General features: G+C 38.5%; 1 protein-coding gene and 1 non-coding gene across 2 annotated transcripts; both read left to right on the forward strand.

The window, feature by feature from the left end:
- The first annotated feature begins 2,103 nt into the window (after window positions 1-2,103).
- TRNAG-ACC (transfer RNA glycine (anticodon ACC)) lies at window positions 2,104-2,176 on the forward strand. The gene has a single exon. It is a non-coding gene; the product is annotated as a tRNA-Gly (tRNA).
- Window positions 2,177-10,670: 8,494 nt separating this feature from the next.
- Window positions 10,671-40,976, forward strand: TRUB1 (TruB pseudouridine synthase family member 1). The gene is made up of 8 exons (XM_060125552.1): window positions 10,671-10,969; window positions 14,183-14,281; window positions 20,523-20,578; window positions 26,968-27,049; window positions 34,085-34,157; window positions 35,472-35,611; window positions 37,519-37,575; window positions 38,377-40,976. The coding sequence occupies exons 1-8, from the start codon at window positions 10,690-10,692 to the stop codon at window positions 38,634-38,636; spliced, it is 1,047 nt and encodes a 348-aa protein (XP_059981535.1). The 5' UTR covers window positions 10,671-10,689; the 3' UTR covers window positions 38,637-40,976.
- Window positions 40,977-72,089: the final 31,113 nt, after the last annotated feature.

The raw sequence follows: 72,089 nt of genomic DNA on the forward strand, positions 1-72,089 counted from the left end.
CTTTTTCCTCCAACCTGCTTCAAAGGAGCTCCCAGTTTAGTGAGCAACCATTTATAATAATGTTAGCTTCGTTTATTGCACATTTGCTTCCTTCCAGATGCATTCTATCCATTGTTTTATTTAATCTTTACAACAATCTCGAGAGGAAGTCATTTGCCCACCCCGTTTGACAGATAGAAAAGAAGCTTAGAACAGTTAATTAGTTTGCCAAAGGTCACACAGCTAGTAAATGATAGATTTGGGATTCAAACCCAGACCCATTTGGATCCAAAACCAATCTTTATTCCATAATAATATTCTGTTCCTAGAAAACAAAAGATAAGCTCCACATTGGAAGATATTTACCACTGCACTGAAGAGCGATTTCTACTCTTCTGAGGTTTCTCTGAAAATGCTTACGTCTCATTTGATTATAATTCATAAAGGCTCACACTTAAAACTAGTAAGGATATTTAAAGCACAAAGGCTATGATTTAGGTCAGTGATACTTCAAGCCTGATTCACAGACCAGTGCAAGCAGGTGATATAAATATTATCAGTCTGTGATGAGCTAAATACAGAAATTGAAACTAAGCATTTAGGAACTTTTATAGCAATTTGACAGAGTAATTAAATAATATAATAATACACAATAACATATAATAATTATAATAAAAAATAATAAACCACATGGCATTATATTGGGGGATTTTTAAAATTTAATTTTTCTAGTAGTTCCTTTTTATTATATTTTACAGAAATATCAGTCCACATGAATTGTGCATTTAAAAAAACTAGTCCACAAATAGTTTGAGAAGCACTGCTTTAGGTCATTCTGAATATGTAAAATTTAAGTCATGTTAGCTGGCTATCAATATGATTTTTCTGGAAACGCCACTAGGACACCCAGAAATAGATTTTTTCTCCTTCCTGCACCGATAGACTGCTAGCTGATTACTGGATCTGTTTCTGGGGGATATGGGAGCACTGGGCCACTCGAGGGAGCACATCTGCTCCGAGCTTCTCTGGCTTGGTGCCTGGAACAAAGGGAGTTTCAGGAGGTGCTTGATGAATGTTAAATGGAACAATTAGTGACCAGTGACCCATGAGGTAAAGTTTCTCCTGAGTTTTAATTCATAGTGCTTGGTGAAAAAAGAATTAAGTGTGGATATATCAGTGGACCTTCCAGTAATTTTGATCACAGGACTTAGTGACAGATGTCGAAGATGCTTTTAAATGGTGCGATTTACAGACTGTGTTGATTGAGAGCGGTGCTCTTTACCCTACCTCGCTGGAGCATTTCAGTGAATAATACAAGGCTGTAAGATAAACTCAGGGCTCTTCTGTGGGCAGAAGATAGACATATAATTTGGTACTTGGAAGAAACATCCTGGACAATTTATGTACCCAGGAATCAGAATTGGCTTATTCATGACTTCCAAGGGAAGACATGCATTTAAGGAACTGGTTATTGCAACTGGTGATAAAATGCTGCTGGTGGCAGAAAATGTTATTTTATGAAAGCTTTTAAAAGATATCTTTCCCCACACCCTGAATGAAAATATATTTAAGATTTCAACTGCATGTGTCATTTCCTTATTTTCAGAGCTGTGTCCTGGCCATGAAAACATCTTCTGCTTATAGTGACACCTTAACTGAAGTTGATAGGGTTGGTTTTTTGCTGGTTGGTGGCAAGCGTGAATCCTTCATGGAAAAATCTAAAGAATAGAGCTCTGTGGCTGTCTCTGCCCCCAGAGATCTGCTGTGAGAGCACAAGACTGCTCTTTTATCTGTGACTGCAGAAGCTAACAGGATGTCTGGGAGGCCAGGGGAAAACATGCTCTAGGGATCTCTCCTTTCAGATCCTAAAACGGGAGAAAGATTAATGGCTGGCAAAGTCACACTGCAGATTATAATTCTCTTCAGGCAGGTTATAAAGGTGCACCGACAAACTCCGTGAGGTGGGGGAGATGAGGGAAGGGGGAGGCTCACAGCTGCTTTCAAAGCCATTTATCAGGAAAGAAAGTATCTCTCAATAAAATGACACCATGTCTAAAAATTCTTGCCTGCCATCCCTATCTGTTATATGTTGGAGTGTGAATGAAATATGCCTTCATAGGGACTTCCCTGGTGGTCCAGTGGTTAAGACTCTGCACTACCAAAGCGGGGGGCCCAGGTTCGATCCCTGGTGAGGGAACTAGATCCCACATGCATGCCGCAACTAAGAGTTTGCATGCCACAGCAAAGGAGACTGCGAGCCGCAACTAAGGAGCCCGCCTGCCGCAACTAAGATGAAGCACAACCAAATAAATAAGTAAAATAAAAAAAGTCTTAAAAAAATATATTCCTTCATAGTAATAAGAAAATAGAATTTAGGCACATGAAATACATAAATATTAGATACATATGTTTAATAAAACAAGCTGGCTTGTTCTAAACTCTGAAATGAATCAAGATTAAAATTTCATATATGTGGTTGCTCATCTATTTGATGAATTACACAGACTGGCAGCTTTATGAATACCGTAAGTGCCCCAGCTTTCTGATATAATATGGAATATTTATTTTGTAAGATAGATAGCAGGATCTCAATATTATTCTAAAAACTATATATATTAGAGAGAAAGAGAAAGATAGAGAGAGATGTTCCCCTGGAAGAGTTATTTATTATCAAAGATAAATTTGTTGGGTGTAATGGGATTCAGGACATGCTACTCCAAAATATGCCCCCTTGGCATATTGAATATCTTAAGCTGAAGGAATTGGAGAAAACAGCAGAAGCAGGAAGGTCACTCTGACCCTCCTGCCTTGTTTTTCTTCCCTGAAAGCAGGAGATAAAATCTCCCAGGTGAAAGGTGTCTTCCCTGTATCAGGAGGAAGGAAGACTTTCTTATCGCTAGAGCCTAGAATTTGGGGCCTAGAAATCTGTACAAAACAAACCTGGTTAAACTAATCCTTACTAGTTACCTCTTTACCATTTGCCACCCCAAGCCCAAATCCCTTTGCCTTGTCAATTCTTCATAAATTCATTGCTTCTTTGTCTAAAATGTATAAAAGCTTCCTGCTCTGGTCACTTCTTCAGGTCTTCACTCTCTTGTGAAGGCTCCCACATACATGTAAAAATTTAATAAAATTTGTACGCTTTTCACCTGTTAATCCGTCTTTGTCAGTTTAATTTCCAGGGTCATCCAGGGAACCTAAGAGAGTGAAGAAAAACTTTTTCCTCCCCTACAGGGGAGATATAACCTTTAGCAAGATAGGCTAAAATAAGTCAGTTCGACCATTACCTGAGATGTCAGGGTTAATTCACAAGCCATTTATAAACTTGAAGTTCCCATCCTATAGTTTAAGAAACAGATCAAGGCCCAGCAGCATTGAGTTTGAGTATGATCTTAACTAAACTGAGAGAAAATTGTTTTCTTCCCTTTTGTTACTGACCCTCCAGAGTCAGCCTCCAGGAACAGTCCTGCTACGCGGTGTCGTTCAGCTCAGAGCAAGACCAAGTAGTACCAGAAGCAAAGGAAAGTTTTATTCTTTGATCAAAAAATGGAGAGATGCAAGCCCTAGTGCCAGAGCACACCCTCTCCTGGACAGGCCTTGGGTGGGGCTGCTTTTTGGGGATCTCATCTGTGGAGTAAGGGACAGGGCTCTTGTTGGTAGGTGCAGGTATGTTGCTTAGGGCTCCAGGTTGCACGCCAGGGGCAGCATCTCTGCACACCGCATGCTGTTGTCATGGTGAATTGAGGTGTCGGGTGCACCACTTCTGCACACGGCCCAGCAAGTCACGTGCCAGGTGCAGTGGTTCTGTGTTGAGAAGGCTGATTCCACGTGTCAGGTGCAAGGCCTCTGCACGTGCCCCCTGTAGGCAAGTGAAACTAGACTAAGCACAAAAGAAGAGGTTAGACCTTATCTTATAACCTAGATTCCATCTTATTCTCCACCCCAGTGGGCTTTGCCAGTGACACTTTCAGAAACTCTGTGAAGTAGACATTAATTTTATTTCTGGGGAAAATGACCAGAGTATTCATGGTGAATTAGTGCTTACTCAAAGTGGGAGAGTAGAATAGAAAATAGAGAAAAGAAAAAAAAATTATGTTCATTATGGATTTAGATGCATGTCAGAGCTTATTTTTGTGATCCTACTATAAAGTCTGTAGGGTATTGTCAATGAAAAATTAATCAGTCGATCTTAGAAAGAAATGGAAAAAAATTTTTTAGAAGTGCAAATTTTTCCAGTTTTATTGAGAAATAGTCGACTTACATCACTGTATAAGTTTAAGGCATACAGCATGATGGTTTGATTTCTATATACTGTGAAATGATTACCACAATAGTTTCAGCTGGCAAATATCTTCTCATATAGATACAATAAAAAAAAGAAGAGAAGAATAAAGAAAAAAATTTTCTCCTTGTGATAAGAGCTCTTAGGATTTACTCTCTTTTATTTATTTTTATTGAAGTATAGTTGATTTACAATGTTGTGTTAGTTTCAGGTGTACAGCTAAGTGATCCATATATATATATATGAATATATATATACTTTTTCAGATTATTTCCCATATAGGTTATTACAAAATATTAAGTATACTTCCCTGTGTTTCGCAGTAGGTCCTTGTAGGTTGTCTATTTTATGTGCGATAGTGTATATATGTTACTCCCAAATTCCTAATTTATCCCTCCCCCCGACCTTTTCCCTTTGGTAACCCCAAGTTTGTTTTCTATGTCTGTGAGCCTGTTTCTGTTTTGAAAATAAGTTCATGAAATGGATTTTTTTTTTTTTTTTTTTTTTTGCGGTACGCGGGCCTCTCACTGCTGTGGCCTCTCTCGTTGCGGAGCGTTGCGGAGCACAGGCTCCGGACGCACAGGCTCAGCGGCCATGGCTCACGGGCCCAGCCGCTCCGCGGCATGTGGGATCTTCCCGGACCGGGGCATAAACCCGTGTCCCCTGCATCGGCAGGCGTACTCTCAACCACTGTGCCACCAGGGAAGCCCGGAATATTTTATTTGAGCCAAATTGAGGACTATAACCCGGGAACAGTCTCTCAGACAGTTCTGAGAACATTTCCACCGGTTAGGGGCCAAGGCACAGTTATATAAGTTTTTGAGACAGAGGGCTGTACGTTAAATGATGTATTATTGACTGTTTACACAGTCTAGTGAGTAGTGGGTCATGGGTCATCATGGCCCCTTACAAGATCAAGAAGGAATGTTCTCTTTTAAGGAGTTGCCTTGTTGATGCTAGGAATATATTTCTCTTTATGGTGGAGCAAGCATTTTTGCTGATTGGAAGGTTGGTCAATACATAATGCAGATACACAATGTACAATAGTGGGAAAAGAGGTCAAAAGGAAGAGAACATTTTTTCATGTTTAAATTTTTCTTGTCTTGTCATAAAATATGAGTTTTATTTCACAATAATAAATGTATAATATACTATATGTTATCCAATGTGAAGTAGTAAAAAGTAATTTTGGAATTTCATACTCAAGCTTTACTTTTTCCAAAATAGCTTTTCCTACTTAAGGCTAACCGCAAGAATCAGACATTTTTGGAGCCAAGGTATATCTACATAATCAAGAACTTATGCAGATGTGCCTTGGCTCCAAAATATGAGAGCATACTTTTATTTTCTAACGTAGCCAAAACATTCAGATGTTTTTCAAATTGTGGAATAGATAGCAAATCACAGATTAGAATGAACACACCCAAACATTCTCCAGCCCAAAAAAAAAAGAAAAAAATCAATCGTACATTTAAAAACCTGTAAAATATTCAAAAGGAAGATCATAATTTTCTAAATTCAATTAAGTAGTAATAGAAAAGGTTGAAATCTTCAGGAGTTTTGAGATAACTGATGACCGGGCAAAGCTTTCTTCTTCTGCTAGCCTCTAGGCATAGTCCATGCTAAGTAAGAAGCTTTTCTTTCAACCTGGTAATGGGAAACATCCATCACCTCTGTCTCTGAGTCCAGCCTTAAACCCTTCCTCAAGTGGAGAACATTATTAAACGTTTAAAGAAAACTGAAGTCACAGAATGACATTTCCCCCGCTTATGATAGCATAGATTAATCAATGAAGACAATTTGTACATTGTCTTTGGAATGTGAATATAGAACGGTTTTAAATATTCCAAATCCTCAGAGCCTACTTAAAAACAGATACTGATAACACTTTCTCCAGGCTGTTTATAAATGACTTTATTTGCAGCAGTGGTCAATATGAAAGTTATTTCACGTGCCTATCACAGAGCATGTGCATGATAAATATTTGTTGTACAAATGAATGCTAAATAAAATAAAAGCAATCAGATCTACTGTGTCGCTTTGGCAGCATTAAAGGCAACATTTGACCAATCACAGAGTAATCTGTTCTTTTGTATTTGTAATTTACCTAATATATATAATCACGTATATGTAGTTTGTATTGAACTATCAATATTTATATTATTCATGCCCTTTAATACAAATTTAATATTTATACTTGTATATATTGATTTAATTTCAGAGTTTATTAAATGTCCTTAATGTATCTCGACAACATTGTGTACATTGTAGGGAATCAATTGTGCTCTTTGAATAAACATTCTGAGAGCTCAGGAGTAATTACAATCATCTCTTTATAGACCTAAAAACACAAAATGTCAAGCACTCCTATTTTATACATTGTAAAACGTCTGTATTGTTCCAGGTCTTTCTTCATTGTATCTCCTCTTTTCCATCTCTTTGCCCCTTAAAATTTTTCACATTTGTTTAACCTGAGCTACTACATTGGGCAAGGGAGGGCATACTGCTCCTTTTTGCTTATTACTGTGAAAATGTGCTTTTTTTATAGAGAGGTCATGTGAGCCAGCTAATGCATTGGCATGTGAACTAGCTTTTACTGCCAAATGAGTCAGCTGAGATGGGAACATTAATTTATTTGAATGGGTACGAGTTGACAATGCCATAAAGAGATATTGGTACAGCTTAATGGAACAAACTGTCAAGAAAGTGTAGGTTGGGTATGGTGTAATTCGGCAAGCATCTGAATGTTTCCATGTTCACAAGTATCTGCCTTTCCTGATCTGAAATGTTGTCTCTTGTCTCTTGGATTCCTCCACTAAAATGGAAATACCTCTAGAGAAATGACACGTAAAATTATTATCAGGTGTTAATATTAGATTGAAATTGCTGATATTCAAACATTTTGACCTACACAAGTAGTAGTTTTATTTGATTCAACATCATACCTTCATAGGGATAGTTTATCAGATTGCCTTGTTATTTTGTTTTAATTAATTTATTTATTTTTGGCTGCAATGGGTCTTCGTTGCTGCACGCAGGCTTTCTCTAGTTGTGGTGAGTGGGGGCTACTCTTGGTTGTGGTGCACAGGCTTCTCATTTCGGTGGCTTCTCTTGTTGTGGAGCACAAGCTCTAGGTGCCTGGACTTCAGTAGTTGTGGCTCGCAGGCTCTAGCGTGCAGGCTCAGTAGTTGTGGTGCACGGGCTTAGTTGCTCCGTGGCATGTGGGGTCTTCCCGGACCAGGGCTCGAACCTGTGTCCCCTGCATTGGCAGGTGGATTCTTAACTACTGTGCCACCAGAGAAGTCCCCATCAAGCACTATTTTCTATGATTCTGTCATCTATAGAAAGTTGCACAGATGAGCAACAGTTGGAGAAGCCTTTGTAAAGAGTAAGCTCTCCCAGGCACACATACCTATAGCAAGCACCAGAGAAGTGCCCCAGCGATACAACCATGGGGGAGCCAGTGACAGATTTGGAATAAAACCTGAAAGTCTTATCAATTTTTGATTCCCATTAATTAACAATCTTTGGAGGCACATGGGTAGTTGAGGACAGCATGGAAGCTAGTCTAGAAAGCTGAAGTTTTACATAGCAGTAGGTAGTCTTATTTTTTCTTTGCTTCAGTTCCATACAAATAAAATGGAGATAAAAACATTTGAGGCCACATGAGATAAGCTACACTGGGAATATACATATTTTACGTGTCCAGCACTCTACTTTTTTGGGAACTGGCGCTATTCCCCTCTATCTACGTGGTTTCTGCTGGAGCTGCCATGTTTATTCATTCCTTTATTCAACTACTATTTATTGAGTGCTATATCTGACACTATTCCAGGTCCTGGAGATATAGCAGCGACTAAAGCATACAAAAGTTCCTCACAGAGCTTACATTCTGATGGAGGAAATAAGACATTAAGCAAAATAAGTAAATATTTGGTATGTCAGATGAAACACGCTATGGAGAAAAATCAAGCAGGAAAATAATCAAGGAAAGTGCTGTGGTTGAGGAATGAAATTAGTGAAGTGCTATGTTCATTAGGTGGCCAGGAGTGGCTTCATCCAGGATATTTTTGGAATTGGATCAAAACAGGATGGTCTAAACCAAGAATGTGGAGTAAGGAGTAAGTAGAAAAAAAGCCTGTTAGAAGCAAAAGAGAAGAATGAAAAAGACACAAGAGAGTAGCATGAAAGGAGAATGTGGGGAGAGAGGGAGAAAAAGAGAGAACTTCCCAGGTTCTGCATAATATTCCAGTACACTTCTGATAAACCCTTTTTAAAAAGAATCCTTCTGATAAATTCTAAGCTGATATGAATCAGTTTCGGTCACTCCCAACCAAAGAATCCTAACTCACACATATATTAAGATAACTTATAAATGCAAGGCTTGCCCAATGTGGGAGATGTTGGTTACCTCAGAAAATTAGAACTTGATGCTTCTGATGCCAATAATATAGATTTGATAGCAGAGTTGAATTAATTTTGCTGTTCACTAGCATCCAGGAAATAAAATGTACAAGAAATACTTATTTCTTTGTTTTCTATTAATCAGATGAGCTCTGATTCTGCAATGGGCTTGTGGAGAATTCAAATGAAAGCGTTATTTTTTCACCCCTAGTTATGCCCTCCCTCCACTCCCCCCATCGGAGTCACAGCAGAATTAGGGAAGCTTACTGATGTCTGGACAACTGGGAAAAGGCTCTCTAATTTCCAAGTCATCACTGTTCAAGCCTGCTTTAAACTTTCTCTGCCAAGAGGAGAGCACAGAAATCTTACCGAGGCTAATGGACGCTTTGCTCCCTAGGGTGTAGCCATCCCCTCTGAAGCCGAGCCACCTTCCTGGAGAAGGGAAAATCCTGAAGCAGGCTCAGGTATTCACTAATCATGGGACCTGTCAATCTTTCAGTTTCTCTCTCCTGATTCTCAAAACAATTCTCTTCTCTTCTGGCCTCCAAGGCATCCTGTGCATAATGTTTTCAGTTAGCTTAGGTTTTTATAATAGACCTCAAGAGTAAGTAAACTGCTTCTAGGAATTTCAGCTTTCCACCCTACAAAAACTCTCCCTCCCTTTCTCACTCCTCCACAGATGCTGGGTTTTTTGTTTTCTTTCTTTTTGTGGTATATTATACATCACATAAAATTTTAACCATTTTAAAGTGTACAGTTATGTTGCATTAAGTACATTTACGTTGTTGTGCACCCCATAGATTTCATAAGAGTCCGGTGATCTGACTGAGGCAGAGAAGGGTGGAAATATAGGAAGAAATAATTATTGTATTTAAAACGTTTTTTCGTTTTTCTTGAACGCATGGGGCAAGTTCAAATGGGATCCCATAATTGGTGATTGTGAGTAGCTAAGAGGCATCATTAGGATAATAGATATAAATGTGAAAAAGGATGATGAGGAGAAAGGGTGGCTGTAAGGAAATTTGTAGGAACAATAAAGACAAACTTTATCTGTCTCACAACCCTTGTAATACCATTTAATATATCTGATGCAGAAGTGAGATGAAGAATTTTTCTCCACTTTGCCTTGTGCCAGGATCAGAACAGTGTTCCTGAATTTTGTTGGGCAGTGAATAACTTCCAGAGAGGTCTCAAATCTAAAGTAAAGTTTAATTTTATGAACTGCAATAATGCCTAAGCAATGTGTTACTAAAGGATGCAATCCACAGAAGAGTTAGTATTAAATATCTTAGAATCCTTAAGAATTACATGTGAGTTGTGGGGTTTGGGGGGGTGGAAAGGAGTGCATGAAGGGCATCAAAATAAGCCTACGTGATTTAGCACTGGCTTGGCCTAGAGGTTTCTTTCAGGCATTTGAAGAACTCGTATCCGTTTATCTGTTCCCAAATATTTAAGTGCCTGCTATGTGTGAGGCACTGGAATACAGCAGTGAACAAGGTAAACACGTTCTTTGCTCTGAGATTACATTCAGGTGTATTTTAATTCTGAACCATGAAACCAAGAGCACAATAAATTGAATAAAGCAGTGAACCACGGGAGCCGTGGTTCTTCATAAGCTGCAGCGGAAGTCAGCATCTTAAGTTTTCTATTCTTGGTTGCTGAGTTCTGCTTAATTCTTGAAGGGGGCGGGGGGAGAGATGTGAAGAGATTTCTCGCCGAAAATATACACAGACTTGGTGTTTGGGTTCGGCAACCCCAAATTACACCTGCGGCACCGAACGAACCCCACCTAAGAAGCAGGCAGTATTATACGGGAAAAACTACTCCGTCAGAGCCCTCGGAAGACTCAGCGACTCTCGGCCAGCACGGGAAAGCCATGGACTACAATCCCCACAAGCCCTTGCGATCTCACCCCGCCCGGGCAGCTTCGAAGCAAGGGGAAAGACTGGGGGTTGTTGGGTGCACTCCTTTTGCGTCATTAGCGTGCGACTCCACGAAACAAAACAGGTCTGGGCTGCAAAAGTATGGCAGCTGCTGAGGCGGCGGTGGTATCGTCGTCATCCTTGAGCCCAGATACAACCCCAGTCCCCGAAAGTGCAGGAATGGCTGCAGCCACGGCCGCCACATCCTCAGCGATGGCTGCAGCCGCGGCGGTTGCGGCCAGGACCGGATCCGAAGCCAGGGTCTCCAAGCCCGCGTTGGCTACTAAGCTGCTGTCCCTGAGCGGCGTGTTCGCCGTGCACAAGCCCAAAGGGCCCACTTCAGCCGAGCTGCTGAATCGGCTGAAGGAGAAGCTGCTGGCAGGTACTGCAGCCGGGTGGGGACCAGGCCGAGGCGAGGCGGTCGCCGTGAGAGCGGAAGCCGCACAGAGCACACTGGGCTTTTCGCGCTCTCGTGGCTCAAGAGATAAGAGGAAGGGAAAGGGAGAACGGCCACAGTGTAAGCTCTGGACAGAAATCTGGGGCATCTCCGGCTTGGACTTGTCCTCACGTGAACTCCTGTAGCCTAGTTGGCAGTTGTCGTTCTCAAGGGAAAAAAAACGAAAAGCAAAACCCACACATCCACATAATAAACCTCTGCTCTTGGGCCTGCAGACGAGTTTTCTACAATCTGATCCCTCAGAAGCCTTTTGTTTGGCTCACGTAGATAAACTCTACCCAACGGAATCACTGGCTTTCTACACCCCAAAGTTGCATTCCTAAAAATATGTTGGAAATGCGGATGTTAACCAAGACTCAACACAGTGGTTTTCATATAGTGGGCAAGAGTCCCTTGTACAAATGCAGATTCCTAATCCTTGCCCCCCTCAGAGACTGTGATTCTGAGGATATGGGGGTATTTTTAGGAAACTGCATTTTTAAACTGTTGCTCCGGGTGATTCTGGTGTAAGTAGTTAATGGACCACATTTTGACGAGCACTAAATATAGTGCTAAATATATTTGTTTGTTTGTTTCCTCATATACACTGGGAGAATATTAGAAAAGCCTGAAGGATCTCTCAGTTCATCAGTCCAGTAGATCTTTTCAGACAATGGAATCAAGGAACCTTGGATTTTTTTGGATCTTGCAATAAGCCAGACCTGTGCTAACCTATGGAGAGGTGAGGGTGAAAGACACTGTGTCTTGCTAAGCTCATAGCAGTAATTTCTGCAAACTTTGGTGATAAAACTATTTAACTGGGTTTTCAAGGCCCTCCAGAGTTTGGCCCTGGCTTATTTTTCCATGAAATCAGTACAGGAAGTTTCTTATTTGTTTAGTGTCCCCTGGCAAATGTTACCACCTCCCCCGCCCTTTTTACTGCAAAAGCAAATATTCTGGTAGGAATTTGTTAATTAAAACTGACACAATACAGATTCAAATGTTTATTGGTAAAGGTACATTCCTGAAGATGTTTAATACCTATGTTATATCTGCTTATTCTTTTGTTATACTTTCATTATACTTTGTTACCTGTAAGGATGGGTCATATACGGGATGCTGAAGGAAGGAATTACATCAAGGACAAGCTTTGTGGTGTCATCATGGAGTTGTTTCCTTCATAGAATTGCTTTCATTTGGCCTGATTTGTTAGCTAAGCTAAGGCTTTTTTGATCCTCAAGGTAATGATTATCATTCTTTCTTTCAGACAAGTTTCTGATAGGATTAAAGCCGTATCCTGGCCTTCTGGTTAATCTGCCTATCAAGAACTGAAATTCCTCTTGAAACTTAGTTAAAATTGATTGTTTCAAGGCTATTGCTGGACCATCTTCTGGAAGCCACTCACTCAGAAGTAGACATTCTCATTACTCTCCATTTCTGTATTGCTTGTGATTGGCCTATTCTATATTTATGTTAGCCAGACCAGGGCTTCCCAAATGCCATTCTAACTGGCTGGCAGAATTGTCTGGGAAGGTTCTCTTAAAGTTACAGATTCCAGGGCAAGACAAGACATTCTAATGCCAGCCAGGTGTGACAACCGCTGATTTAGGCCACAGTCAGTTGTCATGCTCTCTACTAACATTCCTTGCCTTTCCTTACATTGATTCATGTCGTACTAAAATCTCTGCTCTTCCGTCTTTTTGAATCCTTCAAGGACTAAAACATATCAGAACTTTATAGCTAGAAAAGGTCTTAATAAATATTCATCCATGAATGGTACCAATGGGGTGAACCAAATTCCAATATAGTAGAGACGGTGTGTCTTCAGACTTGAAAGAAGTAAATTTGGACACAAAGGGAAGACAGTAAATTTTAGGGCCTCCACACTCCAAGGACCATCAAGTTAAAAATACAAAGAGCTCCCCAAAATATTTCTATGAATACAGGACGAGATCCATAATGGGTTGCAAGTGAAAGTGAAGGGTTTGAAGCCTAGGCCTCGCCTCACAGATTTATGTTAAAGCATATGGTCATGTCCTTCCAAGCAGGGTGATGTTGTAATCACAGAGTGACAATAGGACTGTGTTCCAGACTGAGTTCTGACTGAGTAAGACGGTAATTACAACCCAACTTATCCTTTGGGCCATTTAACCTGGCTTCTTCACTGTTACTCTGCCTTCCCTCCTTTCCTGTCTCTGTCTTCTCTTTTCATTTTCTTTTACTCTATTTTCCATCTTCTCTGTGTCAGTGCTAATAAGGAAGGTTTGATGGGTTTGGAGGGGTACAGATCAATAGAGCTCTTCCTGCTGTTCTCTCCTTTCCCATTTGAAGCCTAGTAGCCAATATTCTCTCATTACAATGTTATATGCCATGATGATGAGGATGATGATGATAACAGCATATTGTTATAGTGCTTTGAGTTTCCAAAGCACATTCAGATCGCATTATTTCATTTTATTTTTTACAATAGGAATATGAGATAGGCCAGGTTGGCTTTTTTTTTTCTTTCTTTTTTAATATCTAAATGCTTTGGAGTATTAGTGGCAACTTAAACTGTTACCCTCTTCCCACATAACCTTTTGTTGAGATTAGCTTCTTTAAGGAATTGAGAGTTTTGATTAGGAGAGGAGGACAGACCTACAGATAGTTTGGGTACTTAGTGTTCTCAGAAGTAACCCTGTATGAGATGTACTCCCAACATTTAGGTAGCTGGAGAGACCAGCAAAGAGCACCAGGGAACAAAAGAGATTTTAGAAATGAAATTGAGGACTTTGAAAACTAGCTGCCTATGTAAAAACCAACTTCTTCTCATCATTCTCTGTCTCCCAGCCCACTGCTACCGGGAATTTACTAGATCTCTGTGGGTTCGTGTGGATATTGACCCACTTTAAAAAAAAATTTTTTTTCCCTTGGAAAATGAATTCTAGTTTCTAGACAACTAATTTGGGAATACTATTTCTTTGTAATTTAGGGAGCGTCTGTACATTTTAAAGTCTGTTCTTTGTTAGTAATATCGTCCTAATCTTAACATATTAGGTTTGTACAGTACTTTTTATTTGTCTTGAGTACTCCATCCACACTGCCTCATCCCGTATTTATGGAGATTCTGCTTCGTTTGTCTCAGTACTTACCTTTTTTTCATCCCAATTACTCTTACAGAAGCTGGAATGCCTTCTCCAGAATGGACCAAGAGGAAAAAGCAGACTTTGAAAATTGGGCATGGAGGGACTCTAGACAGTGCAGCCCGAGGAGTCCTGGGTAAGAAATACGAATGGAAGTTTGATGTAACTGCCACTTACATCAGAAAGAAATATTGATTAAGAACAGATAAAATTAACTAAGGCCATGCCATTTTCAGTCTACTTTGGAATATTTCAGATCTACTGGATTTATAGTGCCATCTTCTCAAGAAGCCCTTGTATCATTTGGCACAAGGTATCGAAGGCTGTTAGAAATAGCCACTTTTATGTCTGGATGGACTTTGAGAAAGGGTTTGTATCTGTGCAGAAAAGAGTTAACACAGCAGGCCTGAAATCACTGTCTTTAGAAAGGCCTGCTTGCATCTGGGGACTTGGATTTGGTTGTGTTCCCACCCTTCCCCATCCAATAAGGATGGGTTTACTGTGCCTTGACTGTTTGTGTGAACAGTGTGGTTTATGCTAAACGCCTGCTTTCTATCTTGGAATCTGGGAATTTATCCCACCATGCAGGCAGAGGGTGTCTGGGTGACCATTCCTCTCATCCCCTCCAATAAAAACTTTGGGTGCTGAGTTTCTAATGGGCTCCCTTGAGCAGGAACATTGTACACATGTTATTCCTTGTTGGATTGTTGGAGGAAGGAATGTGCTCAAGTGTCCCCCCTTATAAGAGGGAGAGAGAATAAGGAACCTGAGCATGGATTTTCTCCAGTGTCTTTACCCTTAGGATACAGCTGTGTAACCTTAGGATGTCACGGTAGGTAAATCTTAGCCATGGATGAATCTTCCAGGGTGGGATAGTCTTGGGGACTCCTGTTCTGCCTATATCGAATCTAACTCTGACATTAGCTCTCTTGAGAAGGCGAACCTTATAGTTCTTCAGAGGAAGTCACTCTGTCTTGGGGACATTAGTTGAATGTCTTATTGCATGTGGAGGAAAGTTGATAGAATTGATTGAGGGGAGAGGAGTGATTTATCCTTTTTTCTTCCATCCTTTTTTTTTTTTTTTTTTTTTGCATCTAGTAGAGGTTCTGAAGTCTATCTTTATAGACTGCTAAAGTGTGTATCCACAGGACAGGGTATGTTCTTAGAAACTTTTTTGTAACTGTATCCACAGTCACAGAAATACATATGTTGGGATTCTCCCTATCTCCCCCTTCCCCACATACTAGAAAAAAACTTTGATGGAACAATACTTACCTTTTTACATGCCCTGGTGTTTTATATTTTATTGTATTCCATTTTTTTAAAATGTTGATCATAATCCAGTAAATTGATTTCATGCTGCCCTAATGGATTGTGACTCATGCTTTAAAAAATCCTGTGCTACATGATCCAATCCATTTTATTAGAGCTAAAATTAGATACAAATAAAAACAAACCTGATCTAAGCTAGCCAAAGGAAATGAATGCTTACTTAGAAGAAAAGGATAAAATTGGTGAATAAAATTGTATTTTTCAAGAAAATTAGAAGCAGTTTATGATTTTGCATTTTCTGAAATTACAGATTTTATTTGATGCATGTTGACAAAAACATCTTTACCTGAGGTTAAAATAGAAAAAAAACACATGGAAATTCATTTTCCTGAATTAGAGAACTTGAATAGGCAAATAGGCAAATTCTGATACCTTAATTACTGTTTCTTACCATAACTAATAATAATCATTATTGAGCACTTATTGTATGTGAGGTCCGTCCCATGGTTAGTGGCAAGGTCAGGAGCTGAACCTGGACCTGCTCAGTTTTAAAGTCTCTGTCCTAACCTGGGATGGCAAATACCTGGCACTCCTGCCTTTGTTCCCTGCTCTCCATGTCCATAGCAGAAATTACCAATCAATCACAGCATTCTTTGCCATTGGTTCTAGAAGTGGCTTCAGGATTCTTATCAGTTCAGCTCTTCGAGAGTTGAAGCCTATTTGTTGTTATAACCTACTGTTTTCTAAGGCACAGCACCATAAATCCAAGAAGAAAGAGGATAAAATGTGCTGCTGTGATAGGCAGAATAATGGCCCCCTGAAGATGTCCGTGTCCTAATCTCCAGAACCTATGAGTATGTTAGGTTATGTGACGAGGGGGCATTAAAGTTGCACGTGGAATTAATGTTGTTCATTAGTTGACTTTAAGAGATATCCTGAAATATCCTGGTGGATCCAGCGTAATCAGAAGGGTCTTTAAAAGTGGAAGAGGAGGCAGAAGACTGTCAAAAAAGATGTGGCAATGGAAGCAGAGTTTGTAGTGATGAGATTGCTGGCCTTGATGAGGAAGGGGGCCATGAACCAAGGAAGATGAACAGCTTCTAGAAGCTGGAAAAGGCAAGAAAACTCCTCTAAGAAGGCTCCAGAGAAAGATTCTCCCCTAGGGCCTCCAGAAAAGAATGCGGTTGTGCTGACACCTTGATTTTTACCATAGTAAAACCCACCTCAGACTCCTGACCCCTAGAACTGTAGGATAATAAGTTTGTTTTGTTTTAAACCACTATGTTGGTAATTTATTACAGCAGCAATAGGAAACTAATATACCCATCTATTATAAATCGCTTAAAATGGAAATTGAGTTTTTATACACCATTTTATTTGTTTTTTGTTTTTTTGTGGTACGCGGGCCTCTCACTGTTGTGGCCTCTCCCGTTGCGGAGCACAGGCTCCGGATGCGCAGGCTCAGCGGCCATGGCTCATGGGCCCAGCCGCTCCGCGGCATGTGGGATCTTCCCGGACTGGGGCATGAACCCGTGTCCTCTGCATCGGCAGGCGGACTCTCAACCACTGCGCCACTAGGGAAGCCCTATACACCATTTTAGAAGTTATTTTTTAACTTTAGAGGTTAGAAAATTACAGTGAAAAAAATTTAGAAAATACAAAAAAAGTTGAAAATAAAATTTATACATTTTCTACCTTCCAGCAATAATCACTGTTAACATTTTTGTTATATTTCTTCCTAGCTTTTTGTCTATGCAGAATTTTTAAGTTGAGCTGTTTTACTGTATGTATGTACATTGTATCCTTTTTTTACTTAACATCATAACATAGCATTTTTTCATGTTAATTAAAAATATTTGTAAACATGATTTTTTCTTTTTTTAGACTTTACTGAGGAATAATTGACCAATATAATTGTGTATGTTTAAAGAGTTGAAATCATATCAAGTATCTTCTCCAACCACAATGGTATGAAACTAGAAATCAATTACAGGAGGAAAACGATATTAAATAACACACTTCTGAATAATCAGTGGGTCAAGGAAGAAATCAAAAGGGAAATCAAAAAATATCTTGTGACAAATGAAATGCAAATACAACATATTAAAATTTATGGGATGCGGCAAAAGCAGTTCTAAGAGGGAAATAAACATTATTTTTAATGGTAATATAATGTGATGTCATATTGATTTAACCATTTCCTTATTTGAGGTCATTGGAGGTTATTACCAGTTTTGTTAGTAGGACTGATTTTGTAAGGATCATCTTTATGAATAAAACTTCCTCTTTGTTTTGGATTATTAAGATAGATTCCTGGAAGTGGAAAGATACTGGTCTTTTCAAGTGATTGCAAGGGTCTTGGAGAGTTAGATAAATGGCAGTAGAAACTTCCAACTGCAAAATGCTTTGGAATTACATGTGTAATAGACTTACCGGCCCTAAAGTGACTCTCATCATAAATAAGTTCAATGATTTGAGAATAGAGTATTAGGACATTTGTATAGGTTTGGAGACAGTGGCTTTATTTTTTTATAGAGAAACATCTGAGCACAGAAAACTTGGGAGATAGAGTAGTAATTGTGAGACAGTACTTGGAAAATCCTGGTTTTCGTTCATTCTTCTAATTCTTCACACTTTTTCAAACTGTTGTGCTTATGCTTTTCCTCTCAGATAAACTGCTCATCTCTGTCTTCTTTAGTTGTAGAAATCCTACTAACCTTTCCTGATTTGGTTAAAATGCTGTCTCCTACATGTGAATCCTGCCCACTTGCTTTTTTATATTGCCAATGTAAAACTTCACTGTATTCTTTGTTTTTGTTAACTCACTGAGGGCTAAAACAAGGTCTTATTTATTTCTGTACCTATACAACAAAATTTTGAATGGTTGAATGGGAAAAAGCTGAATAAAAATTCTGTCCCATAAACTGTCCCTTGAATGAAAAGCTGCTGGTTGGCTAGGTCTCAACTCCAGTTAATTTTTCTATATACCACTTCTGTATTAGTCTTCCTAAAATTCTGCTTTCACTAATCACCTAACTTCAATGGACCTTGGTCTTCTTGGGTATAAAATGAGAGCGTTAAGCTGGGTAACTCTAAGATGCCTTGTTGTTTCATTCTGGATCACTGAACTAGCAGAGAAATCATCATCAGTCCAGCATTTATACCATGATAGAATCAAACACATCAGCCTGCTCTTAAGACGCCCTGCACTCTGGTTGAGAAACCCACTGTGCTCATCCTTGTATCTGAGAATTTGTCAGTTTGTTCCTTCTTTAGAACATGCTTCTCTCTTGTCTGCATCTTCATATCCTGTACATCCTTTAATCCCTAACTCACACTAAATGTTTGAATGAAGCATTCTCTGGCCTCTGTAGCCATTTAGAGTGCTCCCTCCTTTGACCTCCTACAGCAGTTATTCTCTCTATGTTCATTTTGACACAATCATATACCGTTGTATTGTTATTTAGAGTTATTCACTCATTAATTCAGGCAACAGGTTTTTGAGAACTTGCAGTTTCCCTTATCTGTATTGTATTTTCCCCATGAGATTATAAGCTCTTTCAAAGTCAGGAAATGTGCTGTTCCATTAAAAGTGTCCTTCTTGGCATTGAGTGCATGGTAGCTCCTTGCAAAATATTGATTGGGGATTCTTGAATGGAATAAAATTGAATTGAATCTTTTATTATTGTACAAAGTTTTTGCCTCAGCAGCAGCTGCTGTTATTTGAAGGGTGCTATGCTCAACAGAGGATCCTGAAGGCAGACAGTTTCTATGTTGGTCCTTGAACCAATATGCCTGTCAGAGAAGCCGAGAGGGGTGGGGGTTTGGGATGGACTTGATGAAGGAGTTGGGATGCGAGCTGTGTTTCAAAGGATGGACTTTGAATACTTTACTAAGGAGTTGGTACTGTAGGCATTGGGACCCTATTGAGGATTGTTTGGGGGCTTTGTGCAGTATAGGTTTTCAGAAATGGTATGAATTGGGAGAGGAAGGGATAAGATGTAGAATAGCTAGGTTTACAGTATATAGGCTGCTTTAGGCTGGCGGCAGTGGGAAGAATGCCTAGATGAGTAAGGTGGCAGGGAGGATGAGAGGAAGGGGGTCTGCTGTTAGTCTGGTTTGAACTTTAACTCCACCATTTACTAGTTGTGAGATGCTGGGCAAAGTTCTTAGTCTCTCTATGCCTCAGTTTCCTCACCTATCAAATAGGGATAATTGTATTATCTTTCAGGGTTGTTATAAGGATTAAATGAGCTAATGAATGGAAAACATCTAGAGTAGAATTTGATTCATAGTAAACTCAGTGAATCTGCTATAAATATTCATGATAATTCTTTTAGCTTGCCAATTGTTTCTCCTTGTTGCTTATAATTCTGAATTGTGGTGGTTATATTGTGTTCTTTTACAAAATTGTATCCATTAATGAGAAATACTTCAATTCTTACAAAAATTTGCGTGCTATTAGGTGAAGAAATGATTATGTCCTCTCATCCTCGGCTGGTGAAATGTGTTGTCATAAGGATAATGTTTGAAATTGAGGAGACGTGAGCCATTGTACTTTGTGTACGGCCTACACGAACATACACTCTCCAGGCTCTCATTTTACCCTGTATTCTTTTTTGTGTTGGGTTGATTTGTTGTTTCTGTTTTCTTGATTGTATGCTACTGGGCACTAATCATCTTTAAATGGTTCATTAGTTATGATGATGGCTTTTGCTTTGTTTAATAATGAACTCTGTCAAATATTTTATCATACCAAGATTAATTGTACCATGTATTTTCACTGATGCCCATATAAAATTCCAGTGAGTCCTTTGAGGTTTTTCCAAAACTTTTTGTTATCTGATTGTCTGGACTGAGGTTTCTAGTATGTTTCACACTTCGGAAAAGGAAAAAAAGTCTCCCACCTGCACTTCAGAATTTCTTACTTTGCAGGACAAGTGCAACCGATTGGAGTAATAGGAGCCCTCACATTATGCTAAATAAATGGTTTTCCAACTTTACATTACATATGCCAAGAAATTATGACCAATGTATGTCATAAAACATTTTTAAAACCTAGGTTTACAATAGAGTGTCATGATATTTCTTTCTTTGATTTGTAGTGGTTGGAATTGGAAGGGGAACAAAACTGTTGACCAGTATGTTGTCAGGGTCCAAGGTAAGAATACTGGAATGGTTCTGTTTTTCTTCAATGTTTTCTTAATGACCTATGTGTTGGATTTTATCAATTCAAAAATAAGCTGTATAAATTGCATGAATGTCAACACTGAGTATTAAACACAATGTCTATAATCATGATATCTGAGATTCAAAATATTGAGACTATAAATTAGTGATTTAAAAACAAATTTGACTCATAGAAGCAAAACTTTTGTGATGCCCATAATTTAAACATACATGTATTTAGGTTCTTTCGGGTTTTTTTGTTTTGTATAATCGTATTTCTTAAGTGAAAGGGAACTTACAGATCATAAATTCTACCAGAAGATTTTTTTTTTTTTTTTTTTGTGGTGCGCAGTCCTCTCACTGCCGTGGCCTCTCCCGTTGTGGAGCACAGGCTCCGGATGCGCAGGCTCAGTGGCCATGGCTCACGGGCCCAGCCACTCCGCGGCATGTGGGATCCTCCCGGACCGGGGCACGAACCCGTGTCCGCTGCATCGGCAGGCGGACTCTCAACCACTGTGCCACCAGGGAAGCCCGACCAGAAGATTTTTTTAAACCTTGGGATTTTTGTAGAAGCAATACCATTTTGTAAACCATGCAATTTCCAACAAAAGATATGCTTTTTTCAATGGTTATAAAATGTTTACTAAATAAAAGAATGGGGCCTCTTTAAGATGATGCTACATCATTCCTTGACTAAATCCGAAAGCATCTTTCGAGGTATTTGCTAGGAGAGGGAGGAGGGGTTAGGAAGAGGCAGGAGAGGCTCTAAACCTGTTGAGTGAGAACCCTCATCGAAATAGCAGGGGAGCCCTAAGACAAGTCTAGATGTCAGTGACCTCTCTGGGCCTCTCAGTTTTTCCTTAGGAAAAATGGTTTTGATTCTCTCAAGGGTCTCTTCTAGCATTAAAAGAGATAATAATATCTGTATTCTAATTAGCAACTAGGTGCTGGTTATGATAGTTGGGGTCAGGGGCCAGTGAAAATGCCTGTGGAAGGAAGATTAATATGCCACTAGTTAGGGAAGAATTTCAGCAATTTCCTGGACTAAACTTTTTATTTGTTTTAAAACCCTTGCTCCAAGCAGGATATAAATAGTTTGGATAAAGTGGTTTTGTCTAAATTGTAAAAAAAAAAAAAGTGGTCAAAGACCATTTAAAAAACTTCCCATTTCATTGCAGACTGATTGATGACTTTTATAAAATACAGTTAAACTGTTATGGCAATGTCAAATTGCTAAAGAAGTTTCTAAGCACCTTCATTTTCTGAACTTATCTCATGGTGGATACCGGCCCTTGGGCCATACTCTGAGTGCCAGGGGTCTAAGTAAGCTTTTCTTAAAATAAAAAGCCCTGGAGAGCCTGTTGCCTTTGACATCCCATTTTAGTTATTAACTGGCATAAAAACCTGTGTCTTTCAGTTGGGAAGGATCTTAATACCTTAGATAAATGGAAAAATTTCCATGTAGCTTGCTCTGCAGTCTTCAAAATATTGGTGTTGAAAAATCACAGAGTATAAAAATATGTTAGAGTGGAGGAGTTTGACAGTTTTACAGTAAATTTGAACATTGTACTGACCCATGGAGTTTAGAATCTGTTTCTGTTACAGGATTTGCCAGTTGCTTGATATATGTTTCTTAATTATAAAATATAAACAATGGTTACCTTGATACAGGATTATGGATGCTTTTATTTTCCTTTTTCACATTATTTGGTGTTCTCCAAAATCTTTACAATGAAAAGTCACTTTTATATTAATAGCAAAAAGATATATTTACATTAAGGAATGTGTTTGTTTTCTTTTTCCTCCCAAGATAAAATACTTGAAGTTCACTGGAATATTCATTATCCAGCCCTCCCCTCCAAAACCACAAGTACATGTAACACACTATATGTTGTTGAAAGGTTTTACATGTAAATTCCAGGCCTATTTCCAGAAATATGATGACTGGAAATATAAATACATCATTGGCTCTGGCTTAAGTTTATTTATCACAATCCATTTTGGTATTCAGCTAGGAAAGCTGAATGTCATACAGTGAAATCACCGATCCTCAGATGACTGTAAAGTAAATAGAAAATCCCAGGTGCATCTTATTATAGAGACCTAGTTCTTGGGTGTTTCATGTTTCAAAAATAAGCGTTATTGGGCTTCCCTGGTGGCGCAGTGGTAGAGAGTTCGCCTGCTGATGCAGGGGACACGGGTTTGTGCCCTGCCCCGGGAAGATCCCACATGCCGCGGAGCGGCTGGGCCCGTGAGCCATGGCCGCTGAGCCTGCGTGTCCGGAGCCTGTGCTCCGCAATGGGAGAGGCCACAACAGTGAGAGGCCCGCGTACCGCAAAGTAAGTGAAAAATAAGCGTTATTATCTTGTTAGCTATTTGTGTTTCTTATACTTTTAATTTTAGATTATGTACTTGTTGAAAAATTAAATCTTTTAAATTTTACCTTTAAGTATGTTGGACATTACACTTTTATCAAAAGTAGTTAAAAGCTGTTAATGAATTTTTTTTTTATTTATTTATTTTTGGCTGTGTTGGGTCTTCGTTGCTGCGCTTGGGCTTTCTCTCGTTGCGGTGAGCGGGCGCTGCTCTTCGTTCCAGTGTGTGGGCTTCTCACTGCGGTGGCTTCTCTTGTTGCGGAGCACGGGCTCTAGGCGCGCGGGCTTCAGTAGTTACAGCACGTGGGCTCAGTAGTTGTGGCTTACGAACTCTAGAGTACAGGCTCAGTAGTTGTGGCACACGGGCTGAGTTGCTCTGCATGTGGGATCTTCCCGGACCAGGGATTGAACCCGTGCCCCCTGCATTGGCTGGTGGATTCCCAACCACTGTGCCACTAGGGAAGCCCTGTTAATGAATTTTAAAAAATAGATTTTGTTTTTAGCACTGGCTGTAATCTTGGAGATCTTATGCAGTGACTTACAAAAATTTTTTGAGGAAGACCCATAATAAGAATTTCATTTTACACATGACTCTATATATGCATTCATGTATAAGAACCAAAAATTTTATCAAACAACTTTAACCCTATGTACAGTGTACTCTTGATATCTTTCTTTCATTTAAAAAATTGTCTGCAGCCTTCTAATGGGGCACAGACCTGCTGTTTGACCTCATATTTACTTTTTCCACTTTTACAGATGAATTTTTTTTTTTTTTTTTTTTTTTTTTTGCGGTACGCGGGCCTCTCACTGTTGTGGCCTCTCTCGTTGCGGAGCACAGGCTCCGGACACGCAGGCTCAGCGGCCATGGCTCACGGGCCCAGCCGCTCCGCGGCATGTGGGATCTTCCCGGAGCGGGGCACGAACCTGTGTCCGCTGCATCGGCAGGTGGACTCTCAACCACTGCGCCACCAGGGAAGCCCTACAGATGAATTTTTATTTGCATCACAGTGCTACTAGAAACATTAGCCTTTTAGTATGTGTAGAGTGGGGTTACCTCAAGAGTAGAAATACTTAGTTCTAGGATGGCAGATACTCGCTGTTCATGTTATAGCCATATCGTAATACACCGTTGCCTCACCATCCAGTCCTAAGGAGAGACATTGTTGGTTGAATGTGGCCTAACACTCTTTTCTGCTGAACCAAGAAATATCCTTAGAATCCTGTTCAATGTAATAAATACCAGTTCATACAACACTATCAATTAATGGGTGGAGTGCTGACCTTTACCTAAAATCTTTAGGCCATGAGATTAATTTGCCTCCCTTTTGTGAAGACCACAGATTATTTAGACCACCCCACTCCTTTCATGCATTCCTTCCCAATCAGATTGGAGTAAGATTTAAGAAAAGAGCCCTTCCTTGTCTTCGTCATTAGCTTTCTCTTTTGTCATATGGTAAGCCTTGCTCTGCCAATGATCAACTTTCTCTTGAGTCATTTTTTTCTCACTGCATTCTCCTTTGGGATTATGAGTGTAATGTGTGCATAAAGCATATAGGTTTTCTGTACAGTGCCTGTTAAACAAAAGTTGCTCAATAAATACTGTTATTACTATTCTCAAGTGTTTCACTATCCCCAAATCTCTCTCTCCTGAGTTTCAGGCCTCTTGGGTCCCTCTGGCTACATGTTCCATAGACATTAATTTTATTCAAGCAATTTCTGTTGGAAATCTTGAATACAGTTAATTTCGTTGCTTTTATTTCTATCTGTGATTTTTGGTGGCCTAGGCAAAAATATGACATTCATTAGAAAGAGAAAGCATGCCAGTTTTTTAATGAAGAGACTTTACCCTGGGCATTATAGTCAGAAAGAAATTTCTTACAGTAAGGAATATTGAGTGACAGATAGTAGATCTCAAAATAGTTTACAACAGGTGAAGAAGTGGATCTGCATGAAATATAACTTTGGTAAAAGGATTCTAAGGGGGTTAGGCTAATACATCCCTTTGACCTAACTTGATCTAATTAGGAATATAGATTACCTAGAAGAAGGCAATAGATGCATAGTCCCTTTACTCTCTTCCCTAAATTATACTTTCTTTGAACCAGTCATTCAGCAGAATCTGGATGGCAGATGTACTTTGAAGTAACAGACTTTGATGAGGTTTTGGAGTATTATCTTTATTAGCTTTCTATATTGCTGATTAAAAGTTGGTTACTTACATGTGCTTTTGAAACCAGTGAGCGATGGAAGGGTTGATGTTCTATTAGGAAATCATTGATGCCATATAAAGACTCTTAACTAGCATTTTACAGGTATATAAGGTGTATATATATATATATATATATATATATATGTAGAGATAAACCATAATAGCACCTGTAGGCAAAGCCAACATTTCGTCAGAAAGCCGCTTTGTATCCCCCTCCAACCCTTGAACAAGTGTTATCATTGGGATATACAAACTTTTCCCCTGGGATATTTCAGAGGGCAGTAATTTCCCCCAGGTATACAGTAGCATTTTTAGGTTAACCAGTCAATGTCAATTCTGAAGTGTGACTTGAATAATGTTCCTCTGAAACTTGGCAACTCTCGGAGATTAGAGCATCTCTAATCTACTTTCTCCAGAGGTAGTCTAATTTGTACCTTTTCTTTACACTCTATTAATATTCATACATTTCATAAGTACTATATTGAAAATTTTGAAGGACTTACATTTATGAACTGTATAGAGCTATTGCTTTTTAATGAAGATATTCAAAACCACATGTTTTCGGTGTGGTAGCGTAATAAGCTTATCATTAATAAACGTAATTCTGCAAAGTTCTCCAGCTTAAATTGCTCAGCGTAACTACATATTCTTTTCAGTGGGAATTATATTCCTTGCATTTTTCTCACTACTTCATGTGAACCTCCAAATAAAATTTGAATTTGATCAAAAGAGAGGAATACAAAGAATATGTAGTATAAGTGTGGCCTGAGATGGGAAGCAGAACAATCCTCAGTTAACTCAGTGATCTACTTCTTCATTTGTGAATAATGAGCAGTTCTGAGAAGTGACTTTTATCCTTTCAGAGAGCTTAAGAAGTAGATTTTCTCTTTATTAAGAAACACATATGTACATTACTTATGCTATACTAGTTTTGCCTTATTTTCTACATATTTAGCTTTTGTTTAAATGCATAAACAAGTTACTAAGATTACTCTTGGTATTTCATGTAAGAAGTAATAAATTGATTAATTAAAAATTAATTTTACTTTTAAGTATGGTAAAATCATTGAATCTTGAGATGACTAGGTAGGGGATTATTGTACCATTCTCTCTACTCATAGGTGTATTTGAAAATTTTCCTTCAAAATCAAAACTGCCCAGTAGAAAACTGGTTTAAAAAATTTTTTTTTACAGTAACAGTATATTTATAAGCCATGATTATCAATAAAATCAGGCTTTTCCTTGTCATGTTGGCTGGTGTGGGAAGCTTGTGAATGTTCCTCAATCTGTACAATCTTCCCACATATCAGAAACTAACAAAGCGGGGCTTCCCTGGTGGCGCAGTGGTTAAGAACCCGCCTGCCAACGCAGGAGACACGGGTTCGAGCCCTGGTCCGGGAAGATCCCACATGTCGCGGAGCAACTAAGCCTGTGCACCACAACTGCTGATCCTGCGCTCTAGAGCCCACGAGCCACAACTACTGAGCCCGTGTGCCACCACTACTGAAGCCTGCCCGCCTAGAGCCCGTGCTCCCAACAAAAGAATCCACCACAATGAGAAGCCCACTCACTGCAACTAGAGAAAAAAGCACGTACGGAGACCCAATGCAGCCAAAAATAAATAGATAAATAAATAAACTAACAAAAAACTAACAAAGCAATTACAGTCTATTGATTTTTGCCTTTATTTTGTATCAGGTAGTATTAGTAAGGTTCTGTATAAACTTTAAGACATGCATAACAGTTCTTCTTTACCTTATGGCCTATTTCTCTCCCTCGTTTCTCTTCCTCTAGAGGTATATTGCCACTGGTGAACTGGGGAAAGCTACTGACACGCTAGATTCTACAGGGAAAGTAACAGAAGAAAAACCTTACGGTATGAAGTTCATCTTAGGTAGTCCTTGTTTTTAATATTTAGAGAAAGTTTCTCTGAATTCAGAATTTAAAATAAATCTCATATTCCCAGTGATTTTAATTGTCAGTACATTTCTTTGGGTTAAGAAAGTTGGAAAAACATATTTGCTTATTTGGTATGTCTGTTAATAAAGATTTATAATAATTACCTCTTTTCCTATAATCAGTTTTTCTTTAATGTGCAGAATTCTTCCAAATAACTCCCTTGCCAAAAATCATTTATAGCTTGGATTTAGGACATTCTTCCTAATGAATGTGAAACAAAGCAGAGAAACTCTCTTGCTAGATTTTACCTGCATCTTGCCATTGTTGTTGTTTTGGTTTTGTTTTTTATAATTATCTCTTAGCTGTTGAAATAAATGTACTAGGTTTAGTACTTTAAAATTGATCATATTTCTATGCTTTTGGAGTATGTAAGACAATATAAGTATAAGTATATAAGACAAAAGGAAAGCTGTTTCTCTAGCAGTAAAGCAGAACTCATTGGGGCCCACCTTAATTTTTCTACCATTCCTTCTTGCACTACTTTAAGAAAGGATAGATAAATGGTTTCCTAGCAATTCTCATAGTGCTTATGCTATTTATAATGCAGCAGTTGTGGTTTTTGTACCGTCAGTTCACCCACATTATTGTGTCATCAATTGTGAATTATTTGTAAGCTTCCTGGGTTTCTTTTCTGCCTGGGCTTAATGTTATCTTTTTTTAATGTACCTATAGGCAGTCTAGCATCTGCTTCCCTATGTTTTTGTGTTGAGTGGTCTTAATATATATTACATATTACCCTAGTAGTGAGACCAACCTTCTTGTTCATAATAGCTTCACTTGTCCTGTTAACATTTATATGTGGCTTAGTATCTTGCATGATTAATCAAGCACCAAAATGAAAAGAAAAATCACTGATTTATTTCGAATCTTTTAAAAAATAGATGTTGAATTAGCCTTGAAATTATTATTATTACGGAATAATAGCAGATGCTCACTTAATGGAAACCCAACTGCAGTCTTCAGCCAGAATGCTTTTAAGATTCAGGCGGCCTAGGAGGATGTCAGCGATTTCCAGAGTATCCTACAGTATATGTCAGTACACATATAATTAGAAGAATGGTGAGGATGTGAAATTGGTGAGACTTGGTTGGATGGGGTAATGACAGAGAGGAGGTTGTTAACCACGACCTAGGTTTCTGGGTTGTAAAACTGGTTACATGATGGTGCAGTTCGTTGAGTAGGTGATATTAAAAGAGGACCAGGGTGATGAAACTACTTAAACATACTCTTCCTTCCTGCCCTTAAGCATTTTGGAATTCTTACAAACTCTACTTTGTATTGTATCATTTATAACCTTATTTACTTACCTTAAAGAAAGCATATTAGTTTGTTAAAATCATCTCATTATAATCTTGAAAAGCAACTTTCTTTAGGCCCTGAAAGGAAGAGCTCCCTATAGTTTATTGAATAGTATTTGTAGGCCCAGAAAATGAGAGCTCAGAGAATTTTGCTGATTGACATGATTTTTCTGTATGATTTCTGTAAATCAGTAAATGTTTGTCATCTGTTTAAGCTGTACAGCAGGGTACCAGGGGGAAGATAAATATAAGACCTACCCTGTTTCCTTAAGGAACTTGTGTCATATAGAGAACTAGGACCTATGTTCTCAACCCTCTGTGAACTAATACTAAGACCTATAACTTATATTTTCTAATGGCTTCTTTATTATCCTGAAATAAAAGTCAGAGGTATTCTCCACTACCTACACGTTAAAAAAAAAACAATGTTAATACAGTAAGTGGACTATAAAGAAGAAATAAAGGTAATTTATAGTAAAATAGACATATCATTATGTAAATACACAGATATTACTACATGGAAAGTCTTCATGAAGTAGTCATATATATATTATATATAACAGATACTTATACATAAATCACTGTGAATGCCACAAGTCAAATGCGGACTGACAGGAATGTGGTATTGATGACTCAGTACTGGAAAGTTCAGTATACGTAAGACTGTACAAAAAATTCTGCGTTTAAATGGGAAATGGAGTTATGTTCTAGCCTAAGGTAATTATAAACAGACTTTCACCCACATGAACATCTGGCAGACCTCCAGAAGTCATGAAGGGCATAGGACAGTTCACTGTGCTGTACCACTGCACATTGCAGGAAATCCAGCATCCCTGGTCCTCGCCTATTAAGTGCTGCTGATGTCGCCACCCTACCCAATCATTATAACAATCAAAAGTACGGTTCTTAATTAACCTGTTGAGAACTGCTGACATCTGGTTAAAGTAAGGCAGTATGCAGTAAATGGCAAGTGAATGATCTTAGGTCATTTTATCCTATCTAGACAAATAATATTTTTAGCCATAGAAAATGAGTCTGTAGCTCAGTAGACGCAACGTTCAAACCATATTAATAGGGCCCTTTCTTTTATTCTCTATCCTGACACCTTCTGTTATTCCTAAACAGTGTTTTTCACCATTTATTAAAAATCAATCTTTGTGCTAATACCAAACTATCTTAATTGCTATAGTTTTAGAATGAGTCTTGTTATCTGAAAGAGCAAGTTTTCCTACCTTTTCTATTTATTTATTTATTTTTGGCTGCGTTGGGTCTTCATTGCTGCGTGCAGACTTCCTCTAGTTTGGTGAGCGGGGGCTGCTCTTGTTGCGGTGCGCGGGCTCCTCATTGCAGTGGCTTCTCTTATTGTGGATCACGGGCTCTAGGTGCTTGGGCTTCAGTAGTTGTGGGACACGGGCTCAGTAGCTGTGGCTCACGGGCTCTAGAGCGCAGGCTCAATAGTTGTGGCGCATGGGCTTAGTTGCTCTGCAGCATGTGGTATCTTCCCGGTCCAGGGCTCGAACCCGTGTCCCCTGCATTGGCAGGTGGATTCTTAACCACTGCGCCCCAGGGAGGCCCTGCTACCTTACTTTTATAGATTTTCTTTTATAGGTTTTTTTATAGCTTTCTTATCAAAGTAAAGAAATTGTTTTCTATTCCTAATTTGCCATTTGTTTGTTTTTTTAATCATGAGCAGTCATTGAATTTTATCAAATTTTTTTTGTATCTGTTGATTTTCCTCCTTAGTCAAATATTAAACTAACTTTACATTTCCAGAATAATCCCAACCTGATCATAATATGCTATCCTTTACATAAATTGTTGGATTTAGTTTGCTAATATTTAGTTTAGAATTTTTGCATTTTTGTCTATGAGTGAGATTACCCTGTATTTTTCCTTTCTCTTAATGTCCTTGACTGGTTTTGATATCAAGGTTATACCAACCTCATAAAATGGGATGGGGAGTATTCTCTCTCTTTTTTTTATTCTCTGGAAGAATTTATGTGAGATTGGCATTATTTCTTTTTCTACTGTTTGGTAGAATTTACTGGTAGACATCTGATTCTGGAGTTTTCTTTATTAGGAAGCCTTTTAATCATGGATTAGATTCCTTTACTAGCTATCAAACTTAATATTTTTTATTTCTTGTGTCATTCTAGATAACTTTTCCCCTAGGAATTTGTCCATTGCATCTCAAATTTCCAAGTTATTGGTATAAAGTTGTTCATTGTATTCCTTTAAGATTTTTCTTTTTATTTTGAAATAATATCAAACTTAGAGAAAAGTTGCAAAAATAAAGCCATATTTTTATAGATTTCAGTGTACAGATCTTTCACTTCTTTTGTATATGAAATCTAAGTACTTCGTTTTTTTAACGCTATTATAAATTGGATTTTTAAAATATCAATTTCTGATAGTTCATTGCTAGATATACATAGATGGAGATGACTTTTGTGTATTAATCTTATGCCTTTCAGCCTTGCTAAACTCACTTATTAATTCTAGTCGCTTTTGTATAGATTCCTTGTTAGGATGGGTCTAAAGTAGACTTTTTTTCAGGTCTGCATTAGCCCTACTCCAAAGGCATGGCTTTTCTTGGGTGTCTATCGAGTGCTGGGGTATTCAGCAAAGTTTCTTCATTCTGAGGGGTTGGAATTTGGACATCTTCCAGCCTTGTAAGAGGTTTGGTAGTAGCTCTTTTTTTAACTTTGTTAAGACTCACTATATATACGCACAGCTTGGAATTTAGCCAGTTACAAGTGGACCCCTATAGACATCACTTTCTCTGTGTAATGCTCTCAAATTCCAGCTGCTGCCGCTTCCCCAAATTCTGATCTTTGCTCAGAGCTTTGTTTGTTATTCCCCTCCCTGCAGTACAGTTCAGAAAGCACCCGCAAGCAAAAGCAAGTGATTGTGGGCCTTACCTTGTTTTTTTCCTCTTCTCTCAGGGATGATAGTCCTTGCTATGTGTTGTCTAATGTTTGAAAACAATTGTTTGCTGTATTTTTTCCAGTTTAACAGCTGCTTTTGGTGACAAGGCTTGTCCAGTAACCATTTAACTCTATCCTGGGTGAATTTTTTTTTTTAAGTCTTTACTGAATTTGTTTACAGTATCGCTTTTGTTGTTTATGTTCTGGTTTTTTGGTCATGAGGCATGTGGGATCTCAGTTCCCCGACCAGGGATCGAACCCACACCCCCTGCATTGGGAGGCAAAGTCTCAACCACTGGACTGCCAGGGGAGTCCCTGAATATCGTTTTTAAATCCATCATCCTGCTTTTAACTCCATAGTTCAGTTAAGTACCAGCTTTCATGTTGGAAGTTCACTGGAAGAGCCAATAAATTTTAAGCAAATAATAACATGTAACATGGTCTTGTATATATTAATTTTATGGGAGTGACTTTTAAAAAAATTAATTTCAAGTGAATACTATCACATTGGTGATTTATTAATTTGCTAAATAAAGAATAATTACTCAAGTTCTCTGGTACTTCTGTCGTACCTATCATCTTCTACCAAAGGTCCTTCTTTTGGCCAGTTATTGGATATACTTGCTTTAGAGATTTTATTCTTGATTTCTTTTTAAATCCTTTGGAGGTAGAGTCTTTATTCTTACAGGGACAATTATTATTATTTGGATCAGACTAGTATCATGTTTCAGATATAGCCAGCATGCTTCACTACATATTAAAAATATCTAAAATATTATATTTGCTTTTATTGTAAAATAACTTGCTGCACAGGCTTTCTGTCTGGTGATTTGAACATCAAATGAATGATTCCTTGGTGACTTTTAAATGCTCTTTTAACCTTGAGATTCTGTTATTCATCAGCAAATTAAATTCAGCAAGAATGTCTTTAGTACCATCTTAATTGTGTGCATTATATAAGAGGAAAAGCTATCTTTGCCTTTAAGGAGATAAGAATTCCATTGGTGAGGTAATACCTACATATATATAGTAGGTAACAGTTAAAAATTGTGAATGATTAATTTCAGAATGAACAGCAAAACCATAAATGCCTAGGATGCATGGCAGAAGTAGAATGAGAAAGAGTACATCTTGTCACCTTGTGGGAGGGAATATCAGTAAAAGAGAGCCACTGAAGCAGGACAAAGGAGCACACATTGGCAGGAATGTCAGTAAAGAGACCAATTTGGCGGAAGTAGAAAGCTGTTTGGTCTTATTTTTAAAATGTGTGGCAGACTAGATTGTGAACTATAGCAATTTTATCAACAGTGGCATTTCTTTCATCAGTTGCCAGCATGGTGGTAATGTTGGCTGTCCAGATTTGGAAGTTTTGCATAACTAAGGTGCCACCAGTAATTATGTTTTAATGTTTCAGTAGAGTAAAAAATTTTCATGGAAAAATCCATTCATATCATGAGATACATCTGTTTGAAAAGCAGTTTGAACAGAATAGGCTTTTCAGATCTGCCTTTTTGGAGCTAGGTGTTAGAGAAATTCTTTTGAGTTCCGTAGCTCTCCTCTGAGTCTAGTAGATTCTGGTCTTTTGTTCATGTTTAGCTTGTAAGGATCAAGGTCACACTGAAGTTAAGACTCTCTTGCTGCATTGATGTTGAAATCTGGACATGTTCCATGCTGTCTTTTAATTTTTATTCTGGTGTTCGAACAGTAATTCAAAGCACATTAGTTAGTTTTTGTTTAATATTGTTCAAATAAAATCAAATCCTTTGACATGTATACACCAGAATAAAAAAGTTTAAATAAATTTCCTACAAAGTGAAAAAGAAGACTGTAATTTCTTTCCATTGCTATAACCTAAACAAGTTATAGAATATTTCTGTAACTTAGTTTATTAGTGAATATGAAATACGGATAGTCATCTATCTATATGTGAAAATCCCAAATATTGAATTTCAGTGTGTTACAGTTTTCAGTTGTTAAAATTATAGAACAGTACTTTAATATTGCATCATTTTGTTTGAAAGAGTATCAGATACAAGCTGAAAAGCTTTATCTGACTAAGACAGATAAAATCTTTGCTATGTATATTCTCTTTTTGCACTGGCTTATTTTTGAGGCAAAAGTCAGACTCCTGACTGCAATTCCAAGAGCAGTGAAGGAGACATAAATACAACTTTACTTAGGGACAAAGTTAATGTGAGTGTGGAAAATGTATACCATACCATACAACAGTTTTGAAATCTATCAGGTAAAATTTTAAATGTTGTTAGTACTTGATAATCTTCAATAATTTATTCAGTTATTTATAATATTTGATGCCTGGAAAACCTTAGAAATGAACTTTACAGGTATTTTTCTACTTACTTTCTGATCACTGCAGGACCATTCTGATAGCTTTATGCAACATTTTTCTCAGGTCTTCTGAAGGCCATAGTAAGTATGTAGTAAATGCATATAAGATAATTGGATCATCTTTAATGGAGAAAAAAATGAAGCAAAGGAAATTAAATTTAGTCTTAATATTGGACGATATAAGACTTTCCCCCTTTTATCTCATTAGCATGTATTTTATCCATCTCAACAAGGTAGAATTTGACGTGCAAAACGTACATTGTAATAAATGCTTTGTTGGAAATTTTTTTTTAATTTTCAGAGTTGTCAGTGCTGTAAAAATAGCACATGTACTTCTGTGGTTGTTTTAGTGTCACTTTTTTGGTTCATTTTTGGCAGATAAAATAACACAGGAAGATATTGAAGGCATTCTACAGAAATTTACTGGGAATATAATGCAAGTACCTCCTCTGTAAGTTCAATTAATGAATTTGAATAAATGTTTAATTTTATTTTCCAGTGGCTAACATCACTTTAATGAAAAAAGAAAAGAGGAGGGGCTTCCTTTTACTATATGGTGAGGCAGGTTTGATCAAGTAAGGTGAACCTGATTCAGACAGGATGCAGAGCTTCTGACACTCTCTAAGAGGTAGTGGGATGTAGTCTCCTCTGTCTCTGGATATTGCCACAGCCTGACATCTGTGCTCTTCCAGGATTTATTGGTTCTTCTGATTCCATCTGTAGACATCAGGGCAGTTCTGGAGAGCAGAGATGTCACTTTTCCCAGAATTGCTGTGAAGGGACCAGTCCAGTCTGGTACAGGCATCAGAGCTGTGATTCAGAGTCCAGTTGGCACTTCCTGTCAGGTGTTGGGCCCATTCCTTTTGGACCCAGAATCTTATACTTCACAATTCTCGGCAATAAATGAAACAGATGAGAATTATAACTTATTAAAAGTATAATGATATTGATTTACCATTTCGCCATATTTTTGTGTATGTTACCATTTCAAGCAAATTGCTTCTTTTTTTTTTAATGGCTTATAGGATGTGTCAGGATATGTTACTAACAGTTCTTTTAGAATTTAGAATATATTTTGTGTTTTAAAAACATCTTAAGTTTTTTCAAGAACACTGAAATATCTATGGAGAAATGTTTCTTCATAATTTTGGCTCAAATGTGAAGACTTAAAAATTGTAGCAGGATCTGAATAAACATTATTTTGGATCATTATTGTTAAGATAGAGTAAACATTTATAAGAATCGTTTTAGAATTTTCTTCTCTGTGATTGTTCCAAGGATTTTGTGGTCTAGTAAAATTTAATCACACAAAGATAAGATCTGTTATTTGTTTATTTGCTCTTTGTAAACATTCTGGTAACATATTTGAAAATGAATATTATTATAATGGAAATATATTGTTTCAAGGAAATATAGCTGAGATCATTGTGACTGGAGACCCTTAACCCAGAATGAGGACTAGTGAAGACATGAATAGACCATCTCCAGGAAGATGGTTAAAGAGAAATATTGACAACATTGCTCACTGAGTGCCAGAATGAGCTGTATTAGCCTCAAAGATATTTAGGAACTCTATATGTGACACCATTGTGAAGTAGATTAGAAGAAAAAATTAGTTCATTCTTAGAAGGATTTTCAGTTTAAAGAGCTGCTAATCATCCTTTCTTTCCATGCTGTAATCTGGAATTATTCTCTCTTTCTTTCTCAATCTCTCTCTATTCTTCCTCCCTCCTTCTCTTCCTGTCTCCCTCTTGTACCTTGCAAGCTATTCTGCATTAAAGAAAGATGGACAGAGACTTTCAACTTTGATGAAGAGAGGTGAAGTAGTAGAAGCAAAACCTGCCAGGCCAGTTACCGTGTACAGTCTTTCCCTTCAAAAATTCCAGCCACCATTTTTCACATTAGGTAAGATGGAGAAATTTGAAAACATTTGTATTTACATGTGCCTTTATTTTATATTTGGCTACTTTTGTGTAATGTTAATGGATCCCTAGGATATTGGAGATGTTTAAAAATTTGAGTTTAAAGAAGGTTAGAATTTGTTAATACCTTTTTGACAGCACAAATAATGAGAATACCTATAGCTATATGGAGGTTCAGAAATGTCCTAAATAGTGTGAGTTTTTCATATATTATATTATCTTACTATAAAGTTGGAAGTAACATACTTTGGATCTCTATGGGGAAGAATAGGTAAGGAGTACCTGTTTTCAAAATTTTGTATTTTATTATCTTATGGATACTTGTTCCCCATTTTGGCTAGTACCTGATAGTTTACACTCAGTTTTTTATTGACATTAATTTGTCCTTTTAAAACGATGCATTTTCAGTTTTTGGACAAGAAATTCTAAGAGTGGAGTGACCCCCCCCTTCTTTGTCACCAATAAATCACTGCTAAAGATCATGAAAATATAGGAGTAATGGGTAAGGCAGAAGTGTATTCCTAGACATGTGGTAAATTTTAACTCAAGTTATCGATTTGAATTTATCTTAATCCATATTTGAAATAAATTTAAAACCGAAAAAGTTTTTTTCTATTGTTTGGAAATTTTATGATCTCCTAGCTAAAGCCCTGAACGTTTAAGAGCTGTGGAGAATCAAAAGCTGTAGTTCTTATTAATCCTCAGGCTCCCTGAAATTGACCCTGCTCCCAATTTCATGGTGCATACTGAATGGGATTCCTTGTAGACATAATTTCCCAAAACCTTTTTTCCTGAACTTCATTGCTTTTTTTCCCATTGACATTATTATTTAGTGTGTATTAAGTTCCTGTAGATTGTGGGTTTTGTACAATTTTCTTAAAAAGTCACTCCTTAAGTTTCCTGATTCTAAAATATTAGGCGAACAATGAAACAAACATACTAAAAAATGTTTCACTCCATTCCATGAAAATGCGGCCTCTGTGTTGGCACAATAGATATTATCAATGAAAGTAAAAAAAACCTCAAATTTTTCCAGTTGCATTTGTTCACTGGAATTTGTAGTAGTCCAAATTTGACTCTTTTCACCAAAGTCAAATATAGTGCAAGGATGTAGAAATTCCTTCAAATAGCTTTATTTGTATGCTAAGCTAGAACAGAAAGTAGTCCTTTTGTGTGAAAATACAGTTCTTTTCAGGATGTCTTCTGGATGAATAAAAATAATCCAGAGCCCTGCTCTTAACCAATAAACTTGTATTATACTGCGTTAAGAAGATGTTTAGTTATGCATTCAGTTCTGGTACATTGTGTAATTTTAAGTTATTTCATGATTTTTTCAGGAATATTTCCAAGAGAACATTTAAATATGCGGAGTTCTCCATGTAGTATATCACCCCAAACATAATTCCTGTCACTGAAAAGGGTTTTTATGTTTGTTGTGTTTTTTGAGTGTACAAATCTGAAAATATTTTAAAAATCTACAGCTCATGATAGCAAGGCTGAGATGTCTAACCATTTAAAGCCTATTAAATGAAAAAGATGTACAAATCTGAAAATAGTTTTTTAAATCTGCAGCTCATAATAGCAAAGCTGAGATTTCTAACTATTTAAAATCTATTAAATGAACAAGGCTGAAGTATTAAAGTGATATGACTTGCCATGTAATTTAAAATGTGTTCAAGAGTTTCTGCTGTTTGCTTTCTCCACACTCTGACTTTGCAGTCTCACAAACACATATGCTACTGGATGAATAATTTATATTTTAGCGCATAAATGTTTTATCACTCGATTGTTTGCATAGTGCATTTTTACATTTGTTTAGGGGCATCATTTCTATGTAAAGTGGATTTCATAGGCGGTTAGCAATTTACCATGTCACTGTTAACATTCCAGATGTTGAATGTGGAGGAGGTTTTTATATCAGAAGCTTGGTCAGTGACATTGGCAGAGGTAAGCATAAAGATGAATTATGAATTATCATTTAGAGAATAATATTCCTTTTTGATGGGAGGAAGGAATTTTCCGTTTTCCATGTCTCTGAGTACTGGCCTTAGGAACTGGATTCTTGCTGCCCTTCCACCTTCGAAGCGTTATAGGTTTATGGAAGACAGTTATCAGCGTAAGCAGCTGCAGTGAAATGCTTGTAATGGGAGAGAGGAGAAAAAGAGGAATAGAAAATAAAGATGTGAATAATGAATCTCAGGACCAACATTTTTTTCAAGTATAAAATATTTTAACTCAAAGTAAGGATAAGAAGAAAAGATTAAGCCTTCTAAAAGTTATTTTTATCGCTACAAGTCAAATTTTTTTTGAAAACTGGAAGCCATAGTCTTAGAAACAGCCAGGAAGTTGCAGTTCTGGCCCTGCCATTTTCTGGCAGTCGTGACACTGGACAGGTCACATTACCTCATCCGCAAAGTGAGACGAATAGTAACCTCATGGGGTTGTTTCATGGGTTAAATAAGAAGAGTGTGCAACTTCCTTGTAGACTTTAAAGCAGTTTATTAGGTCAGTTATTAAATGTTATTTTGCTCCTTAATCATTTCTTAATCTCAAGGCTCTTGGCTATTATAATGGATAATTACAGTTTTACATTTGAGGTGGTTTTGAGAGGTCTGAATCGAGTTCTGTCATTTGCAAAATTATAGCCGATGAAATACTGAATTACTGGATCGTTTATGTTGCTTCAGTATTTGAATGAAATGCTGAATCATTTGTCTTTTGTTTTCCTTTCACCTTTTGTTGCCATAGAACTGTCTTCCTGTGCCAATGTGCTAGAGCTGACCCGCACCAAACAGGGACCCTTTACACTGGAGGAGCACGCCCTTCCCGAAGACAAATGGACAATTGACGACATTGCACAGTCTCTTGAGCAGTGCTCATCCCTTCTCCCAGCAGAGACGGCACTTAAAAAATCAAAACCTGAGGAGTCTAATGAGCCAGTTTTGAGCTGTGAGTACATAACTCTAAATGAGATAAAGGGAGAAGATGATGTGATTAAGACATTTTAAGTTTGGCTTGGGTTGTCTTCATTTCCTGGTTGACATTTGCATCCTGTGTGCAGAATGACAAGCTGTGTGTGTGCCAAGACAAACGATTCTTTTTTTTTTTTGCATGAGGAAAAATGTCCATCATTTATGGTTTCTACGGTGCACAATTTATCTGCTGTACATTATAAATAGCCTTGCAGTTGTTCAGTTCTTGCTGTACTATAGGATGTTCTTCTAGGATGTTATTATGTTGTTAGATTGGATTCAGGAAAATCAACTTTCTGATTTTGAGCTCTCATCAAAGGCTTTTCCTGTGAAAAAGTTGACCACATTTTCTAATCAGAGGAAAAAAAAAATGAGCTAAATGTTTCTTTGGTGTGACAAAGTGAATGTATATTAGTTTCTTTGACTTTATTTTGGCTTCCTCGTGACTCTGGTTATTGAAATTCCTTAACTATGTTTGAAAAAGCCATTATTTAACTCATGTTTTGGAGAACATTAAGAACATTTCTTTGATAAGGCTGCACTTATCTTGGTAATAGCTGTGTTTGTTTAGATCCTAGAAGCTAATAAACTTTTATTGTAAATATTTGTAGAAGAACCAAATTATTGCTGCTACCACTAATGGAATGTAAATAGAAGACTAAATGTTTAATTAAATTCACCTCTACTCTCCCATTAGCACAGAACAGCTCCTATGGCTTATGTTTTGGCAGCTATGAGATAGTTTCCTGGTTATTTAATCAGTACAGTCGACCACCCTGTACCAGTTTACTAAATAACCTAATTAAAAAAAATTAAGCTAAAGAATGCCTTCAATGAAAAACTTCTTTTCTTTATTCTTTAGTACTTGTTCATACATCTTTATAGGGTATTAATTCCCATGATACTTTGCTTTCAATTTGCTCTTTCAAGTGATGTTTATAGATGCTGAGATTGCTGCCCTGCATTTCCAGTTAATCCCTTCTGCTCTAAATGTTTAAAAACAGTTATTCTCAAACGTTTTCATTCAGATAGCCTACTGAAAGTTCCCTGTCCCTCTCTACCATAGTTTTGAAAACAGTCACATTCTGAAATAGTAAATTTCATATGTAATGAGTACGTCATATTTTTGTTATAGGAAAGCAATATATAATGCAGCATCTGTAGAAATTTTCAAATCCCCCTGCGTTTATCCAAATAAATAGTTTCAAAAGGAAGACTTGTTAAATTTTGCATCATATAAGAGTTTTTACATTTTTATGGATTGTCTTTCTTTTAAAGGTGGTTGCTTTGCAACCTCTAACTTATAAATTTTAAATATGTAAACAAACATGATCTTATTTGTGGTTAACCTAATATAAACTCAACATAAAAAGTTATATGCTTCAATAGAACACTTTCAGCGTATTGGCAACATTTTTCAAGTGGAAATGGAAATATTAAAACATTCTTAGTATGACATAGAAAATTATAAGGAAGATTTAATTATCATAATGCCTTAAATAAAACACCAAACACACAAAGTTGTAAATTGAAGCTTTTACAGTTTTACATATTCATATCTAGTGCCCTGCAGTTTGTGTAACCAAAGGTGGCAGTGGCTGCCTTTTTCTGTTGGAGTGGTACAGGTTACAGTATGTCTTCATACACTGCCAGCTAAGGTCCAAATAGAGGAATATAAAACAACTAGGGCCTCTCTGCTCTATTTCTCAACTTAAAATTTAAAATGTATAATTTACTAATGGAGAAGAGTATAAATTTTTTGAAAAGACAAGTGACTTTTTAAAATGGTAACCAATCTTTTTCTTTTATCGAAAACATTGAAGAAAATGTTGCCAAATGGAAAAATTACCAAATCCTCACCATCCTGATACAGTGACTTCAGAACTTTAATTTCATATTATTCTTTTCCCTTCTTTTGTTCACATAATTACAGTCTGAAGACACCTATACTTTTTTATTGACTATTTTTTAAATTTCATATTCTTTTACTATTTGTATTTAGTTTTGACAATGATTATCTTAATCATATTACTTCAGTTTGTTTAAACCATTTCTCTATTGCTGAATACTTAGGTTATTTTCAATTTTATTAGGGTAAGTTCCTGGGAGTGGGATTATTAGATGGAATAATATGAACAATTTAATTTTCCTTGATGAGTTTGCCTTATTGCTTTCCCAAAGAGTTGTAACATTTTACAGTGTCATCATTTGAGTATGTCAGTTCACTAAAAGTCGACAGCTTTGGGTGGGGGATTTATATGTCGTTGCTCATTTAGTAACTTATACGGGTTCAGAGTTGCTCTGATTTGCCTTTGTGTGACTTTTTCACATACTTTGTTCACTTATGTAAATAAATGTCTTAATGGTTTCTTTATACATTTGTGTGAGTTATTTGTGCAGTAAATACTTGTAGAAGCATTTTCATGGCCTGTTCTTTCTTATTTTAGTTTCATTTTCCATTTTTACTAACCACATTTGCTAATATTAAAAATTCTTCCCCTTTTAGAGTCACCAGATTTATGAGTATGAATAGTTAATATTTATTGAAAACTAAAGATATTATGCTTAACTTTCATAAGCAGCTGTAACTGATCAAGATTCTCTAAAAAGTTTAAGACTCATCCATAAACAAATTAGTTTTCTCTTGAGTCTAGTATTTGAATACCAACTGCTTTGTTTTTTTCATTTTAATCAAAATATTAAAGAAATATCTGTGTCTTATATATTTCTAGGCCTAATTCTTTATGTAATAATAAAGTTGTTTTACTTGTAAGAAAACGTGTTAGAAATTTCTGAAAATGTTTCAACCTGGAACATACAAATGACTTCATTTTGACACTTAGTTTTTTATATTTCTGGAAAATATTATCTTAAAAGTCATCAAAAGTGGTCATAGAATTATTTTATTTACAGTTTTAAGATCCATGAGCATTAAAATAATATAATTTTTTTCTTTGATAATTCAAAATTATAAAATTTGAATAAGGGCTAAACTCACATTTTCCTATACTGACTAGGTCTTTTCTTCTTAAATACTTGAATTAATACAAGCTACTGATCCATCATCAGAAATGATTCATTGTACTACATAAGAAAAGAATGCTTCAGTACGTTAAAAGGTCTTCGGTACATTTTATGCCTCTCTGATCAGTTAGAAATTTGTATCAGACTTACAATGAACATTTAGAGGTTTAATTAGTTCTATTTCAAAAGAAGAAAGTAATTTACCTCATATCATGATGTATATAATAGAAAATTATAATTCAAAAAGCACTCTAAAATATTGAAACATTTAAATAGAGGAATATGATAAATATAAGCTTTATGGCTTGAAATGATTGTAATGGTCTTGTAATTAAATTGAAATAGAAGACTTGTCTTGAAACTGTTTCTTTAAGGTATGTGTGGGCAGTTGTAGCCTGGCCTAATCATTTATTAAATGTAACTTGTTAAACACTTATTACATGGCACTTGAATCAGTAGTGCCTTCATAGTTTCAACTTGAGTTAAAATTCTCTCTTTGAACAGGAATATTGCTGTCCATATTGCTGTTCATGTTCATCTTGCTGTGTTACATAATCATACCAGTAGGAAAGTTGAAGTCAGAAACTATATTTTGCTCCTCTTATTCGTAACTCTTAAAATATAACATATTAAGATGATTTCCGTCTCCGCTAACAGTCAATTTTTGGATCCAGGCAAGTCACTTAATCTTTTTAGGCCTCAGCTTTCTTATATTTAAAACAAAGGAGACAGACTAGTCTATCTCTAAGAACTTTTGCAGAACTAAAATAGGCTGGTGAGTGTAGGTGATTTGTATTTATTCTGTTCAGAGCTTGTTCTTTTTAAGCCTGAATTTTCACGTTCATCAGTTTTGGAAAAGTCTCATCCCTTATCTCTTTGAATATCACATCTTTTCCATCTAGTACTTCTGTTAGATTTATGTCTTCTCATTTTATTGTGTCTAATTACTCTTTCATATTTTCCAGTGCTTTATCTCAGTGCTTCTTCTTGGGGAATTTCCTTGAACCTTTTTCCCAGATATGAATTCATTCTTCTGCTATTTAATTTACTGTTTATGCATGTATTTGTTTCAGCGATTACTGTGGGTTTTTTTTTTTGTTTTTTTTGGTTTTTTTGCGGCACGCGGGCCTCTCACTGTTGTGGCCTCTCCCGCGCAGAGCACAGTCTCCAGACACGCAGGCCCAGCGGCCATGGCTCACAGGCCCAGCCGCTCCGCGGCACGTGGGATCCTCCCGGACCGGGGCACGAACCCGCGTCCCCTGCATCGGCAGGCGGATTCCCAATCTCTGCGCCACCAGGGAAGCCCTACTGTGGTTTCTTAAAGTTTATAGAACATCAACTTCTTTTTTTCAAAATCCTTCTTTTTGTGTGTGTTGTCTTTCATCAGGGCTTTAGTTTAAATATATATCATATATATATATAAGTATCAGTAAAAGTTTTATATGTGTATGTATATAATTTTTACTGATATTTAATATCTATACAGAAACTTGCACATATCATAAATGTATCATCTGAATTTTTACAAAGCAAACATGTGCAACCAACAACCAAATAAAAAAAAAAAAAACAGATCATTACTAGTCCACTAGAGGCCCTCTAGAGGTTCCCCTCCAGTCACTAGCTCCCAGCCCCACCCCACTGCCAAGGGTAACCATATCTAACATTATAGATTGTTAATTTTGTCTGCTTTTGTGCTTTATATAAATAAAGCATACAGTATATACTCTTTCATGTTCGGCTTCTTTTGCTCAAAATTATGTTAGTGAGGTTCTTCCATGTTGTTGCACACGTTCATAGGCCATTCATTCTCATTATTGTTTAGTATTCCATTGTGTGAATATACCTACATTTGTCCATTTTACTGAATGATGGGCACTTGATTAGCTTTTCAATTTTGAGTACTTTTAGCATTCTATTACATCTTACTCATTATTTCTCACTATTGGCTTGTTAATGTTACCTCTTTAAAATTTTTTCTTACTGTTTTCTGTAGAATTTATGATACATGTCTTTAACTTATCACAGATTACCTTCAAATAATACTGTACCACCTCATGTATATTGTAGAAATCTTACAAGAGTATATTTCCATTATCTTCTATTGTTTGTGCTGTTTTCATACTTTTTACTTTTACATATATTATAAACTCTATAATATATTGGGTTTTTTCTGTTGTTGATGATCTTTATTTTTACTTTATTGCTTTAGACCGGGGTCAGCAAACATTTTCATTGTTTTGTGAAAGTAGCCCTTGACAATACACATAAATGAGTGGATGTGGTTATGTTCCAATAAAACTATATTTACCTTCATGTTGTAGCTTGCTGGCCCCTGACTGTCAGTTATCTCCTAAAAAGATTTCTAAAACTTTTATATTTATGCACATTCTGCTGTTCTTCATTTTTTAATGTAGATCCAAATTTCTATCTGGTATCATACTCCTTTCTGAGTAATTTCCTTTAACATTTCTTATAACACAAGTCTGAGAGCAATGAATTTTCTCAGCTTTTGTTTGTCTGAAAAGTGTTTTTTTTTTTTACCTTTGTCTTTTGAAAGATATTTTTGCTGGATATATAAATCTGGATTGTTAACTTTTTTTTTCTTTCCATTCAGCACTTTAATGTTGTTAATTATCTTCTGGCTTGTTTAGTTTCTAGCTACCTTCAAGGTTTTATCTTTGGTTCAAGGTTTTTATCTGTGGTTTTTGGCTGTTTGACTCTGATGTGTCTAGGTGTGTTTTCCTTTGTGTTTATCCTTGTGAGGGCTTCTCAATTTCTTGCATTTTCAGTTTATTTTCATCAATTTTGAAAAATTCTCAGCCGTTATCTTTTCAAATATTTATTCTACTCCTTGCTCTCGCTTTTCTCCTGAGACTCAAATTATTATGTTGAACCTTTCGATATTGGTGCATACCTCTTGGATGCTCTGCTCTTTTTTTAAAAACTTGTATTTCAGTTTGGACAATTTCTGTTGACCTGTCTTCAAGTTCACTGATTCTTTTCTCAGCCATATCTAGTGTGCTGATACACTTGCTAAAAAAATTCTTCATCTCTGATATCACGTTTTTTAATTCAGTGTTTTTTTCCGGTTTCCATCTCTCTACTGAAATTCCCTATTTCTTCATGCATGTTGTCTACCTTTTCCACTATATAGGTCCATTATATTAATCAAAGTTATTTTAAAGTCTTTGATATTTCTGACACCTGGGTCATGCCTATTTCTGTTGATTGCTTTGTTACATACAGTCTTTTTTATTACTTATGTGTATGTTTCATATTTCTTGATTGAATGCCAAATATTGTGTATAAATATACATTGAAATAAATAAATTCAGAGATGGGCACACATCTTCTGTCGGGCCATTAGTGTGGGGATTGGGGCAGTCTAGTCAGTAGTTGAAAAAGGTTTGGGTTTATTGTTGTTATATTTACTGCCAGTGTACCAGACTTCCAATCACTGTAGGAGTGGTCTGCTGCTACTTTGTGTTTAGTGGGCGTCTGGATTGTGGAAGGATTTTTCGCAGTGTTCCTCTCCACACTCAGATTTCAGCAAGTCCATCATACCTATGGAATGGAAGGAATCTGACCCATGCTTTTTCACCTCTCCCGGTGGTAAACTGCTATTGCTTGTTACAATAGTGAGGTTCAAGGGGGTGTTTCCTCAGTTCTCTCACTCCAGCCTCAGTCTTAGGCCCTGCAGCCCTGGACTTCAGGGGTGGAGTCTCTGAGCAATTCTGCCCCTTCCCCAGTGGTAGCAGATCACTGCTTTGTATCAGTGCAGGATTCTGAGCTGAACTTACTTTCTCCCCTTCCTCCAGTAGTGGGCAGTTTTTTCTTCCACCCTTTCACCAGAGGCAGTGCATCTTTGCTTGGATCTCTCCTCTGCCCCAGCACTTGTAGCTTTTGCTTCATATAAGAGAAAGGTTCATGTAGCAGGTGGGTTTCATGACTTGGTGCCACCTACAGGGTCTTTCTCAGGCCTCCTGTCCTGCCCCTAATCTTTCTTACAAGCGACTAGTGGAAACCCTTGGAAAAGAACTAGGAAGTGACTTCTTTTATGTGTGGGGCTCCCAAAGTTTCTAAACTGTCACTCTCGGCCTTTTAAGAATTCATTTCAAATTTCAGCTGTTTTCGTCTCACCTGCTTTTATGATGACTGGCTCTTCCTTCTGTATTATGCCCAAAGTGAAACAGTTCGTTTCCCATCTCTCCTCCGAGGAGTGTGTCACCCGTTTGAACTCGTTTTACCTCCCAACCGTAGCTCCCTGGTGGGCTCAAGAAGTTACGCAGTTTTTTCTTGCTGTTAGGGTGTGATTGACATTCTCTTAAAGCTTTTTATGTCTAAGTGAAAGAAGAACCTTAAAAATTGCTTACATGTAATTTCCCCAGGATTTATAGTCGTGAGGATTTTGAGGTTATTTTATCTTTTGTTTTTGCTAGAAATGAAACTCTCCATATCCAAAGAGCGATTAAGACAGATAAAGTTAATGACTTGCAACACCATTACATTGTAGTTAATTTTATATCCTCAGAAAATAATCTGTCAAGCCCTTGACAAATGGCAAAGCATTTAATAAGTTAGCATTCATCTATTCAGGGTGCTTTGAAATTATTTGACTTTTAATTCTTCTATTATAGGTGAGAAAATTAGGACATAGAAAAATAACTTTTCCCAACTCCAGATTAAGGCATTAGTAAGGATAGGACTTAGAGGCCAGATATCTTAAGTCATGACTATTCTTTTGGCTTGTAGAATTGACTATATTATCTAAAGGTGTTGACTAGGTGATTTTATTCCATATTATTTAAATATGTCAATAGTCAAATATTCACCAGTGCCTTTGCATGGGGAAACAATGTATGGCATACAAAAGAAGTCTTGAAGACATGGTTCAGGCCTTTAAGAAGCTTTCACTTTACTTCAAATAGGAACTCAAGACATGTACATATAAGAATGTAAGTAGCGCCATAAGACAATGCATAAGTATCAGTGAGTGATATTGCCAAAAAATGCTATTGATGTTTAATGGAGCAATAATTTCTGCAAACATTTGTTGAGCTCCTACTGAGAACAGAGGAAGGAGAACATGGATGTTCAGTACAGCTACATTGAGAAGGAAGACCTGATTTGAGCCTTGAACAATAGATACTATTCAAAGAAGAGAAAAGTCAGACAGAGGGGAGAATAGTTCCAGTGAAGATGGCAGTGTACAAGGCATATTCAGTCAGGAAAGAGGAGAATGGTCTGGGTGGAGAGGGGGATTTATGCTGATGTGTGGTTGGAAAAGCAGATTGGCATTACATCGTTCGGAGCCTTGAAAGGCAGAATTGAGTAAAGCTTCAGAGGAGGGACTAGTTCATATGGAAGCTTTGTTTTAAGGAGGTTAATCTGGCAGTGGTGCATGGCAAGAACTAAAGAGGTGGGAACAGGAGGCAGAAAAGTCCAGCTGGAACTGAATCTAGTACAGTAATCCAGGACTGAGGTAATGAAAAAACTCTGAACTAGAGTATTCTCAGATAATAGATCTTTGAATGGACAGTTTAAAGAAAAATAGATGATATTCAGTGATTTATTAGATAATTGACAGCCAGGGAATTGGAGGAAAAATGATTAGCAATAGTCATCAAATAGTTTTTCTTAAAAGAAACAAATCTGAGTTTTTGCATAGGAGTAAGCATTTTCTTAGGCATCGGATAGTTGGTACAGCTGCCTATGATAACGATGACCACTTGCTTATTCCTTTTTTAATAGCCACGTGTTCCGTGACCAAACAGTGAGCCTCCTGAAAAGAACTACGCCTTTTCACTTCTCCTCTAAGCGTCTGGCTTATAGTAGGTTTGTTGAATTTAATCTGTAATTAGGGGTTCCTGATTATTATTTGAAATATTATATAAATCATGCCCGTGGTTGAAAGCACGGGCTCTGGAGTTGTTAGGTTTTCCAAGTTCTACTGCTTACTCAGCTATTAACCTTAAGAAAGTTAATTAACTTTCTTGAGCCCCAGTTTCCTCATTTGTAAATTGGGGATATTAATAGCGACTACTTCATGAAATTATGAAGTCTAAATTAGGACATTCAGGTAAAGTGGTTAGCATACTTCTTAGACCTCAGTAAATAGTAAACAGAAGCAAAGGCCATATACCTGGTTTACATTTAAGTGAAGGATAAATCTGAAATTCTCATGGCTTATGGATTCCAGGTATATATGTCTAAGAGGCTTTCTAAGATATTGCTTTGGTGGGAAGAACTGAGCTGAAATAAAGAATTTCCTGACAGCAAAGATTATTAAATGGTACAGTAGGCTATTGGTGCAAGTAGAAAAATCTTTAGAGAACGTAGATGTTCACCTTTTGTATATTTAGTGTACTAATGTAGATATATACACACACACATATAAACATACATGCCATTAAAGTTAGTGAACCTTTTTCATTTACATCCCCTCATTTGACCCTCCAACAATCCAGTGAAGTAGGAGGAATTAGTCTTTATCTGTTATTTAGGTGAAGGACTTGAAGTGGCTCTGAGTGCTAGGGGACTTGCAGGGTCACATCGCCAGAGTGGCAGAGCTGGGTGCCTGTACTCTTTTGATTCCCAAATGCTGTCATATTACATCTGGAGAAAAGTGATCTGAAGCACAGATATTTTGTGAGAAGAATGAAATACATGCTGTAATGCCAAAAAATAACTGGGAATAAAAGCAGATAACAAGACATTTGTTTCTGTTATAATGTGACAGAAAGCAAGGCTCTTGTGGTTTGGGATTGAGCATTCAGAGGAGAAATGGGGAGCAGTTGAATTTGGGTGCGACTACTCTTGGAACACTGCATCTGGTTCTGGCCTCCTCATCGCTGGGCTTATGGAAACCAGCTGGACAAGGTTCAAAGCAAAGCACCAAAATGATTAGGAGCTGAGAGCACTGATGAGTAAGGGAAGATTAAAAGAATTAAATATGTATAGTTCAGTTAGGTACAGACTACGGAAAGAGAAGCTAACTATGTACAAATATCTGAAATGTGTAGACATTAAAAAGGTAGATTAATTATTTAGCGTGATACATGGGGGGTGTAATATGCAGTCATAGGATGTAAATTTAAGCTGAACGTAAGGAGAAATTTCCTGATAATCTAGGAAAGCGCTCTGTGGCATAATCTTTCCCTAGAGAAGCCATAGAGATTGCAAGCCTTCTGACTTCTAAAACTTTCCTGTGAGCTAGGTATTAGACGATGTTAGAGACTTATTAACATGGTCAGGTGTGATAGTGATACTGTGTTTATATAAGAAAATGTCATTTTTTAGTGTTACTCTGAAATCTAGAGGTAGAACAACATGATGTAAAAGATTTGCTTAAAAGTACTACTACACAAAAGAAAGGAGGGAGGAAGGGAGGGAAAGAAAGAAAGAAAAAAGGAAAGGCAAAGAAGGAAGAGAAGGAGGGAGAAAGAAAAAGGATGAAAGAAAGGGACAGATGAAGCAAGAGTGATAGAATGTTGATAATGTTGAATCTGAAGGGAGGACTTATGTGAGTTCGTTTTACTCTTTTATGTCTATTTGAAAACTTTCATAATAAAAAATCTAAATTTTCCTGAACAAAACTCAGTAGTGTCTTATTACTCGCTGGCCTCCCTGAATAGAAAAGCCTTACGGCCCCACACACAGACTTCTGGTTGAGCCGGGCCTCTGCTCACCGCCTTAATCTGAGAGATAGATGGAGCTGGGCTGAAGGACTCTTTCTAAAACTGTAGAGGGATATCCAAGGAAATTCTTAGAATTGTAGGCCTCTAGTGGTAGCTTCAGGAGGTTGAATTTCTAGTGAAAGAGCAGAGAGCAGGGTTGTTGAACCATTAACTGACCTCTCCTGCTCTCCTGTCCCTTGTTCATGGAAAGTACTGGCCGTTGAGCAGAGAACCAGGTGCCTTCAGAATGGCCATATCCTATTCTCTTGAATGAAGAAACATTGCCCCCTTGTTTGTAGAGTTTGCGAAGCAAGAAGCGGGGTAACTCACGAAGTGAATGATTTCAAAACCCAGCAAACATCTATGAAGCTGAAGCTTTTAAAAACTTACAAAACCATCGTCCCTCCTTTAGCCTCTCAGGGCAGATCTCACCTTACCTTGCAGGTGAATGTTTAGGGCAAGAGATTTAGGGAACATTTGAAATGTGTATCCCAACTTTGCTCTTTTGTTTGTTAGAGGAGTATAAATATTTTATCTGAATTTCACTAATGGCAATCCAGCATGAATACAGACCCAGCATTTGAGGACCTGTCATGTCTGAATTTCTCCAGAGTGCACCACTAGGCCAGCATACGTGAGGTGGATTCCAGCTCAGTTTAAGAATGGATCCGGGAGCCACTGGAGCTGTCTGGAAATGTCGCAGAGGCTGAATGGTGGACAGGTTTGTCTGAGTCTCTCTCGTGTCCAGACGTCCTTCCTCCAGCCCCAACATCACTCGATTAGCTCAGGCCCTTATCATCTCTCACCTGGGCTATTGCAGTCACCGTATTTAGACTTCCTCACCGCTAGCCTCTTCCCTCTGCCATTATCCTCCACTTTGCCTCCAGCGTGGCTGTTCTGCAACACAGCTGATCGATCATGTCATGCCTCTGTTTAAACTCTTAGCACCTATACCTAGCGATTTTTCAAGACTCCAAGTGTATAGCAATGAAATCTTTCATCAGGGCTCAGTCAGAATCAATCCATCCTCATCTCAGTTGCCATGGTACCTCGTATACACGTTCATTACCATACTTAGCACCCCATTTTAATCATATCTTTACTTGTCTTCCCCACCAGACTGAGGGCTCTTTGAGGGCAATTACTATGTTATCATCTAATTTCCCCAGTGCCTGGCGCATTCTAGGCACTCCGTGTCATCAGATAAGCCTTAGGAGCCAGAATATGCCAAGTATAGGAAGACAGTGGACACTCAACAATTTTAAGGGCGTGAATAAAGTATAAAATAAATATTTATTTTATAAATAAAATACATTTTATTTTTTATATTTTAAAATTATTTTTTATATTTAATAAAATAAATATTAAAAATACATTTTTATAAATAAAAATGTCCTGAATAAAGGACATTCATTCAGCCCTTATTTATTGACCAGAGATCTAGCTGATCTCTCAATTAACCTTTAGCCTATCAGTGGTCCTTGAAGGCAGAAGCATTTCCCCCCATTTCCGGTGTAGTTGGGACAGGAATATGAGTAATGCAGTGAATGATACAGTCTAGAAATATTTATTCCTCTACACTAAGCTGTCTTTCAACTTTCAGATTCTATGAAAGAAACAAGATGATATATAGCTTATTCTAATTTGTGGTAACATTGTTTATTTGTTTCCTTTTTTTTATATTTAACTTTGTTTTATTTTCTTCCATCATTTATTTATTTATTTATTTTTTATTTGTTTCCTTTTTTAAAATATTTATTTATTTATTTTTGGCTGCGTCAGGTCTTTGTTGCTGCGGGCGGGCTTTCTCTAGTTGTGGCGAGCGGGGGCTACTCTTGGTTGCGGTCGGTGTGTGGGCTTCTCATTGCGGTGACTTCTCTTGTGGCAGAGCACAGGCTCTAGGTGCACGGGCTTCAGTAGTTACAGCACATGGGCTCAGTAGTTGTGGCCCGCGGGCTCTAGAGCGCAGGCTCAGTAGTTGTGGTGCATGGGCTTAGTTGCTCTGTGGCATGTGGAATCTTCCCGGATCAAGGCTCGAACCTGTGTCCCCTGCACTGGCAGGCGGATTCTTAACCACTGCGCCACCAGCGAAGCTCCTATTTGTTTCCTTCTTAAGGAGGAGGTGGAATTGGATTGTTTGTTTGGTTTCTTCTTCAGTAAGAAGCATCTTAATATAACTAGTCTGGACATCTGTCCCATTTTCAAAAATTACAAGTTTCGATCATTGCTAAACTGTACAGATCCCAATCTGTCTGCTCTGCATATATTTGCATTTATAAAAGCAGAAGCAGCCTAGAAGTTTTTCTAATGCAATCCCCTAAATGCATCAAGTGTTAGATTGCTTTCCCCCATTGGTTCATGCATTGCTAAGGGCTTAAAAGGATCATTGATTTGAATTATTGAATGTGAACAGCAGGTTGAGTTTCTTTTTTTTTTTTTTTATAAGGATGTTTGGGACATTGCCTTAGTTTTTTTGTTTTTAAGTTAAATCTCATTTTTCTCTGAAAATAAGAAGTTAAAGCTGTATTCACATAAGCTCCCAAAGTGCCAGATTTTCATTGTTTTTAAACCATATGGGAAATGTTTGATTCTGACGGAACATTGCTGCTGAAAATTGGGCTGAAATTTCTAGGCTGAAAATATAGTTATAACTACTGTTATTCTAGTGTTGTTTTATTTTTCCTTTCTTTTTTAAAAATTTTATTTATTTATTTTTGGCTGCCTCGGGTCTCCGTTGCTGCACGCGGGTTTTCTCTAGTTGCAGCAAGTGGGGGCTACTCTTCGTTGCTGTGGGCGGGCTTCTCATTGCGGTGCCTTCTCTTGTGGAGCACCAGCTCTAGGAGCGCGGACTTCAGTAGTTGTGGCTCGCGGTCTCTAGAGCGCAGGCTCAGTAGTTGTGGTGCACGGGCTTCATCGCTCCGCGGCATGTGAGATCTTGCCGGTGCAGGACTCGAACCCGAGTCCCCTACATTGGCAGGCGGGTTCTTAACCGCTGCGTCATCAGGGAAGTCCTATTTTTCCTTTCCTGAAGTTGATGCAGAAGAACTAAAAGAGAGAGGGAGAGATCCTATCTATAATAAAAAGCCATCCTCGATTTTTGTTGTCTTGAAATTTAAGCTCGTTTTGACTTAAATTCAGTAAACACAGTCCTAGACTTTAAATGTTGAACATTTTTATTGTGTAATTTAAATTTTAGTTCCTATTGTTTTTTGATGGTTTACTCTTTCCCTGTGGAAAGGCAGTTGTGCCGTGTCAGCACAATTTGTGATGGTAACATCTGGGTGAATGGATTTATTTCAGTTTGTGTTCTATTCAGAAAGCTTGCCAAAAATAGAGACTTGTTTGTGATGTCTAGTGTGGCTTCCTAAAACAAAGCAAAGAGTCTTACTTCATTCGTCAGGACACTACACAAATAAAAAAATGGAAGTCTCATTCACATAAGGCAGTCATGTGATGTAAAAAGTTAGGTAAGGGGATTGATAGAGTGACCATATAATTTAGTATCTCAACCCCGATGCTTGTGAGAGTGAAATGGGAGTCCTAAAATAATTGAGACATTATTGATCCACAGCAGGTCTAAACTGGGGTTATCCAGGACAACCAGATGCCATTGTCACCCTAACTACTTGCAACTACTATTTAAAGTCTCATTTACCGTGGTATATAGCAAGTTCTTCTGGGAATTCTCGTACGTCATTGATGTAGCTGTGTCAAGGAGTGATATGGTAGGCATTCTAATATATCAGGCAGTATAACACTTTCCTGGATTTCTAGTAGGTAAAAGGCGTGTTAGGGCAGAAGACAGAGCAACTGGGACTTGACAAAGGCTTTAACGCTGCCTAATGAAAAACCTGCTATAGCTAATGATTAATTGTTATTGGCTAAATATCTTTCTTAGTAAATCAGATATATTTAGCACTTGTAGGAGGGCACAGAAATTGATAGCCTACAGGGGAAAGTTGTGATTTGGGTTGCCTGTGGCTTTGATTCCAGAATCAGAAATATTAGCCAAGGATGTCAGCAAATGAAATACGTTTTCTTTGTTACATGTCATGAGATGCAGCTACTGCCCTATTTTCACTTACAGTCTTCCTTCTGAATTAATATACCTTAAAAATAGCTGCGGATTCTCAAATCTGTAAGAATAGTATATGTTGCTTGCCACAATTTCTTTTCTCCTGAAGATCTCTTCAAGGTCTTTCAAGAATGCAGTTTAACTTAGCAAATAGTAGGGGACCTACTCTGTGTGTTAGATGCCTCTGAGATACAAAGAGGAGGGTGAGTCTCTGCCCTCAAGGCATTTTCTATAATACAAGAAAATAAAGTGAATGCATAGCAATACAGTACTACAGAGGCAGTTGCCATTAAAAAGATACATACGTTACAGCGGGGTGGTGGGTATAAGGATATTTATAACACAAGTCTATAATTTTCTGCATGTTTGAAATATCACTTAAAAAAATTTAAAGCTGTATATCGCTATATCTATATAGTACCAGGAGAATTCAGGGAACTGGGCAGCTACATCCGGTTATGAGGATCTGTGTTGGGTTTATCTGCCCTTTTCTGCAACATTCCATTTCCTTTAATTGTCACTTAGCTTCCCTAAAAACTCTCTCATGAAAAGAGTCTTCTTTCTCCCACACCTATTCAGTGGTAGGCAGCACAACACACATTCTTTCGGGTGCCCAGAACATCCCCCATGGTTTGCCGCTAAGAGTTTTTGATGTGAGGTTCACTCTGTCTTTCTCTCTTAACCTTGCCCATGTCACATACACTGCGTCTTGGCACCTGCACCCAAGACTGCCTCTCTCCTCACCCCATCCCTTGCCAAGGCAATCTGGTATATGCCCACTACTCACCTTCCCCAGAGCACAACTCCAATCCAAGCCACACACAGCTCTTTACAGGACTCTGCAGTGGGTTCCTTTCTCTCCCCGCACAGGTCTTGTTCTCTGAGCACCTGAAGGAGGTGAGACTGGGGGAGAAGCAGGTGTAGAAATCCAGAGGATGTTGAGAAGTGCCTGTGCTGGCTTGAGAAGTGTTATATTCAGGAGTTACCGCTGGGTTGGTCTCAAAGGAGAGATGGAGGCTGAAGAGCTGAGATTCTTCAATGTGTGACGGATGTTCTAGGGAGAGTGTAGATGGAGAAGCTGAATGACTTCTGAGTCCTTAGTCGTCCCAAATCAGGCCGATGTGGTAGGAGGAAGCCTGGGGAGAATGAAGGGGGTACTGGTCAGTGCTAATGAGGGAACTGGTCAGGTCAGAGCCAGTGATCACCGAACCTGGAGAACTTGAGTTTGTTGGTCATCTTGAAAAGAGTAGGTTCAGAGACCATTTGAAATTATTTGTAATTGCATTATTCTGGGCCAAATGACCAGAAAAACAACCAATACTTCCTGAGCAGTTACTGCATGCCCCGCTCTGTATTATTCCCACTGAGGTCTCCCAGCAGCCCTCTAAGATAAGTACCATATCCCCATCTTACAGATGACAACACTGAGGCACAGAGAAATTAAGTAGTTTGCCCAAGGTTACACCAGCTGATTAGTGCAGAGCGAAGATTTGAACCCAGGCACTGTGACCCCAGAGCCCATGCTCTTAGTTACTAGGCTGATGCTCATAGAAGATTCTGTGGGGGGTAGGGGGAGAAGGGGAGGAGAGGGGAGAGGCGGGGAGAGGCGGGGAGGGGAGGGAGCACCTCTGGACTAGAGAATTAGGAGTTGTTTACACAGAAGTAAAAATGAAAGCTGTAGTTGTGAATGAGATCAGTGAGGAGAGTGAACTTAAGTGTGTGGAAGAGAGAGAGACCCAGTAATCACAGGGACAGTGAGCTGATCACTAGCTGAGGATTAGACCCTTGAAAATATCTACGGATAGACCCAGGTTTCTTAGACTCTGAAGAACTCACATCGCCTTTGATGAGCGCAAGAACTTCATATCCTCCTGTAATGTTATTTATAATGCACGTCACATTAAGTACTGTGAAGGAAATCAAAGCAATGGACAAAATGCCACTTTGTTTTTGAACTCAACCCTTACTCCCAGATTCTGATATGTGTCTATACGGGGGCTGACAACACACACACATACACACACACAGGAGCAGCCCTGGCTTGGCAGGTGGGAGGAGAAAGTTGAACAGAATGAGCCATTTGAGAGAGGGTCAGTCAGAGGCCAAGAGAGGAGACCGGGACAGGGTTTCGTAGTGAAGCCCAGGGGATGAGGCCTCTCATCTAAGAAGAGAATGGCAGTGCTGCTGGATGCGGAGGGCAGGGTTCCTTCGGGGGCTGCTGAGATCTGTTCACCTTGGTAATAACACTGGTGCATATGCAGTAGTGTAAGGAAATGGATATTGTGTTTACAAGCAGACAACGTGGTGGGAAAACATATTTTCAGACCTATAATGGATAATAGAACAACAAGCTGAAACCCTCCAATCCATTTTCTTGCTTTCCTGAGAGAACTGATCATTAGAATTGCGGGTAACCTTGAGAAAGGAAGAAAAAAAGCTCCACTGGAGCTGGGCTCATTTTCAGCTGTCAGCGGAAAAATACAATCCCGTACCAGCCTCCGGCAAAGCTCTCCGTCTTGGCCAGCCAGTAGTTGTTTTCCAACTTCTCTCTGTTACCTTTAAAATCCAAACATTTTTCCGTCCGTTCTTTTCTGCTGTGCCAGCGCTGATCAAGCTAAGTGCGAGCATTTGCAGCATCAAGACACCAGGATTACTCACGATGTCCCTGGACATGCAGATGCGGACGGCCCACCTCCTGCAGCTGCTGGATCAGGCTGTGCTTTTTTTTTTGGTAGAAGTTCTTTACATATTTGCATTGTTAACCCCTTGTCAAATATATGGTTTGCAATTATTTTCTCCCATTCCATCGGCTGTCTTTTCTTTTACTAAAAAGATTGTTTTATTGAATTAATTCAACATGTAGCGTTGTGTAAGATTAAGGTATACAGTATGTTACTTTGATACATTTATGCATTGTAATATTGTAATATGATGTTTTAGCGATATTTATCACATTACATAATTATAGTACAATATTATTGTCTGTATTCATTATACTGTGCATTAGATCTCTATGGCTTATTTACTACTTGTTACACATTTGTACCCTTAAACACCATAAATCTTATCCACACCCCATCTCCCTGGTCACCAGCATTTTTACTCTCTACTTTTTACAGGTTGACTTTTTTAGATTCCATGTATAAGTGACATACAGTACTTGTCTTTGTCTGACTTATCTTGCTTAGCATAATATACTCAAAGTCCATCCATGTTGTCACAAATGGCAGGATATCCTCCCTTCTCATGACTAAATAATATTCTGTTATGTATATGTACCACGTGGTTGTTTTTCCATTCATCTGTTGATGGGCATTTGAGTTGTTTCCATGTTTTGGCTAATGTGAATGTGCACTCCCATATTTACTGAAGCATTATTCACAGGCCGTGCTTTTGAAGGGATATGGTAACAGCCACGTTCAGTCAATCTTGCCTTGAACTAATGGACGAAAAGAGGCAGCTGACCCTCCACTGTAAGGGATAGCAACACTCTAAGAAATCATTTTTTTTTCTGTGTCAGTTTCCTACCTTTCCCTAATTTCATAGATGAAATCACGTGTGTAGAACCAACTTTGCAATTTAGCTCTGAAGTCCAGAATGGCTACATGGGAGTGCCGTGCCTTTTCAGATACTTATTCCCTTATGTGTTAAATCACCCAGAAAGCTGGAGGGAGATGCTTTCCTGCTTGAGCAGGTGCAAGAAGGGTGCTATCTGAAGGATATTCCGACATTTTACAGTTGAAAGTATGTGGAAGGTCTGGGAGTATTAATAATAACTATTACTTTTTATTTTTTTAAATAAATTTATTTATTTTTGGCTACATTGGGTCTTCGTTGCTGCGTGCGGGCTTTCTCTAACTGCAGCGAGCGAGGGCTACTCTTCATTTTGGTGAGCGGACTTCTCATTGCGGTGGCTTCTCTAGTTGCGGAGCGTGGGCTCTAGGCACGTGGGCTTCAGTAGTTGTGGCTCGCGGGCTTAGTTGCTCCGTGGCATGTGGGATCCTCCCGGACCAGGGCTCGAACCTGTGTCCCCTGCATTGGCAGGCGGATTCTTAACCACTGCGCCACCAGAGAAGCCCCTATCTTTTTATTTTTAACCTCAGAGGCAGGGAGTGGAGTCAGTTATACTGCTCAGTTCACGGCACACTTTTATTGCCATGCCTTACAATGCCTGCTCTTCTTTCATGTATTTATTCCCCATTCCTGTTCTCTCACTGACCACGCCCCCTTACCCCCATAGGTGATTTGCTCTAATGTGTTTACTGTTTATTTGTTTATTTGTGTGCATTCTTACAAATTGTGTACTATCAACCTACATAATGCTGCTTACTGTGTTACGTATCTTTCTCTTTCTTTTTTCACTCAACTAGGTTTTTAAGATTTATCCTTGTTGCTATGTGCATATCAAGTCTATTGATTCTAAGTGCCGCAGAATATTCCACAATTCTTATCTCTTCATTGGGTGCTTAGTATATGCTAGGTTCTATATTAAAGTGCTTTAGATGCGTGATCTCACTTGATCTTACCGACAACCCAGGAGCAGCGTACTGTAATTTTGGCCGGATTCCCAAACCGAGTGAAACAAATCAGAATCATGATAGGGGATTCGACAGAGTGAAACCAGTGTGCCAGGAGCCAGGTAGTATTTGCTCAGCATAACTCAGGGGCTGCTCTAGCAGCCCCTTCCTGCTTCATTTCTTCTCTTGGACTCTAAACACTGCTGATTTCGACTCATGAGTTCAGCAAATGATTCTTGGGAATCACCTAATACCCAAAGGCAAAGGAGCTGCAGTAAGCCTTGGGATCCATGTAAATTCTCTCGAAAGAATAATTTTATAGAAGCTAAGGTGGCCTCAGTGCCCCTTGAACATAGTGTGCTCAGCCCAGACTCAAGCCTAGTGGTTCCAATAGGAAATTACAGAAATTTTGAGCTTCATAGCAGGATCTACATCTTCAGTGGCACAACCAGTTGGGTAAAGAGACAATTGCCTGTGATCTCAGTTGCCTCCTTTTCTCCGGTGGAATGGAGAGATGGTGGGATGTGTCACTTGAGTGTTGCCTAACAATCTCATGCAAGAGGCTGGAAACTGTGACTGCAGATCATAAGTATGTAAAAATTAATAGACTCTTTATGCAGAATATGAACTCTTGTATGGATATAGTTAAAGGGTTGTCCTTTATGTCTTGATTCCCACCTGAATCTGGTAGAATAACATATACCCCTTAAAAACTTTTTGTCAACAATTGCACTATATCCAGTGTAACTCCCAAATCAAACTCCACGAAAATGCTTCAAAACCCAGTATAGGGAGATTTTTAACCATGTGTGACAAAAGAGAGCTTACTTCAGTGTTGAAATTCTTCAGAGAAGTATTTAATTATGTTCTCTCAGATCTTGTATTTTGTTTCTCAAGTCTTCATTTCTATCTTATTCATTTTGGAAGTAATGCATTTAAGTAAAACTTTCAGTGATCGAGTATCTTTGGAAAATTCTCTGGTTCCTTTCATATTTCTGTAAAAAATAATGCTGATATTACATTTCTTTCAAATTGTTTATTTCTCTAAGGATTTAAAGCATATGTCTAATTTATATTGACTAGTTTTCACTTCTGGTCATCAAGCTTCTGTTCTCTTATTACCCTGTAAATCCAACTGGCTAATCTAATAAAGAGCTTCTAACAGATCCTTTTTTCCAGTATGTCTTATCTTTTGACTGAATGCCAGTAACAAACTTAACTGTTAGGATTCTTTGCAATATTTCCCAGAGCACACTGACTACTTCCCTCTTCTGAGAGTAATGCCAAAGTATGATGCAATAAGATAATGTGAACCCAGCATGGACATAGCAAAAATTGGAAGGAAAGGAACCTCTCTGGGCTTGAGCCATAGATGATAGGCTCACTGAATCTAGGCTCTGAAAGGTCCCCAGGTGAAACAGACATAGTCTGTGCCCATGAAGTACAGAGGAGGGATGGAAGAGTCATGCCTGATGAAGCTTGATACACACCAGGGAGGAACTCAGAGCTGCCCTGTGCAGCCCAGGGGTCAGGGAGGGCCTCCCATAGGGAGCAGCCTCGGAGCTGCCAGGTGATGGGGAAACTCTAGGTCAGTTCTTCTGACTTCCCAGAGCTGCTTTTTCACATCCACTCATTGGCATTGGAGTGTGACCACCTTCAGGGACCCACAAGTCTGCTGGGTCCTCTTCTCTGCAGAGTAGTAATAACACTAACATGGAACCAGGCCCTAGGAAAGGGCTGTCACCATATCCTACTCAGAAACTAGTTCACTGGAAGGACCTATGGGCCACTCACTTTCTGATTGCAGAAGCCCATGGACATTTCCATTGCTAGGTCTCCTTTTCTCCTTCTCTTCCTTAGAATCAGAATTTAGAGAACACAATGTGCCAGAAAGTCATCCCTTCCTTGCAGGGCAAGACCTAAGGGCCTTTCCCAGCAGGAATAAGAGTGGATGCAAGTTTCCTCTTCTTCCTGTGGTGGATAGGCTCTCTGACAGCCCAGAAAATTTTAATTACTTGGGTTTTTTTTTTTGCCACACCCCAGGGCTTTCGGGACCTTAGTTCCCCGACCAGGGAGTGAACCTGGGCCGTGGCAGTGAAATCACCGTGTCCTAACCATTGGCCCGCCAGGGAATTCCCAGCCTGGAAAAATTTGACACCAGCCTGGCAGGCAGCCCAAAGTGGTGGGGCGGGATGGTGGTGGGATGAATTGGGAGATTGGGATTGACATGTATACACTAATATGTATAAAATGGATAATTAATAAGAACCTACTGTATAAAAAATAAATAAAATAAAATTCAAAAATTGAAAAAAAATTTGGGTCTTTGTGTTGAGTCTTCGTTGAGGCGTGGGGCTTCTCATTGTGGTGGCTTCTCTTGCTGCGGAGCACGGGCTCTAGGTGCGCAGGCTTCAGTAGTTGTGGCGTATAGGCTCAGTAGTTGTGGCTTGGGGGCTTTGTTGCTTCGCAGCATGTGGTATCTTCCTGGACCAGGGCTTGAACCCGTGTCCCCTGCATTGGCAGGCGGATTCTTAACCACTGCATCACCAGGGAAGTCCCTTCTTCCTTATTCTGAGCTCTATGCCTTCAGAGCCTATTCTGATTATCCTATGATGTCTGCCTCTCCCTCTTCTCTGTTAGAAATGGAAAGACATGGAAGCCACTTGCCTTTTACTGAATGAAGAATTAGTTAAAGAAATAAAAATTGATAGGAAAAATGAAAATATAAATTAGGCAGTATACTAACAGGAATGAGAAGATAGTTGACTCAATTAAAAACTGACAGGAAGGAAAAAAGAAAAGAGGGAAGAGAGGACCAAAATAATAACCTGAATGACCTATTTGTTAGAAAAATAACATCAGAGAAAGTAGATATTGTTTATACTCATGTATATTTCTATAGAGTAAAATTTATAGATATCATATCTGATCCTTTCTGAGTAAAGAGAGCTGCAGGTAGAATTAAGAGATTCAAAGAAATGTAAAACCCTAGCACATGCTATGTCTACCTGGAATGGTTACTCATCTGCTCTAAACTATGAAGTGTTTAAGACTCAGCTTTAATGTAATTAAGATACATAAACTGTATTTACATGTAAGTTTGTACACTATGTACATTGTAAAATGTAAATTGGTACAGCCTCTATGGAAAACAGTAGGGAGGTTCCTCAAAAAATTAAAAATAGAACTGCCATATGATCCAGCAATCCCACTTTGGTGTGTGTACCCAAAGGAAATTAAATCTCTATCTCAAAGAGATACCTGCACCCCCATGTTTACTGCAACATTATTTATAATATTCAAGCCATGGAAACAACCCAAGTATCCATCGATGGGTGAATGGACAAAGAAGATGTGGTATGTATACAATGAAGTATTATTCAGCCATAAGAAGAAGAAAATCCTGCCTTTTGCAACAACATGGATGGACTCTGAGAACATTAGGCTAAGTGAAATAAGTCAGACAGAGAAAGACAAATACTGTATGACCTCACTTACATGTGGAACCTTAAAAAACTGAAATATACAAACAGAAAGGATTAGTGGTTGCCAGAAGCAGGTGTGAAAGGCAGAAGAGATGGGTGAAGGTAATCAAAAGGTACAAAATTCTAGTTAGAAGATAAGTTCTGGGGGTGTAATATGCAGCATGGTGACTGTAGTTAACAATACTGTACTGTATATTTGAATGTCACTAAGTGAGTAAATCTTAAAAGTTCTCATCACAAGAAGAAACATTTGTAACTGTGTGAGGTGATGGGTGTTAACTTACTGTTGTAATTATCTTGCAAAATATACAAATAGCGAATCATTATGTTGTACACCTTAAATGAATACAATGTTAAATGTCGATTATATCTCCATAAAACGGAAGAAAAGGAGACTATAAAGAGAGAATGAGAGAACGAGGCAGGAGAACACTCAGGATTTCTTACTTCTCAGTCTCCAAAATCACAAGTGTCTCAGACAAAAGAGGAAAAAAGCAACTCTATGAAAGAAAATCTTGGTGCTGTAAGGTTTAAAATGTACTCCTGACCCAACTCCACCATTGAAATCCTCCCCAGTGTTGCACAGCAAAGGATCCCAATCCTAGGAAGTGTTAAATTGAATTTCTGTAACATAAAATACAAAAAGTACTGTGAAGCAACAGTTACTAAATCTGAACTGGTACAGGAATAAATCAGCAGATCAATGAGGCAGATCAATCAACAGATCAGTGAGGCAGAAATCAAGTCCAGGAATAGACTCAAATGCATAAAGTAATTTAATATAAAATAAAGGTAACATGGTGAACCAGTGGAAGAAAATTGATCACGCAATAATTGATATTGAGGTAATTGGCTTGTCACTGGGAGAGAAGTAAGCTTATTCCCTACACTAAATGAATTGGAGATGGATAAAAGACATCTGTGTGTGCTAAATACATTGAAAATATAGTTTTTAGAGTATCTGCTGGAACCAACCATGCCACTGATCAAATAAAGATGCAGAACTGTAAAACAGACCCAGTTTATCAAAGCATTTTATTTAAAAAGTTTGTTTACTTTTTAAAAAATTTATTGAGGTATAGTTGATTTACAATATTATATAGGTTTCAGGTATACAACATAGTAATTCACAATTTTTAAAGCTTATACTCCATTTATAGTTATTATAAAATATTAGCTGTATTTTCTGTGCTGTACAATATATCCTTGTAGCTTATTTATTTTATACATAGTAGATTGTATCTCTTAATCCCCTACCCCATCTTGCCTTTCCTTCCTTCCCTCTCCCTAAAAAGCATTTTATTTTTAACATTCTGCACTGACTCGCTGAATGAGCATTAATATGGAAGTTGCCTTTTCAAATGATGAACTCAATCTTCCCATTCAATGTAGGAACCTCTAATATTTAAAAAATAACTGGACCAGTTTTTTTTAGGCCCGGTGAGAGCTAAACGTTATACCTGAAGGACCAGGAGATTGGTAGTTCTTTGCATAGAGGGTCAGAGTTAAAGTTGAGCTAATTCTGACATCTATTAACACGAAGCAAAATTAGTAGAGTATACCTGCTTGGACGCTTTTATGGTTAAATTTGTTTATTGAACCAACAGATGCAGTTTATATTGGGAATTTTTAACATATCAACATGATCTTGGCTTAGCCTAGCAAAATAATATATTTTGTTTATGTTAACTATTTTCCTCAACAGGCTGATTTTAGCTGCTTGAAGAAAAGACATACACACAAACACATACATTTAGAAATTATATCATATCAAAATTCAGTCCTAAATGTCAGGGCGCAGAACTACATCCTAACAACAGAGATGCATATAAAATTTGTATTTTTGTGTTTCAGAAATTACTCATAGGAATTTGATAATGATTTTGTGGATATGATACCAAAGGCACAGGCAACAGGAGAAATAAGAAGGCAAGTAGGACTTCATAAAATTTTTAAATTTTGTGCAACAATACACTTTCAACAGAATAAAAAGTCATCCCACAGAATGGGAAAGAATATTTGAAAATCATACACTTGATAGGGAACTAATATCCAGAATATATAAAGAACTCCTAAAACTCAACAACAACAAAAACAAATGACCCAATTCAAAAATGGGCAAAGGACTTGAATAGACATTTCTCCAAAGAAGACACACAAATGACCAATAAGTGCATGAAAAAGATGCTCAGCATCACTAATCATAAGGGAAATGCAAATCAGAACTACAATGGAATGCCATCTCATGCCCATTAGGATAGACACAATTAAAGCAAAACAAAACAAGACAGAAAACAGCAAGTGTTGGCCAGGATATGGAGAAATTGCATCCCTTGTGCACTGTTGGATGGGAATTTAAAATGTAAAAAATAGTACAGCTGCTGTGGAAAAGTGTGGTGATTCCTCAAAAAATTGAAACTAGAGCTACTATATGATCCAGCAATGCCACATCTAGGTATATACTCAAAAGAATTGAAAACAGAGTCTTGAAGAGATATCTGTATACCCATGTTCATAACAGCATGATTCACAATCATAGCTAAAACGTGGAAGCAATCCAAGTGTCGACAGATGAATAGATAAGGAGAATGTGGTTATACGTACAAGGGAACATTTTTCAGGAAATAAAAAGTAAGGAAATTCTGATATATGCTACCACATGGATGAGCCTTGAGGACATTATGCTAAGTGAAATAAGCCAGTCACAAAATACAAGTACCATATGATTCCACTTACTTGAGGGACTTGGAGTAGTTGAAATCATAAGAGACAGAAAGTGAATGGTGGTCACCCGGGGCTGCAGGGAGGGGAAAAGGGGAAATTATTGTTTAATGGGTACAGAGTTTCAGTTTTACAAGATGAAAAAAGTTCTGAAGATGGATGGTGGTAATGATTGCACAACATACGAATGTACTTAATACCATTGAACTGTACCCTTAAAACCCATCAAGATAGTATATTTTATGTTATGTGTATTTTACAATTTTTAAAATTATTTTAAAAAATTTCTAATAAGCAAAATATCAATAGTTCCACAATCAACCCTCAATTACCTGAGGGAAAATTAACGTGGTTAAAGACTCAAAATGGCATAATGAAATATACCCAAAAGGACGGAAAAAAGGAATGAAGAGTAATAAATGAGGACATTAGGGCACAGGCACCATGAGGGCTGGGAAATGAACTTGCTTTTGAATGAAAGCAAAAGGTAAGACTAACACGCAGAAGTACCACAAATTGATAGCTGAGCTCTTATGATGTAACTGTTCTAATCACTTGACATCCATTAACTCATTTCATCCACACAGCAGCCCTCTGAGGCAGACGTTATCATCCCCATTTTACAGATGAGGAACACACCCAAAGAGACTGAGCAACTGGCCCAGGTTCATAGCTGACACGTGGTGGAGGTAGAATTTGAACCTGAAATTGACTCTGATCCGTGTTCTCAGTTGCTGCACGAAGTGAATATCAACGTTGGCAGAAGTGGGCCCCACATCTGCCTCTGTGTTTTCCAGTAGCCGAAACAGAAAGTGTGATCAGATCTCACTTTAATAAAAAAAAAAAAAATCTCAAGGCAGAGAAATAGTGTCTTGATGAACACACCCTGCTGTGTGTGTTTGTGTATATACCAACCTCACTGATACTTTCCAGGTGGCCCACGCATTTATGCTCTAATGTCTTACAGAATAAAAATGGCCAGAGTTCAGGTGTGGTTTCTAGGCCCTGAGGTTCGGACTGAGCTTTTGTTTTTATCTTTCCTTGTAGACTTTATTTTTTAGAACAGCTTTGGGTTACAGAAAAATTGAGAAAACAGTACAGAGTTCCCGTATACCCCACACCCAGAGTCCATGATTATTACCATTTTACGTTAGTATGGTACATTTGTTACGATGGATGAACCAATACTAATACATTTTTATTAACTCAGGTCCATCCTTCATTCAGATTTCCTTACTTTTTACCTAATGTCCTTATTTTCTTCCAGGAATCCACGTGACATTTGATTTTCATGGCCCCTTAGGCTCCTCTTGGCTAGGACTGAGTTTTCATCTGCCTTAGGCAGAAAATGAGGATGTCAGCTTAGTTCCTTTGAAGCATCACAGCTCCATATTTTCAAGCGCTATACAAACAGCCTAATGTTATGATGGCTCATAACAGTGTTTCAAGGTGGTGAACATCTCTGTTTTCTGTGCCAACCGAAAAATCTGCTGCTTAGTCTCCTGCCAGACGACTGATTGGGTATGCAAGAGCATTTTTCCAGGTAAAGTATCTTTCCTGGGATTTCTTAAAATGCAGGCTTATATGCAATAATTGTCCAATTACAAGACTTACGTTCACATTTCATCCATTCTATTTTCACTGACTATATCTCCAATTCTGAAAAGTATGGTTTTAATCACTCAGAAAATTTAACATGACTGTAATTATATTTTCGCCATCAGCTTCCCCTCCATCAGCTCTTTCCCTTTTGCCAATTTGCTTATAAACACACTCAGGATTCCCCAAGCTTTAAAAAGCAAAGAAAAAGTTTCTTAGTATCCAGTTACTGTCTGATTCCCTTGTTCCATTCATGGCTGGAATTCTTGAAAGTCTGGCCTGTATCATTATTTCTGTTTCATTTCCATCTTTTAATTTCTTAATCCAGGATAGTCAGGCCTCCTTCACTGCTTGAAACTTCTCCCTGAGGGTGACTCATAAGCTCCACATCTAGTCACCTTTTCTTGCTTCTCTTCCTTCTTATGCTCTTAGAGCATCTGACTGTGTTGTTTATTTCCTCCTTTGGAGCGTCTGTCATTTGGTTTTCAGAACATGAAGTGATGAGGTTTTCTTTTCGCTTTCCAACCATGCCGTTATCTTTTCAGCTTCCCTTCCCCTCTCGTGTCCTCGATGTCATTGTTTCCCAGGATTGGCCTCACCTCTTTGTCTTCCCCAGGCCATCCTGTCCACACACGTGTTTATGACATTGTTATATCTATGTCAATAACTCCCGTCTTTCTCTAAAGCCCCAGTTTCCCATTTACAAAAGTCCGTAGACATTTCCAATTGAATATCTCTCTAATATATTTAACCTGCTGAATATCTAACAGATAGTCTTTCCCACCAAATCAGTTCTGCTTCAGCTTTTCCTGTTTCCTCTTGGTGATACCACACTTCTCCCAGGAGGCCAGACTTGAAACCTTGAATTTTTTCACAGCTTCCCTCTTGTCTCCCATAATTAATCAGCAACTGCTATCAATTTTTCCTTGATAAAATCTTTCTATACTTCCTTTTCTGCTATTATAATTCATTCATTCATTCAGCAAATATTTATTGAGTGCTTACTATACACCAAACATTTTTGTTTTGTTCTCCTGTCTCTAGTTGGTCCCCTGCCAATCAATTCAAAAGTACTGCCAGGTGTATATTCAAAATATTCTATTCTGATTATGTCATCTCCATGCTTAGAAACATGCAACGGCTGCCCTTTGCCTACTGCAAAATACAGAAGCACTCTGCAGAGTCCTAAGGGTTCCGTGGAGCTCCTTAAAGGTACCAAAGTATGTGAGATTAATGGGAGGAAGCACTTCAGCTACAGCAGCTCTGTCTGCTCCCATTTAATAATTGTCTTTAAAAGCTAAAAAAATGTTTTCAACACTACTGTTTTAGCCTTAGCCTATTACTTAATGCCATCTTCAATCAAACTCTAAATGACTTTCCAGACAGACAATCCACTTTTTAACCAAATGAGACTACTGGTTGTCACCTATGGAAATCAAGTAATCCACCACCCCTTCAAGCCTTCGCTCCACCATCACCTTTTCCTGGAATGTCCTGTGCTCATCTAACCGTGTTGAATTCCATACCCTAACTTTTATTTTATTTTTTATTTTTTAAATTAACTAATTTTTTTTTTTTGGTGGTACGCGGGCCTCTCACTGTTGTGGCCTCTCCCGTTGCGGAGCACAGGCTCCGGATGCGCAGGCTCAGCGGCCATGGCTCACGGGCCCAGCCGCTCCGCGGCATGTGGGATCTTTCCGGACCGGGGCACGAACTCGTGTCCCCTGCATCAGCAGGCGGACTCTCTACCACTGCGCCACCAGGGAAGCCCCATACCCTAACTTTTAAATGCTAGCTCAAATTCCAAGAAGAGTGTTCCTTTTTCTGAAAGTCTATGAACTTGGTTTCACAAATCTTTTTGGCACTTATTACAATACTTGATTTTGTTATTTGTAAGTTCATTCCTTATATGCCCTTAGATGATCTCAAAGCGTTTTAGGCTCCTTGAAGGCAAAAGTGATGTTCTAAATAACTTTCTATCTTCCATAGTAGCTAACATAGTACCTCATCTGTCAAAAGCAAGGGACAGACATTTGTTGAATGAACAAATCTGTTTCCCTATGGTCTTGCCATGAAAGATCCTGTCAAAAAGAAAAAAAAAATTTGTACAGTCAGTCTTTTGTGTGTATTCGTGTAAAGGAGAGCAAGAGAAAAGAAAATGAGGAACCATGAAAATGAGGGGCAAGTAAGAATAATATGTAGAAAAACCATATTTTCTTATTCAGGAGCACCCATGAAGGTAAATTGGGTAAGCAGTAATCTTTCTTCACTTTGTATTTAGTTCACTTTTTTTTCACCTTAGTTTTGATGAATTCACATAGGAGACAGTAAATTATTAAAGTTTTCCGTATCCCTGGAGATAAGAAGGGCTGCTATGTTCATTAGATAGATAGGGAAGCTCAAATTATCAGTGACTTAAACAAGGACACATGGCATAGAAATGAAGCATAAACCTCCAGGTGCGGGTTATAGAATTTGGATTCCCAGCTTGTGACTCTTCACCTTTCGTCTCTCTCCCCAGAGTTCTGATCTTTTCTTGTGCATAGGAACATCATGTTTTTTCTCACCATCCTTAGGATTACAACAGCCCCTTTAAAGCCTCCTTTATACATTCAATAACATCACCAGTCAGTGTTCTTCGAGACACTGACTGTATATCCTTATGTACACACACGGTTCCCACTTTAACACAGAAAGTCCGCAGCACTGTACTCTCAGCAGGTCCCACCAAGACCTCGCTGAAGCAGGTGGCATAAATAGCTAAGCGCCGCCATGCTGACCTTGAGTACTCAGGGGATGCAAATGATGTCTTTCATCACTTTTTGCTGGCTTATTTATTTTGCCCATGGGGGAGTGGCTATTGCATCCATGTTATATCCATGTAATGTTGGACGGTGAGCATCACTTGGCTTTTTCCAAGCAGAACTTATAGCTGATGACAAGCTGTTGCCGAGAAAATGAAAATTTTTCTGAATTCAGTTCTGCATGGAAACAGCTGACCAATTTTCATTGCTGCAATGTAGCTCTTTTGCTCTTGGTTGAGTTTGAGTAATAGCTTCACTTGTGTAGCAAAGAGATTTTATTTGAAGTCCATTCAGAGATTTGGTTCAACAAACTGGACTACAGGTTTCAGAAAATCTCTTTTGAACCTTCCAATAATAGACTTTTTCATCTATTATTCCTGGAACACTTTATCCTTCACAGCCAAGCATGTGGATAGCTTTGTTGTTCACTGTGTTCTGTTTGCCGTTATGACCTACATTTTCAACTTGGGATAAAGAATAAAATTTCTTTTATTTTTCTGATTAATTACTTGAATTCCCACTTTCCTTCATCAGCAGGAAGCCCAATATCTTCTTGAAATTTTCCTTTTCTCAGTCCAGGAACTTACTTGGTCTGTAAGGGGTCAGTCTTCTTTCTTAATATCAGAGAAAAAAAGAACTGTAGCTATTGTCATCTGCAAAGTATCACTTTGGAAAACTGGTCCTATGTAGATCTTTAGACCCTTGTCCACTTGGTAATGGTACACTGGCCAGGCCAGCTTCCTGTTCAGGCTGCAATCGTGTTCCATGTTTAACTTGTAAGTTACAGCAGGTACTGAGTAATCAACTATACACAGCTGGTAGAGCAGTAGAGACTACCAGCTGGTTATTAGTCCTGGTAACAGTCCTTTTCAGTTCCTCTGCAGATGGTCAGCCCTTTTCCACCAGAGAACTCCCACCATGCTGAAGTGGCTGAATCTGGGGGCGCCTCCAGCCTGGACCACATGCTGTACTAGAACCAGCCCACCTCCAGAGCTGTGGAAGAGCTGGATCACCATTCTATTTTTTTTTTTTTTTTTTTTTTTTGCAGTACGCGGGCCTCTCACTGTTGCGGCCTCTCCCGTTGTGGAGCACAGGCTCCGGACGCGCAGGCTCAGTGGCCATGGCTCACGGGCCCAGCCGCTCTGCGGCATGTGGGATCCTCCTGGACCGGGGCACGAACCCACATCTCCTGCATCGGCAGGCGGACTCCCAACCACTGCGCCACCAAGGAAGCCCCTGGATCACCATTCTTGACACCCTTTCTTCAAGGTATTTTATTTCGGGGATATTTCTACTTTTAACAGCCACGGGGATTATTTAGACTCTTGGGGCGCAGGAGTAGAGTGCCTTTACTTCCAGAATGCCCCCGTATTAGTGTCCTAGGGCTGCCATAACAAAGTACCACTAGGTGGCTTAAAACAACTGACATTTATTCTCTCACGGTTGTGGAGGCTAGAAGTCTAAAGTCAAGGTGTCGGCAGGGCCATGCTCCGTCTGAGACACGTAGAGGAGGATCCTTCCTGGCGCCTGGCAGTTTGCTGGCAATCCTTGGAATTTCTTGGTGTTCTCCCCTCCTGTGTCTCTGTGTCTCTCCTAAACTTCTTATAAGAACAACAGTTATTTTGGATTAAGGGCCCTGCCTTACCCCCGTTTGACTTCATTTTAACTAATTCCATCTGCAATGACCCTATTTCCAAATAAGTTCACATTCTGAGGTACTGGAGTTAGGACTTCAGCATATCTTTTGGGGAGACACAATTCAACCCATAACAGCCCCTGTGCTATTTTGCAAATACATACACCTCCCCTTCCCAAAGTTCTTCACAGCTGAAAGCAACTCTTATACCAAGAAACAAAATACCATGTTATGTAAGCTTCACCTAGGATAATAGGTCCCTGCTTGCCTGCACTTTCATAAGCCTCAGAACCACCCAGGAAACTCAGTATTAAGACAAAGAAGGTCCTCTCCAAGGAGACTTTCTGTTACTGCCTGTCCCGTGAATTTCTCTTGGGAGAAAAAAATCAAAGTAAATTTTACCCTGCTATGTATCATATTAGACTTGGTTGGTCAAAGAAATTAGCTACATGAATGCAAGGACTCCCATACCAAGTGGAAGCTTTCCTCTGCTTTTCTGCCCCAATAGAATCTAGGGAAATTGTCAGAACTCTTGTTTTAATTAAGAAAATTAAGATTCAGAGAAGTGAAGTGGCTGTCCAGGTCACTCAAATGGTAAGTGACAGAACTGTGATTAAGAATCTTCACATCTTCATAGCTCTGAACACCAGACCATGCTAAATTCCGTCCATCTTTTCCAAAACCCAGCTGAAGACCCTCAACTTTGAAGACAGTATTTTTTGCTTCCATTGATTGATCATTGATCTAGGAAAGTGAGGTTAGCATGAGATCATAAAAGGCTTGAATGAGAGCCAGAGGAGTTTAGATCTTATTTAGCAGGAAGTGAGGACTTTTTTAAAGAGAAGAATGACATGATTGGGATTGAAGTTTTGGAAGATTAATCTGTAGGGTATATTCAAGTATGATAGAGGAGAATCAAGGGGGTGCATTAGAAAACCAGTAAGAAAGTTCAGGAAAGAGTAAGTACACAATGAGATAAGGGCATTGGCAGAAGTCAAAGATGGTTCCAAGGTTTGAGCCTTTCGGAGACAGAGCTTCTTTAAAAATAGGGAACACAGGGCTTCCCTGGTGGCCTAGTGGTTGAGAGGCCGCCTGCCGATGCAGGGGACGCGGGTTCGTGCCCCGGTCCGGGAAGATCCCACGTGCCGCAGAGTGGCTGGGCCTGTGAGCCATGGCCGCTGAGCCTGCGCGTCCGGAGCCTGTGCTCTGCGGTGGGAGAGGCCACAACAGTGACAGGCCCGTGTACTGCAAAAAAAAAAAAAAAAAAAAAAAATAGGGAACACAAAAGTGGCTGACCTGGGAGGGAAGGTGAATTCAACACTGGGGATACAGGGCATGACGTCCTGATTATGTGCTCTAAAGAGAGGTCCCACTGAAAGTATATGCCTTTTAAAATGAGGGGATAGAGATTCTAATTTTGGTCTTTCTTTAGTAGGCACATCCCACAGCCCATGTCCAAAGGCACATACACCCTTGTTGTTGTGCTGGGATCTCTTCACTCACCGAGTAGCAGTTCACCAACTATCATGTGCTATGCCCTGTTATAGGAGCTGGGGATATGAAAATGACTGATACCATTCTAGGTCTCAAGGTTGAATAGATGATCTCATGGCATAAGGGCTCTGCTAGAGATGAACAGTGGGGGCTACGGAGATGGATAGAAGGTGTGGGACAAGGGTGTCCATAGAGGCTTCCAGGGAGGTGACCCTGAGCCAGGTCGTAAAGGAGGACTCAGAGCTGTGTTGGAGGAGGAGTGAGGGTTTTCTACACTGAGGTCATAGCCAGAGCAAAAGCAGAGACGGAGAGGGGACGGATACCTGGGAAACTGCAGGCGGGCCAGTGAGGGGATTGGGAGGGTACAAAGGCCAAGGTGAAGACTGGACCACAGTGAGAACAAAAATGGCTCCAGACCAAGTGAGGACGTGGAAGACCAGGAAGGAAGAGAGGGG

This window comes from Lagenorhynchus albirostris, chromosome 16, assembly GCF_949774975.1.
Source record: "Lagenorhynchus albirostris chromosome 16, mLagAlb1.1, whole genome shotgun sequence".
NCBI lineage: Eukaryota > Metazoa > Chordata > Mammalia > Artiodactyla > Delphinidae > Lagenorhynchus > Lagenorhynchus albirostris.

What these genes read in the sequence shown, in the direction of transcription:
- TRUB1 (XM_060125552.1), top strand. Translation starts at nt 10,690, where the DNA reads ATGGCAGCTGCTGAGGCGGCGGTGGTATCGTCGTCATCCTTGAGCCCA. An exon ending in GTATGTTGTCAGGGTCCAAG is followed by an intron (nt 20,579 to 26,967) that starts GTAAGAATACTG and finishes CTCTTCCTCTAG; the next exon opens with AGGTATATTGCCACTGGTGA. An exon ending in ATAATGCAAGTACCTCCTCT is followed by an intron (nt 34,158 to 35,471) that starts GTAAGTTCAATT and finishes GTACCTTGCAAG; the next exon opens with CTATTCTGCATTAAAGAAAG.